The sequence below is a fragment of the Azolla caroliniana genome, unplaced genomic scaffold, assembly GCF_043228905.1.
Source record: "Azolla caroliniana isolate FFs.n. ecotype wild unplaced genomic scaffold, voAzoCaro1.0.p SCAF_21, whole genome shotgun sequence".
Taxonomy (NCBI): Eukaryota; Viridiplantae; Streptophyta; class Polypodiopsida; order Salviniales; family Salviniaceae; genus Azolla; species Azolla caroliniana.
Window position 1 is genome coordinate 12,487,168 of NW_028230456.1, and position 72,089 is coordinate 12,559,256.

Sequence of the window (72,089 nt, forward strand, 5' to 3'; positions counted from 1 at the left end):
TTCACTTAATGGTTTTTTATTTATTGATTTAATAAATTTAACTTAAACGTTTATTTAATTTAATGTTTCAATTAAAGTTTCTTTTATTGATTTAATAAATTTAACTTAAATGTTTATTTAATTTAATGGTTCAATTAAAGATTCTTTTATTGATTTAATAAATTTAACTTAAATGCTAAATTAATTTAATGTATTTTTATTTATTTAGATGTTTAATTAGTTTGATTTAAATGGTTAGGTTTAAATTTTTTATTAAATGGTTCGGTTTGGTTTCAACTTTTCCCTAAACGGTTTGGTTTGGTTTGGTTTTTGAAGCAAACTTGAATGTGGTCGAAAGGCAAAGCATTGTATTGAAGTGTGATGATACCCAATCTCTGCTCGCATATGCTCCAACAATGTGTCTCATCTTGAAGTGGATGTCAACTACGGCATATAGAAGTAGTGGTGTGTATGGTGAACAAATAGATGGGCCCTGGTATTATGTATCGATGATTGTGGTTTCCCCATTTCAAGAATAAGATGGTTTTGAAGTAGGCTGCAACATATGTAATATAAGTGCGAGAATCATGATCATCTAAAGTTTTCCCAACTTACGATATAGTGGCATTATAATAAATATAAAAAACTCACTCAAAGATGAATCTATCAATGCATCATGAAGTAAATGTAACTTATCCCACTTCGCAAGCATTTTCTTCACATATCACATCTAAGTTATCAAGTACATTAGGTATGATATGGGTACAATACCTATTTAACCTACCTCCCAAACTAAAGATACTTTAAATGCACTTTTCATATTCGTTAAACACTTATCAAATACATGCTTACAATATCTTTTTTTTTCCCAAAAAACCTACTTCACATTAGTTAGCAAACAAAATACAACAAAGTTCACCACTAAGATTCACAGAGACAACCTTAGTGGAATCGATATATACAACACGGAGGAACAACTCCAAAACCATGCTAACAATATCTTAAATTGTTCATGTCATTTTCTAAAACAAAGCTATTGTTTGAAATTGTTGCAACATTTATGAGTCTATAGGTTTAAACCATAGATTATATGTTATGCTAAATACATTTAAGACATATGTCTCGCGCTTCATATACTGGCATTTACGATTTTGGGGTTTTCTCGTGAAGGCCAACACCAAATATGAAAATTACATCGAAAATCATAAGAGCACACAACCTCTATAATAATGTCACTAAACAACTTCATATAGGCGCTATATATAAACAAAGCAACCAACAATGCAACGTCAGTTAGGCCTTTAAAAGCAATGCAAGAGGTCCATATTGTTCATTATTGGTACAACCCTTTGCAATTACTTTAAAAAACTCCCAAGCTCTTCGGCTTCAACTTGAGCTCAAAAGGATTATAATGCAATAAGTCTTCAATTAAAAAGTATAAAAATATTACCCAATTTTTGTTGTTCCACTTCAAGACCAACTTCTGTGAGCTTGTAACTTGAAACTTCATTGTGAAGATTAAGCATTAGTTGGTGTTGCTAAGGATATACGAAAAGAGGGGGGGGGGGGGGGATTTGCCGACATGGGTACTCTAGTAATTTTGAATATACATTTTGGGCCCTTTTTAATATTTACGTTTGGAGTTTATTTCATAAGTACGCATTATAAGTATTTCTTGTAGTACAATGTATTTTGTGTAATTTGGTAGAGTAACTTTGAGGTATATTACATATTGTACCATTCACAATGTATTTTTCATATCTAAATGTCTAAGTTGAATTTTGTTGCTTTAGAAGCCATTGTCCCACCATAGTGCCCCTCAAAGTTCTTCACGTGTAATGCTCCATGTTGTCCCACTGAATACATCAAGAGACGAAACTTTGTGATGGGTTGAGTTGCCTTGCATGGCCCTCATGTTGTCCCACAACTATGATCCAAGAGATCTTTCATTGATCCTTGAAGGATACAATTTGTGACTTTTCTCTCAATCAAATCCTTGTCGATACTTCGCTCAATTGCCATTGCTACTTTCCTCCATATAGGACTTGAGTTAGTATTGCGAACATCACCACGTTAATTTTGACTCAATATGTATCATTAATTCCACCGTTTTTCTCCAGTGTGCCAAATGCAACATGATAGTGAGAAGTGCTTGACACAATCTATATGTCAATAAGTTCTAGCACTTTCTATTGGATCGATGTCATGGCATGGTGTGTGTGAAGGGAGAAAAGCACTGAAAAAGACAAGTAAAAATCCATGGAAATGGTCGGTGGAAGGAAAATGAAGGAGAAAACTGAGTTCTAATTACTACAAAAGAAAATGTGAGGGGTTCAACATTGGCAAACTAACTGGGAGCAGAAAGTGGAGCTCAAATGAATAAGTTATGACACGAAAGCATACGATCAACATACATTTTGTCATGGCTAGGTATCCATGCAAGGGTAATGGAGGAGAGCATAATTGAAAGCAAAACCAATAACGCATGCTAGAAAAGAGGATTCTATCTTTATCCAGTGGGAAAGCTCCTTGTAACAATAAAATGAAGAAGATAACTCACTACTAAGGGGTAATTTCACGTGGCAATATGTTCATTGTTTGTTTTGGAGGTTTAACAACATGGGAACCAAATTATCAAAGGGCGTGTCTGTGGCATATGACGTCCAAGGTTACATAGTTGTCGATTGTAGATCTGCCATGCCAAATAAAGGACATCCCCTAACCCCCCCAAAAAAAACACAGACACACACGTACAAATTTCTTCTTTTAAAAAACTTTGATTTCACTCTATGTGAAAGGGCTACTACATTGTATAATTTGGTTGAATTTGTTGAAAGTCTATTGTAATTTGGGAAAAAAATAAACAATTTCCACCTTCGTCTATCTTGCTTAAGCTAGTTCAGATACTTGAACCTAGGCACAACTCAAGTTCAACTTATCCGACCATATGCTTGTCGTCAAGCATAGGGTTCACATTAGCAATTATCCCACTTTCCACTCACTTGACGTTACACACACCCACACTCTTAGAGGAACGTTATATTCAAAATGCCTTTCGATTCCAATAAAATATATGAATATCTAAGTTGCCCCATATAATAAATATCTCCATATTTTTAAACTATCACTTTCCCCCTATTTCCAAAGTTCATTCCTAAAGCGGAACATTCACCCTTCTTCTTTCCCTACATACAAATACATACCCTACTATACATACCCTACTATACTTTAGTCATTAGTGTATTCTTACACATGCATGCATACACACATACACACTAATAATTTCATATATAAACCCACAATTACACATTTACATATGCCCTTGCATATACAAATATACATGGATACATTCATCGAAACACATACACTTGTATATATGTACACATATGCAAATACTCACTTTATGAACACTTAGCAATAAACACCTATACACAAATCCACAATGGTACAAATTCAAACTCACATTTATATTAGTTCATGTGCAAATCAAGATCAATACAACTTGTCGCATGTGCATGTTTGCACAACATACACATACAAACATATTATAGTAGGAAAACTAAACACATATACAAATGCACTCCCATTCACACATGTCACACACCTTCCTTTGAGGGAAACTGTAAGTGTTCTTCCACATATCCAAATGGAGGAAATTTGGACAAACATGTAGGCGCCATCTCAACATCAACCTTCAACAGAATTTATACATCATTACAAACAAATCCACAATTATACAAATTCAAACTTTGCAAATCAAGATCAGTACGAGTTGTCACATGTGCATGTTTGCACAACATCAACACACAAACATATTAAAGTGGGAAAACTAAACAAATATGCACTCATTCACACACATGTTCATTTGAGATAAACTCTAAGTGCCCTTTCCCATATCCAAGTGGAGAAATTTTGGTCAAACATGTCAATGCCATCTCAACATCAACCGTCAACAAAATGTATAAATCACTACACACAAATCCACAAGTATACGAAATTCAAATTGATGCTTATACTAGCTGACATGCAAATCAAGATCAATACAAGATGTCAAATGTGCACATTCATACAAACATATTAAGGTGGGAAAACTAAACACGTGTGAAGCCATTCATACAACCAGTCCTTTGGGGCACACTCTAAGTGCTCTTGCACAAACTCTAAAGATAGAAACTTCAAAACTCATCTTTTCTAATTTAGAACCATGGTGATCCTACACAACTTTTTCATATGCATGTGCGGTTTTTCATGATATCTTGGTGAACCTAACGTGAAAGTGCGACATGGGAAGATGGTTGGAGTGAAAAACAAATGAAGAGTTCATGCAAATGATATGGATGATGATGGATCACGTGTTCTAGGAAAGGGACAAGTTACAATACGAGAAACAAAGTGACGAAGAGAGAAAGCGAGTGGAGGAGAAATCTAGAGATAGCCTTGATCTCAACCCACACTAAACCTTAGCTTCTAGCATGTGCCAAGGAGACATGAGATTCCTTTCTCCGTTAATCATAAGCACTACTCTCACACACAAATAAATCTCCCTACTTCTTTCATTGCACTAGTAGGTTTGGGTGGAGGTAGGAAAACAAGCAAAGAGAGTGAAAAAAGGCCATCTCCAAACTCAAAGAAGAATAGTGAGATCAAGGGTATAACATGTTTTGCACTTGTAAGCCCAAGTTTAACGTAAACTTGATGGTTCTTCGATTCCATTGTGAAGGTGATGAAATATTTAGCATTGCTTTGATTCAATTTATGAATTAGTATACCCCAAGATGTTGTAGGGAGTTTTTCATTTGCATTCACATATTAATAAGCATTAATTAAGGGAAAACTAAAACAATTCGATTTCATTGTGTTTGTTTATTGATTGGCATTTTAACGCCTTTTCCTAATAAGTGGTATCAAAATTGAGGTTCATATTTAATGTGTGATTAGAATATAGATGAATACTTTGGTTGCATGGGATTCTCCAAACTCCAGGAGGAAGTCGTGAGATTGAAGGTATAATGTATTTCCACTTGTAAGACCAAGTTTAATGTAAACTTGATAGTTTTGGGATTCCATCATGACAATGGTGAAATATCTCACATCGACATTATGATTCAATTTTTTGAATCCATGGTATCCCTTAGATGTTGTAGAAAGTTGTTGTATTTGCATTCCCATATTAATCAACAATAATTAAGGGAAAAGTAAAACTATTTGATTTCCTTGTGTTTGCTTGTCAATTGGTATTTTTGATGCACTTTTCCCAACATTGTATTACTTCCTAAAGTATACTTTCTCAGTAAATCCCCTCCCCCCCCCCCCCCCCCCACACACACACACACACAATAGTTAAACAATAACATGCATGTAAGCACATTAAAGACGATTCCTCAAAACACTTGCACATTACACATAGTTTCATGTACACTCACAAGAGCTAGTCATATCCAAAAGCACATGCACGTGGACACTTTTAGCTAACTACACAAACTGTTATGCACAATAACTTTTATGTAAATTAAAGACAAAGTTTGACAAAATATTTTGGCTGACAAAATCGCAAATACAAGTGTATTATCCCATGCATAGAGAGGTTCATGTATTATCCACACAAATCAAGAAGGAAAAGATCATCAAAAGCATGAAGACATGCCATCTAACATATGCAAAATCACATAACCCTTCATCAACAATGTCATCAACAAGCCATCTTCCATTTGTTTAGGTTCATGATGGTTCAGCTCAATCACATGCACACACATTCTTGTGACATCTTTGGTGAACAGGGGATGGAAGAGTAGCATGGGAAGTTTTTAACGATGATGACAACGAAAATGAAGCAAATGATGCAAGAAAGAGAAAATATGGAGGCAACACAACACATAGTAGAAAGGTTAGCTGATTATGTAGGCCAAATTCAAGATGACAATATCTCCAAAACCTTTAAAAAGTACAATGATAACATGCTTCAAAAAGTTGCAAATGAGTAAATTACATGATTCGATTGGGTGGTGTTTGTGACATTGCACAATGGAGTGGTAAAGCTTCAACAAGCCCCACTTATTAGGGTTCCCTAAAGGAAGCATTGATAGAAGGATTTGGAGATGAAGAGGCCATGGGGAAAAGTCAAGAAGAGTTCGACAAGTGAGTGGCATCAAGTAAAGTCAATAAGAGCATCGTAATGACACTCATTGTGTTTGAGTGTTGTTTTGCTCAACTCTTGAGTGAGATCAAAGATTAGTGGGGGTGAACAAAGTTCTCATTTTCTATTGAGATGAAAGGATGAATCTTGGTGTCAAATTAGAAGACAATGATGGTGCAAATGGGTTACAAACATGTCATCATTTCAATGGAATTAAAACAAGGGAAGTTGTCCCATGCTACAAATGAGTTCAAGGACATAGTGCTTGTACATAAAGTCTATTCTATTGCAACTTCCTAGGGGGGAAAAGACAAGAAATATGATATGAAAACAAGATTAACTAATGAAGAAGTTCAATGATAGGCAAGTTGGGAGAATTTGGTCCCAAGTCGCATAAATAAAATGACCTTATTGAGCAAGAGCACTTTGATGCTCAACATGAAGTCATTTGAAGTCTTATGAGAGCCTAAAAGGGTAAATCCATGTCAAAGGAAAGTTGAAGAGAAGTTGTAACATCAAAAGACAAAAGAAGAAGAAGTGGCACACACCTCATGTTTGTCAACTATCGCCTCAACCTTTGGGCTAACATCATACATAGCACATCATGTCTTTCATGTTAGTCATATCAAAGAGCATCTAAACTTCACATGCCAAAAAGAATATTCAATTCTAAACTAAACAGTGAACACTTATGATCTAAGCATATTCGAGAGTTTAGAACTTGGGAGTAATACGTTTTTCTTAAAACCTTCCATGAGTTTTCTTTGCAATAATTGAACTATTCTCAATCCTACAATGGGAGACATCACTTTTGAGTGTTTCATCACTTGATTATTTGTAAGTGTGAAATTAACAAGGGCACCCTTATTTGCTTAATTACAAGAGGTAATTTTCCTTCCTAAAGCATTATAAAGCTGATTTAAATATTACCCATGTATGACAACAATGGGTATATGGATGTTTTGCACTTTTAGAATTGCCAGAATTTTGGATTCCAAAGTGAGAATACAAGGTTTTGCTTCTACATCACAACATTACAATAACCCATCATTGTTCTAAGTTCAACTACATGAAATTGGGCACTTTCGTATTGTGCACAAATAACCCAAAGGTTTTCTAACTCAACCTCCATATGTACTCTTAAATCGATTGCACATAATGCTCTTAGAACCTCATCACAAATCCTTGATTAAAAACTGCTAGCCTAAGTGGTTTTCCTCGGTGGAACTCCAAGAAGTCAATGAGTTACAATTTGATGAAAGCGAAGGCGATTAAGATGTGAACTTTGGTATCCATTCTCATGGAAAGGATGGCCTTTGTCCAATGCCTCTTGGAAATTGATTAAACACATCGAACATAAAGGATGCGGTCTAGAAGTTTCATCATCTATATCCACACAAATCCACTCCTCTTGGAAAGTTGGTGCTAGAGGAGAGCATGATGTCACAACCACCAAGGAGTAGTGGATGGCAAAGTTCTTGGGAGTGTAAGTTGAGAGGTTGAATTGTATTGTAAAGGCTATTGTGAGGTTGTAGAGTCTTGATACTTGTTTTTTTGTAAAGTCTTTAGAGGTTGCTTGGATAACTCATGCACTATAACACATAATGTGTAAAAGTGGGGGTTGGGTGTTCCCTTGTTGATCTCAAGTAGATCAATGATAGTAATTGGGTATTAACTCTTTGCTATTAAGTTATTGTTGATTTTGTATACCTCTTTTTGGCTCATATCCCTCTCATTCTCTTGTTTTGCAAGAGAAGCCCATGATTTTATTCATATTCAAGTGTTCAACTATTGGCAGGCTTCTTACTTGGGACCTCCCATTCCTTCCCACTTTGCAAAGAAAAGGACACAACCAATTTGAGGGCATGATCTGTATGGTCAACCATTAAATTGGTAGATTCGAATCTAGTGTAGAAGAACACGACACGGTAGAGTCTATAAGGTTGTGGAGGTGTGTTATATGAATGAATCTAGATTCTATTTTCAATAGCATGGTTGTCATAGATATGTAATTTCCATAAGTTGATGTCCAATGCATTATATTGCTATCATCTTGTACAAACCAATGTACCCCATATCCACATCCGCATCCAATGCATACAACCTGGTTTACGAACTACTTAACCTCCACATCTATGGCTGAGTTCATGGCGTATTTTTGTTAACCTATGCTTTAATAATCTATGCCAAGACGATGAAGACATGTCTCTCTTGAGACCATACATATAATATGTTATTCAATACATGTTTAAATGTCCAAGACCCAAAATAAATATCCACATGCCATGTGGTAGGCACTAACAAGAGCATAACCTAAGTCTATGCAAAGACCACATGAGACAAGAGGTGTCATATGGCCTAGGCTATAAATGTCATGTGTCTATGTGCAGACAAATGTTCATGCCATACTCTCTATACCCAAACCATAGATGCCACATTACATAGGCCATAAATGTTTGTGTCTATGTCCGCACAAATGGCCGAGACACTAGTAAGACAACTAGCATGGTCCTTCCTAGACACCCACACCCACACCCACACCAATGAACCAACAAATGAAGCCATTATGAGAAGGTGGTTTGTGTTGTGGTCTATCCAACAAGAAGATGGGTTGCTATTCTTGCAACTCTGGTCTTCTTGATGATGAAGCTATTGCCTCTTCACTAGTGCTAGTTCTGAGGTTCAAGAGTGTGGCTCCATACTAAGCTCCCATGGCTGCCTCCCTCAGATTGTGAGACTCATGGAAGCTTTGTGGAGGAGTCGGGCCCGGGTCGGTGCGATGCTGCCCCATCTGCACTCAAAGAAGAAGGCCGCCCCATTTGTAGGATTGCCTTGGCGGGGCAGGGAGATGGCCATGGGGCCTGCTTCTTGGCCAGTACCGCCCTCATGCTCTGCAACTTCGCCATTCTTTCTTCTTCTTCTTCCCGCACCGATCCGGAGAAGCAACCCATTCCTTCTACTAACAATGGTGGGTGGCTTAAATATGTGATTTGGTCCATAGAACGTAATATTCGTGTTCGTGCAAGCATTCAAACGTTTGGAAACGAACATGTTTGAAATGGGAAAAATATGTACTCCTTTTTTTTCATTTTTTTCATTTATTATTATTACAATTCAAATTGCCCTAGTGGTAAGGAGTCATGCTATTGCTGTCTATGTCTTGGGTTTGATTCCCAATTTCCTCATCTCTTTCTCTCTCTCTCATTAGTACCATGTCATAGCAAAATTTTATGTTAGTGTTATAATAGTTTTTTTCTTTTATTTTTATTATTATTAGAACTAAGCACAACCTAGTGGTAAGTTGTTGTGCTACTATTACTTGTGTTTTGGGCTCAATTCCCAACTTTCTCATATCCTCTTGTTAGTGTCATGTAGCCTTTTTTGTTATTAATCGTTCGGTTGTAGCAAGGAGTGTGGGCGACTTTGTGATATGGTAGATAATGTAATAGAAAAAGAAGAGATTCTAAGCAGAGAGAGAGAGAGAGAGAGAGAGAGAGAGAGAGAGAGAGAGAGAGCTATGGATTTTAGTGAAATGTGTATGAAACGGTAGTGAGAGGTATAGGGGAGGGAGAGAGAGATAGAGATAGAGAACTATGGATTTTAGTGAAATGTGTATAAAAAGGTACTGAGAGGTATAGGGGAGGGGGAAGGGAGAAGGGAGAAAAAAGGGGGAGAGAGAGAGAGAGAGAGAGAGAGAGAGAGAGAGAGAGAGAAATAGATTTTAGTGAAATATAAGGGAATGATAGGGGGGTATAGATAGGAGGGAAGGGGAAAAGGGAGATGTGTGTGATTAGTAAATAGTAGTAAGGGGGAAGGAGAGAGGAACAAGGAAGGGGGATAGATTAAATGAAGGGTGAGAAAATATGTTTAGGGGGGGGGGTCTAGGATGTTTTTAGTCTTGACTAGAAAAGAGTGAAGGTTTTTGGATTTTGTCCAACAAATAATGGGTTTACGGATATGTTATAGTTGGGGATCTAATTGGATATTAGAGTGTAGGCTAGTGAGCATTTCTTTGATAATTAGTGTGGGGGTATGGCGAGTATATCTAAGTTTAAAGATAGTGGGTGGGGTGGTTTTGTTAGTTTTTTCTTTGAAGAGGAGAGTGTGTCTAAGGGAGTAAGGGTGTTTTCTAAAGTTCTTTAGAATAAAACGCGTGAGATAACCTTGGGCCCTAAGTCTCGTAAAGAACTTCTTTTGCATATTTTAATAATCTAGGGATGTGCTTTCTCTAACCATATATCTTTTTAATTCATTCGAAACGAAACTATTTTTAACATGGAGATTGGAGGAATAAGGGATGTATTGATATGTATTAAGTGTTTTTTGAAAGCAATTAAAAGTGAATCTATTATTATCTAAGTTAATCCACAAGTCTAAAAAGGGTAGTTTCGTGTAAGAAGTATGTATGGTTAGTTTGATAGAGTTTTGAGTAGTGTTACTATAGAAGTTTAGGTATTCGAAAAGTTGGGGTTTAGTACCAGTCCAGACGCCAAAGGCATCATCAATATACCTAGTGAAATAGAAAAAGTGGGGTGATGGATTGGAATTTTCTAGATATGAGAAGAAGAGACATACGTAGACAACGGAAAAATTACTGCCCATGGCTGTTCCTTTTACCTGTTAATAAATTTGGTTGTTGAATTTTAGGAAGTGGTATTCTAAAGTGAGGGCATTAAGGGTATAAATCAAATTAGTTTTTTGGTTCGAAAAGTGGGGGGAAATAAGATTTTTTAGGGCTAAGAGTCCTAGTTTTGGTGGGATGCTAGGGTAGAGTGATTCAACATCAAAAGAGAAAATGAAGCTATTGGGTGGTGTTATACAAGGGAATGGGAATCCCTAAGATATTGTTTTTAACATAGAAGTATAGGGAGGAGTTGGTGGTGAAGCCATTTAGACGTTTGTTCAAATAATGAACCATTATATGAGCAAATTGGTCTATAGCTAACAGGGGTTTTATGTACTTTTGGTAGGAAGTACATATTAGGTACTGAGTAACCTTTAGGAGGTTTGTCTAGGATAAATTGTATTTCTATGAGAGACAAGATATTAAGGTTACGGTTGACTATGTCATGTAGTCGACTTAAAAGTTCTTCTAATGGGAGACTATTAACTTTTTTATATGTAGTGATGTCGGATAAATGGTCTAGGGCTTTATCTAGGTATGTTTTTTTATCAAGGACACAAACTCCAATGTTTTTGTTCGTTGGTAGGATGATTATTTGTTTGTTTTTTTCTAAGGCTGGTTAGTGCTATTTGGAGGTGTAGTGGTATTTTGGTATTAGGTAGTATATTATTATGGAGGTTTGTGGAGAGAGAGATATTGTGTTTATGGAGTATAGACTCTAATGGTGGATACTTAGTAGGAGGGTTGCAATTCGGGTTGGGTAGTTTGAAGGGATTAGAGGGGGGAGAGTTGAAGTCTTTAAAGAAATGTTTAAGTCTCAAGGATCTACAGAAGTTTTGGTATTCTTGGAGAATGGATTGATTAGTAGGTGGGGGGCTAGGGGTATAAACTTAAGTCCTAGGTTTAAAAGCTTGATTTCTAATTTACTAAGGGCGTAATTTGAAAGATTATGAATTTTGCTTTTTAAGACGGGAGTCGTGTCTATGGTGGGAGTAAGTAGTTTCCAAAACTTGTATCTAAGCCTTTTAGTGCGTGATTTAGTGTAAGGGGAGAAGGGGAAATGAGAGTTTTTTCTACCTAGCCACATGTACATATCACACGTTAAAGGGGGCCTATCTAGTATGTAAAAGAGACGTTTGCACGGGTGTAAGGCGTGCTTAAACTGTTTACTAATTCGTTTAGCACGCCTCGCTACACGTTTTTTGGTTTAGATGTATAAGATGGAGTTTTAGTTATGGGGTGATGGGGGGGTTTGTAAGAGTTGTGTGGGTTTGATTTATTATATGGGTGGGTGGTAGGGGCCGATAAGTTAAAATTAGGAAAAAGGGGAGGGGTGTTAGATGTAAATAGGGAGGGGTTCTTATTCAAATTATGTGAAAATAAGGGGGGGGGTGGCATGTGTGGAATTATTAAGAATGGAGAGGGCGGTATGGGAGGAGTGTGTGAAAATATTGGGGGATGTTGGGGCTATATTAGAGATTGGGGGAGGGGTAAGACCAGAATTATACAAAGTTTTGGGGGGAAATTTAGGGTGAGGATCATTACAAAAAGGGGGCATGGGGTTAAATAGGGAAATATTCGAAAGTAACGGGGGGGTATACAAAGAATTAGTAGAAAGTGTGGGGGGAGGGTTTTGAGAGTGAGTGGGGTATGGGTGCGGTGCAGTGGCCATGAATAAGGAAAGGGTGTTGGGGTCTTGGTGTGGAAAAGGGATGGGATGTGTTGTTGCCCCAACGTAGGAGGAGGGAAAGAAAATTGAGGGGGAAAGGAGGGATGAGAGGTCTCGAGGGGTTGAGTATACAGAGGAGGGCTGAGTATACAGAAAATTGAGGGGGAAAGGAGGGCTGAGGAGCTGAGGAGGGAGGTGAGAATGGGGGAGATGGACTCTATTGTAATCAAATGCATGACCGGAGGCCAGAACATCGTTGTAGCCTGCTTGTGCATTAATCCCATCGAATTGTTGCTGGTTGTGTTGGGCCTACGAGAATCGAGGAGGTGCGGCCGATGAGTGGAGGCTATGGATCAGAGATGAAGGTGCTCAGTGTGCGGCATGTGGCCAAGCATGCGTATAATGGTCGATGTCTGTTGCCGCCGAAAAGTGATGATGGTGGTCGTTGATGGAGATCATGTGGTGGATGATTATAGTGGTTCATGTCTCTATTGCCGCCGGAAAGTGATGATGGAGGTTGTTGATGGAGATCTTGTGGTGGATGATGCGAAGGACTTGTACGAAGGGAAGCATGAGTGGTAAAGTTGGAGTTCGGGTTATGGTGAGGGTAGGCCGAGTTTGTGTTCGGGCCTACTGAAAGCTCGTTGGATCTGTAGAAAAGTACTTTTGGGTTTCGATGGTTGAGGTTGTGAGGATATGGGTTCATGCTAACTTCATTATTATTTATGTTGCAGATGAATTGAGGATGGTTGCAGTGGTTGGATGATCCGCGGTGAATTTGTGGTGGAGGAGGCTTCGGGTTTGTTGTTCGAGGCCAAGGGTTAGGGTTTGTGTTAGTGTTAGTTTTTAGGTTGGGAATTGTTTTAGAGTTAGGGTTAGGGTTTGTTCTCAAGTTAGGGTTTATGTGCTGAGCTGTATACTAAAATTTGTTATATTGATCTTTCTCAAAACTATCGACAACTTTCTTCATATCCTCTTCAATATCATCATCTGATTCCATATCTATATCTATCTCTCTAATATGGTGCTTACTTGTGCTTTGAGTGTTGTCATTTATTGATTGGGCTTTATCTTTTCTTTGCATAACAGCTACCTTAAAGGCTTCCCTATAAGTGAATGAGAGAGCTATAGTATTACATTCTTTTAGAATATTAATTGCTAACTCTTCTTGGAAAATTTCAAGTTGTTTGCTAAATGAGTTTGGGTTTGAATCGGGTTCCTCTACTTCGTCAAAACAAACAAGGGCTTTTAGGAGATTAGCAATTTTGAGTATATCCGATCGCACAGTTATAGGAAAGTCATCTACTGTTTTTGTGTAGTAATGGACAAGACTATCTAAATGCTTAACATATGTAGTAGTGAGATCTTTACTATATTGTGTTGTGATGGAAGTAAACTCTAGTTGTAGGCTTTTATTGATATCTTCCTACTCAATAATTAGTCTAGGGGGATGGATTCTCAAGCTATGAGGGGCTATATTATGAGAATTTAGGTTTGACATATGAGTGTATGTTTTTTTAGCTTTTTATGCTTTTCGATAGAGGTTTTTAAACTCTGTGATTATCCTACACTTGTAATCTTCAAAGTGTTGGGAAATTAGCGGTGATTCCGTGGAGATTACCTGGGTACTAGTAGTTTTTGGAGGGGTCAGAGTAGTTGAAACTATTGGAGCTCGTGGTCTTTTAGTTGGACGTTTGTTGGCGCTTCTAGGTTTCGTAGGAGTGGGTGTAGTGGAAGTAGCCGCCGCAAAAGTCATCATCTGTTGTGGAGGGAACTCAACATTGTATGGTGATTCGATGTGAGTCGAAGTATCACTATTATGGGTTCCAAACTCCGATGATTCAATGTCTATAGTTCATACTCATTTTTTTGTAAAGTTCTAAAGTGAGGATGATAGAGATGTCTTGATTTGCATCCCAAAAGTATGCATGTGATACAACGCAAATATTGCAACCATACTTATGTTGGTGGTTCACAATGGATTAGAGTCCACTTATTGGGATTGAGAATGAACCGATATATAATATAGACCCTAGTCAATCCAATCGAACTTGTCAATCCACTCCAACTTTGAGATGATTTACTATACACATTTGATTGAATCATTCTCGAATGCGAATGCACGTATGATACGTATGGTTCATTCTATGATTTGGTCTTAATCACAATTAGTGCTGCTATTAGGAATTAACATTCCTAATCATATGGCTTGTTATTAATCCACCCACTTGGCACACTTACATTTATGTCTCCTTTTTTTGTCACTTCTTTACGATCTTTGATCCCATGCTTGTTGGGCAAAACAAAACATTCTTCTCACTTCCATCGCATGCGGTTCTCTCTCTGCCCAATGACAATCTTTCCCTTCTCAACACTTTGTTAGCTTGTTTATGTCTCCCGGATTTCTGGTCATTGATCTACATATGTCAATCAATGTGTTCTCAATACATGTACTCTCGCCTCGAAAACAAATGAATGTACCTATCACTCAAGTAGTTGTCTTACAATAGACACATGGCTCGATGTTGGTAGTGTAGGCTTTATATACAACTTTTGTATATGTGCTCACATCTTGGCTTCTAAGTAATTGACTTTGCACAATATATTATGGAGCCAACATGTTGGTTTACATGCAATCAACTTCACACTCTTCGATGAATCTAGTCCCTCTCTCATTAGTTTACTATTGAGATCGTATTCCTATGCATTCTTTCTTTTTCTCTTTCACACTTTGCGCAACTAAAATTGACCATTCGATCCACTATATTTTACCATAATAATCTAGTGATTTAATATTTGCTAGTGCAAACAAGATTCAATTACAAAACAAACCTTGTGTACAACTCTAGCGCAAATTGATTGTGAGCACATGTCAAACTACATGTGCAAGATTATCATGGTATTGACCCTACCTCCTATGTATCATATGGTATAAAGAGGAGCTTTCCCATTGTTTCCTCTAATTTGAAAAGTTTTCATGATTGGGCTACAACTTGCTCCTAGAAACACTATTATAATTGACATATAAGTGAACAATATTATCAACCCAAATCTTCTATCACTATAGCTTTGATAACACTTTGATACTCATAGAGAGGATATGTATGGTCATTAAATTTACAAAGTCATCAATTGCAAAACCTTTCTCTTAATTGCAACATATTGTTTTGAGGATCCATGTGTGCTCAATGCTTATGTGATGGTTTGTGTTATTCTCATCATACATGTTCCCACACTTTCTCATGGAGGAATGCTTGATAATTATATGAGGAAAAGTCTTAAATGCGTCCAAAACCTATTCAACTTCATTTTCATTGTGATAGAGCACTTGCATCAAACTTGTTCTCATCAAGGAAACATGTTATTATATAATCCACAAATGAAACTTGTAAGGATTTGTAACTAGTTCCAAATGGCATGTGATTTCTATACTTTATGTCTTCTCAAATCCACCACATGTTGATCATTCACGTTCTCTTCTAAATATCTTTTAAGTTAAGTTTTTTAATGTATAGGTTTTCGTGGAAGTTAGAAAATTCTTATGCTTAAAGTTTTCTCTACCTAATATCTCTTCTATCATTCATGTATGGATCTACAATGAAAAAATAATAAGATGAGAAACTTTAAGCTAGGTAGGGAGTTCTCTCTTCTTATTCTTCTTATTCTGCTCACATGCACTTGACACATTATTTTCTATCTTATTTATTTCCATAAATGTAACAAATAACTCTCTTTTTCTCCTTAATTATTTTATCATCATAGACACATTTGTAATGGTAGTCTTCACTTTAGGGTTCAAATCCTTACATTTAATACAAATTTTTTACATCATATATCACTTCTCCCAACCTATGTGCTACATTTGTGTATTTGAATAATGATTTAAAAATATCCAAATTTGACAAAGTAATGTCAATAGTATGGCTTAGTTGGCAATGAAATTTAAACCAAAATAACTAAGTCAACCATCCAAAAATGACTTAGTCATTATAGTTAAAGTTGTCGAAACAACTTTAGTAATTGTTAGGTGAGAGTAATAAGTCTTGCCAAAATCAATGTCACTTGGTAAGTTATTATGGTGAGATGTGATGGACATGACAACAATCATGTCATGATTTGAACTCTGGACCTATTGCATTTAATCGATATGTTTTAACCAATACATCCAATATATAATCATGTTATCTTATTAGATTATTGTAGATTATCTATTCTACATGTAGGATTTTAGAAGATCCCAGAAAACTCCAGAAGCTAGAACATTCTAGAAGCTTGTGCATGCAAATGAGTCTTTGCATGGGGCTACATTTAGAGCCCATAAACATGTATAAATACAAGGGTTCACCTTGGCCTTAGTCAAGATGAACAACACCAGTTACAGAATCATAATTAAGTTCTTGTTCTCTTGACTACTTTCTCTCTCTCTCTCTCTCTTTCTTATTATCTTGTCTATGATATCTCTCTCACTCTCTTAGTATTGAAATAAGAAAGAGAGAGAGAAACTAGTCCAGAGAACAAGAACTGAATTATGATTCCGTGACTGGTGTTGTTCACCTTGACGAAGGCCAAGGTGAACCCCTGTATTGATACATGTTTATGGGCTCTAAATGTAGCCCCATGCAAAGACTAATTTTCATGCACAAGCTTTCTGGAAGCTTCTAAAATCCTACATGTAGAATAGATAATCTACAATAATCTAGATGTCGTGTGGCGCGTGACACACGTGCCAAATGTCGCGATGTGCGTGTCACATAGGCGCAGACAAGCACTGGGCCTCTATCCGCTAGTGGTTATGGAGGAGATGAATTGGTCGTTTTAGGTTTATTGTCAAGTTGTTCTTTGTTGTCAAAGACGCACCCAGACTAGAATCAGCGGTGCGGTGGATTGATGTGTAGGCGGTGGTAATGTGGTGGTGCACAATGTTTATCGGACGACGACGACGACGACGACAAAACGATCTTTGCCGGTGCTATTTCCCTCTTGACGAGAATTCTAGAGATAGAGTGAATGACCACACGAAATGAAATTGTAGTAGCCAAAGTGACGTACTAATGTGGTTGTGAGAGATAGATAGATAGATAGATTATATTATCGTCTTCGGAGGTCAAATATGACCTATGAGACCAAAAATATTACATTTCATGTGATACGTGTGAAAGTGAGTAGTGACTCTCGATGTTCAAGAACTTTACCAATGAATGGTGCAATCGAGAGTGCACATTCTAGTTGTGAGAGGAATTCATGTAAAGATTGGGCTCGGTCGAAGAGAGAGAGAGAGAGAGACGGGAATTGAGGAAGTGTTTAAGATAGATAGATACATGGATGGAAATTCCAATTCTAGGCTTGAACCCTTGACATCAATATTGAGAAACAAGACAAGTCACCAATAAGATGAGTAGGTTTTTTAATATTAAGATGTTGATTCGATACATAGCTTGATTGATGCCTAGATTAATCCCCCTTCTTTCTTTCTTATATAGATGTCCCCATGCATATGATGCATGTGAGGGTGTAAGACATGCATACAATGCATGAGATGCATGCAATGCACGATTGCCATTTGGTGCTCATGCATCACATGTGATGCATGATGACCATGTCCCTCATTCAAGCTCTAATGTATGAGCATTTACATGTGAAAAATACAATGATGAAAGTATTAACAACTTAGCCTAATGGTAAGTCAATTGTGTTTTAACTTGGAGGTACAAGGTTGAAACCTTACTTGCACCCCTTGCTATGCACGAAAATGCTACTAGGCCTTAGGGGTTCTCATTTCATTCATATTTACAGCATGTTAACGTACGAGTGTAACCATCACCCCATTCATTCGTGTGCACATTGCACCTTCTCGATTTTCACACTGTTGCCGAAAATCTTCATGACATCCACCCCCACCAAACCGCACGTCCTCCACATTGCACCTTCTCGATTTTCACACCGTTGCCAAAAATCTTCACAACATCCACCCCCACCAAACCGCACATCCTCCGGTACGTGCCAAGAAAAGAATGTGAGATTTCGGCTATGGTGAACAATCAATTTCCTCCACGTCCTCGTTGACCTCGCTCACGTTTGCAGGTTCCAACTTCATTGTAAAGGACCCTCAACTTGTTTTTTATTGAAGATCTTTTCGTCGTAATGGGTATGGTCAATCTCAATCCGTCTAGCTCCACGAGGTGATAGGTGGCGTTGTCTTTGGCATGTGTCACCTTCTTGCGAACTTTCTTTCTCATTTTGTGTTGGTTGTCAAGGTTGTTGTCTTAGACCAATACCCAACCTCCTTCGAACTTCTTGGGGTGCAGTCGATGCGTCTTGTCGAACCGAATCCAAAAAGCGGGTGCTTCTTCTTATTAGGCAATCCTTTTCTTTGAGATAGGAGATGGAAACATTGGCAATACAACCTCCTCTGTTTAGTTGAACATCCCACCATCTTGATGCATCTTTCCCTTCCTTCCCATGGGTAGACCTCATAATCACTTCTTTCCTTTCTTCTTCATAAGTAATAACCATGCATTTTACCACAACATTATCTTCTTCAATAACAACCTCAATGTTAATATACTTACATCATCATTATAGTCATCCTTTGAGTTAACAACATCTTTAGTCACCAAATTATTTATCACGAGATAACCATCATATTCAATATCATCTACCCTAAACTCATCCTTCCTGCACACACTCACTACACCAACATTATCATCATATACATCCCAAACCATCATAACATTTTCTAGATTATCCTCAATCTTATCAACCTTAATCCCATCCTTCCCACACATACTCACAACATCAACATCATCATTATACACATCCCAAATAACATTTTCTAGATTTTCCTTACTTATACCCTTGTGATAATTTGTGATAATTAAGTAACCCTACATCTTTATGGACATATTTTTGTACAACATCCTCATCATCACAAATCCCTATTCTATTTTCATAATCGATATCCTCATGAATGTCACCATTTGATTTAGTGAAACTGTTATAAAATCTATCCCGAAGAAAACCAAGGTAACCTAAAACACACAATTCCTCTTCATCACTCTCACCCTCATCATTACCCTTATCATAACCATATCCATAGAAAGTGCACAAATTTTTATCATCAACCCTCATTCTTCTCATGGCACTCATTCTCACCCTCAATAATACACTCTTCCTTACTATCATCAAGCCCTAAATCATGCGTATTGTTATTATCATCACCATCATTACATTTAAATGTAAAGTTTTCATCTCCTCCTAACTTCTTCTCTTGTTCGTGGCTCTCATTAAACCTATGATACTTGTCATCAAAATCTAAACCTTGAGAGTCTTGATCCCAACTACACTCACCATCATGACTTTCGTCAAGTGCTTTTTCATTAGCACAACCATGAAGAGCTCGACATTGATTCCTCCTCTTGTGTTTGCAGTAATCTTTGTCACGATCATAACCTTGTAGATCTCGAGCACTCTTTGTGAGTTTGTAATGATCGTTGTCTTTGTTCTTTGTTCCATGTCTCTTCATTATCGCATCCTTCTCGATCTTCCCTCTTGAGTCCACGTTTTTCGTCACATGTTTCTCCTTTGTCGAGTTTGCAACGATCCTCGTAACGACCATAGGCATGTCGATCTCGATCTCGATCTCTCTCTTCAAAGCCTTGTTCTTCGTCACATGTCTCTTCACAACCACAACTACGCCGATCTCGATCATCTTCATCGTCGTCACCGTCGAGCAAACCATAAAAAGGTTGAGGCCCGAATCTTGACGTCAGAACCGCTTCGTACCAATCCGGAATTTCTGGATATAGTCTTTCGACTTGCCTTCCCAACTTGAGATACTCCAACGCTCTATCCTTATCATCATGAAACATCATTTCGATGGCCTTCCTTACAAATGGAAGCATCATGAGCCTCAGACCACCTTCTATTCTTATCGACTCCTCTAAGTCGTATGCATCCAAGATCACATCCATCATTCGCGATGCCCCCATTACCACCTTGTGTTGTTCACGTCGCGTTAACCAAATCGATGTTGCGTGGCGCGTGACACACATGCCAAACGTCAGGATGTGCGCGTCACAAGCACGGACAAGCACCGAGCATCTATCCGCTAGTGGTTATGAAGGATTGATGATGGGATTTCTGCACCTATGGGTCGGTTGAACGGGGCCACCAAGGTCTTTGACCAGGGAGAACGAATCAAGTAAGTTGTGCCTTCAAGGAATTGACCGTTTAGGTTTGACATGATTATGTATTGGATGTATTGGTTAAAACATATCGATTAAATACAGTAGGTTAATAGTTCGAATCATGACATGATTGTTGTCATGTCAATGACATGAGAAACTATGATCAATTTTCTCAACTAACCTCATAACTCCATGTTTCTTGCAAATTTCAAGGTTAATTTCATAATCCTAGATCAATGAATACAAGGTACATTCGACTTGACTTGACTTGACTTGAATATTCATTAGTAGTAGATATACCTTAAGCAGTAAAAGCTATTAATGATGTCATTGAAAGCCCAAACAAGTAAGTGCATAATCTACCCATTGAGAAAATGACAACTATGTATATGTATCTTTGCAAGAAATAGTTATGAATTTGCAACGTGAAATACATGCTTGTAAAGAAAGAGAATTAACTTTATAACATGCAATGGAGATGCAAATCATAGAGCTGCAATGTTTAAAAGAGGAACTACATGCAATGAAAAACATGACTCTTCAAATGCAAGATAATCATATGTTTGAAATGGAAAGAAAATTGTTAATAAAGAGAAATATATGCTTGTAAAGAAAGAGAATTAACTCTATAATATTCAATGGAGATGCAAAACAAAGAGTTGGAATGTTTGAAAGAGAAACCACATTTAATGAAAAACACGACTCTTCAAATGCAAGATAATCGATGCTTGAAATGGAAAGAAAATTGTGAATTCTAGAGAGTCGAGACTAGAAGTAGAAAAGGATGTGCTAATGATTGCACATGTTAAATTGAAATCTACACTTCAAGAAAATAAATATGTGATCAGGACATAGTGAATATGGAAGAAATTCTAAGAGTACAAATATACAAATGTAAAAAAGCAATATGAAGCAGAAAAAATTAAGAAATGTTGTTATTAGAGGGATATTATGGGATGAATAACACAATGCACTTTCTCTAATAGAGAATATTGCAAAAGTCTTCAAAGATCACTTTGCTATGGAATATGTTATTGTAAATGCCATTAAGAAAAGGGAACATGTCGGTGAACTATTGTTTGCACAATGTAAAATGAGTGCAAAAGAACTATCATTTTAGGTAGTAATAAGGTTTATCTAAAGGGTATAACCGAGAATCGAAATCCAAAGGAGCAACAATGCAGAAGGCAAGCATATGCATCTAGGAAAGGAATTTAGAATGTATATCAAGTGATATGGTTTGGGGACTATACATTCCTCACGTTTGAAAATCATGTTTTGAAATTTTAGAGGTTATGGGGTTAGGACAAAATTATGTAGCTCACGATGTTGATGTTATACTTTTGGTTGAAACTTAGAAGCATTATGACACGGGCATCTATACAAAAATAACATACTTGTCATGAGACTTGAACCCACAATCTCTATTATATAGATAAGCATTAACCAATAGATCATCAGTTTACATATATTAATATTTTTTGAGATGTTGCTACCTCGACACAGTCTAATGCATGATCACCAAATGGCACGCTTCTATGAATTCCAAGTGGTGATCATGCATGGATGTGAAGTGGTGTTGCATGCATGGGTCCAACCATGATATGTAAGTAGGTGCTTTAGTTTTTGATGAAGCGAACCATTTTGGTTCAAAATATCATGGCCATAACCGAGAAAAGATACAATGTAATAGAAAAGAATAAGAAAAGAAGGGAGAAAAGACGAGGAGAATGTAATTATATAGTAACAAAGAACAAGTGGAAGATTGGAAATCAATTGCTAAAGTTAATCTTGATTCTATAATTACATTTAGACATCAAAGTAAACATGGTCTCCTTGCACCATTCAATATGTTCAAAGTCCTCAGCCAACTAGATGAATTGCTAAATGGGTAAGTTCAACCAAAATATGAGCCATTTATTGGACAACCTATACTTCAACGAAAGTAGTGGTTCCGTTGCATCAAATCAAGTGAATAAGGTTTTTGTAGCACAACTCAAATTTAATACTTCTTGATGTATCAAGTTCTTACCTTTTCTATCTTAGATTCAAGAGACAACTTTTGCTTCATGGATGTTATGGCTATAACTTTACGAACTAATTAATTAAGCTAATTTTAATATGTTAATGCTAGGATATTCGGGAAACCACTTATCTTTGGAACTATGACAAACCCATGTGGACCTATGACACATGGGAACACATAGTGGCCTTGGAGCCTTAGGTGTTGAGGTATATAAAGAGGACAAGCTATTTCTTTCATTACAACATTTAGAGGCACTATTGAGACTCTATTGGTGAGGCAAAGCCCTCTCCTTAAGATTCATTATCATGCATCCAAGGTATAATATAAAGTAATATTCAATGGTATGGGAAACTAATGGTATTTTATGTTCATCGCATGTCTTTCATTTAGGAATGCTCAGTGTAGTTATGCAATATTAATCAATTTTTCTCCTTAATTTCACATGTCCTTCATTTAGGAATGCCTGCTACGATACTCGACTCCCTTTATTCGGATGTTTGTGGTGCTTGGCTCTCTTTGCTCATTTCACACCTTGTCCCACTTGTCGCACTGGATAACACCTTGGTTCAAGCATCTAGTTGTCCTCAATCTACCTTGGTTCTAGCGTCAAGTCATTTTTTAAAGATTACCGAATACACACACACATTCGGGCTATTAGGGACCCCCACCTCCATATTATTAAAGATATTTATACGGATTTAGACGTGGAAGGGCTATTATTGATTTGGAAAAAACATTTTTATTCTTGAAGATTGCTTGTAATGTGATTGGACATATCATTCATAAGGAGGGCCATTTAGGATTGGTGAATTATCTTTTGTACGATAACACAATGAAAAAAATGGCGAGAAGGACTAATTAAAGTCAACTGAATAAAGGGAGCCGAGGGAGCCGAGGATCGTAACAGGCCATTATTCGGTTGTCCGTGGTGCTTGGCTCCCTTTGCTCGTTTCACACCTTGTTCCACTTGTCCCACCGGATAACACCTTGGTTGAAGCATCTAGTTGTCCTCAATCTACCTTGCTTCATAATCTGTAGATTGATTGGAGAAAACAAACAATCCTCAAATCCTAGAAAAACCACACATTTGACTTCCCTAATTTTCCAAACTCAAATCTAGTTTGTCATAAGATCTCAACAATTTCTCTACAAAGGTTATGAAATATAGGGACAAAAAGAAAAAATATTTATATTTGCAATAGTATCAATACCATCGTCTATTCCATAACGCATGGGTGTCTTACTTCCAACAAAGTATGAAGAATTTAAAGATGTATTTGTTAAGGAAAATGTTTGTGTGCTTCAAGAACATCAACCTTACAATTATCCAATTGATTGTCAACCTTATGAACATCTATACAAAATAACATATCCATCATAAAAAGGTATCTATAACATAATCATCACAAGAAGTTCATAAGGGAACTTGAACAATGTATGTATATGTAAAGATTACATGTGGAAGCCAAAATGAATAGACTCGGATACTACCGGGTCCACCGGAGAATAGAAAACAGAACTTAAGAAAACACAGAGATACTACTCACAAAGTGGGGGAGATACCCCTTTTTTCCAATCCGATTCTGGATGTACACAGTCGTCTGAACGGCTTTGGCCCAACAAAACTTGGGCATGCTCTTCTCTTCTAGCAAGTGAATTCATGTTGACTTCCCTCTATTGCAGATAACAGTTGAATTGGCTAGAAAAGTATTCCTTTTCGCCATCCGACCGTAGACACTTGATCTTCGTCTCTGTTTCCCGTTTCACCAAGCTTTTTAAGTTCTAGAAATAGTCAAAGACGTCACTCTTCTTCTCTATAAGGTAGATCCAGCTGTGTTGGCTATAGTCGTCGATGATGGAGACAAACTATCGACTCTCGCCTAGACTCACATTCTATTCCAGTCCCCACACATCCAAATGTATTAAGTCATGCTTATTACAACTCTGGTTTCGCTCGTTGGGGAAGGGAAGCCGGTGTTGCTTTCCTAGCTGACAGGCTTCACAAACTTGGGCCTTCTGGCCACTGAACTTCGGAAGGCCGAACATCGCTTGTTTCGCTTGCAACTCTTGAAGGCTTTGAAAATTGATGTGGCCAATCCGCTTATGCCACAAGTCGATATCTGATTCAACTTTTTGTCCTTCGGCGAATATTGCGGTGCCGACATTGTTTGTGTCGAGGATGAAGATCCTCCCTTCTTGTCGCCCTTGCACGATGATTTTCCCTTCTTCCTCAATGAAGTAGCCAAGGTGGGCGAACTGAACAAGTCCACATTCCTTGGTTGACAATCGGTTTGACCGACACCAAATTTTTGGTGATTGTCGGTACATGAAAGACGTTCATCAACCTCCCCTTTTGGCCAACATGGCTCAAGGAGACATCACCTACATGCTCAATGGGATGAGGGGTGTCATTGCCGGTTTCGACGATCCCCGGTTGTTCCGGCGTCTCCAGATATGAGAACCACTCTTTGTGGCTCGTCATGTGATTTGACGCTCCAGAATCGACATACCACACCTCTTTTGGTTTTGTGGTGCTCGTCTTCATCGAATTAGCTTTATGTTTCATTACGAAGGTTGGGTCTTTTCCGGCTTGCCTTGAGCCTTTCGCTTAGTGCGATCGCTGTCAATTTCCCTGTTCGGCTCTGCTTGATTTGGATTTGTCTGAATCAACCTTCTTCTTCTAGTACTCACTTTCTTTGTGACCTTTCCAGCCGCAATACCAGCAGTCCGTCACGGCCTTCCCTTGTTGGTTTCCCGCGCCGCCTTGACTCCCCTTGCTTGTGGATGGTCTAGAATTGTTGTCAGCATGTTGATTATGCCTCTTGTTCTACTCTCATTAGCCATCACCATTGTGTGTCGATCCAACGCGTTCTCCACGAGCGCGGGGCCTATCCGCCTCCGTGTACATCATCTGGTTGTTAGGTTGAGTGCTCCTTGACGCACCTGCATGGTTTTCTTTGACCATAAGCATCGATTGCAGGTCAAAAGCGATGATGGTTTCTCCCTCGTGCAAATAGCCGTTTGGATTGACTCGTACCTCAGAGCTAGACCACCAAAGCAAATCTGCACCATTTTGTCCTCGTCCACCATCACATTGATGAACCCCAAGGCATCATAGTTTTCCTTGATCTTTGTGGTATAGTCGGACACCGTCACATCCCTCTGACGGATATTGTTGAGCTCTTGACGGAGTTGTAACTTGCGGGCCGTGGTACTCGTGGTGGAAATCTTCTTTAGATTTTCCCAGGCCTCCTTCGACATCTTTGCATTTCGAATGTAGCCCAACATCTGGTTGTGCACACATGATGCAAGGCAGTACAAGACTCTACTTGCCGCCTGCTCCCACGCAGGAAAATCCTTGAGTGTCGATTCTGGTGCTACTTCGTTTTCTCCAAGGATGTAACTCCAGTGGCCATGCTCGAGCAGGTATTGGTGCCTCTTGTGCCTCTTGTACTCCCAAGACTCATAGTTGCTTCTGTCCAACTTCTTTGTCGGAAGAGCACCACCCATTTCTCTGTCCATTTTCTTCTTCTTGTTTGTTCTTGTTCAGGGATTAGGGTTTGTCTAGGTTGGAATGCTTGTCAACAACAAAGTATTCTCAATCCTCGTGCTCTGATACCATGAAAAGATTACGTGCGAAAGCTAAAACGAATAGACTCGGATACTACCGGCTCCATCGGAGAACAGAAAACAGAACTTAAGAAAACACAAAAATACTACTTAGAGAGTAGGAGAGAAAAGATGAAAACTTAATTCAAAATAATAACAAGGCTCTATACATACAATATGCTTAGTGAACACTTTTATATAAGTCCTTAAAGGACTGACAGAAGTCTTGACAAGTCCTTCAATGCGCATAAATGAGCTACTGACACTAACTCCCAAAAATATTCCTTTGAGGAACATATGTCATCCGGCCCAACCGTTCGATCCAGCTCCTAGTTTCTTTAGCCGATCCGGGCCTCGTCGATCGGTCTTCTTATGATCCGGCCCATGTTGAGCTTTCTTGTCAACAATATATATGTGTGTGTACATATATATGCTTGTAAATATATGTATATGTGCATGGTTATATATGTATTTAGTATATTTTTGTATTTATATATGTGTGTATGTGTATATGCTTGTTACTATATGTGTATGTGTATATGTGCACAATTTATGTGTATGCAATAACCCTAAACCTTACCTAAATCCATGTAAATGTACATAGGTCATGAAGGTCGTAATTGTCAAATATGGATATATAATGGCCGTATTCACATCGTCCCTTGGACAAACTAGGTTTAGGACATTTTTGTAAATATGTAAAAGGGTAGTTGCCTTAGCCCAGTTAGTATAGAATAGGCTTTGTAACCTAGTTTGTAAGGTTGTTGCTATTGTTAGAGAGTTGTTGCCTCCATTATATTGTAACTATTCTGATAAAATCTCTTACATTGTGTGCCTCTTTGTCTATCTCTCTCTCTCTCATTCTATTCTGGTTTGTGCACTCGGTGATCGTCATGTCAAGGTGTTGTTGATGTTTCCGCACTGATGACCTTAGTTCCCAACATTTGGTATTAGAGCTGATTTTCTTCAACTCACTACCAGCTACCATCAATCTTCAACAACATTCTTGCTTCGTCTCCCTTGAAGAACCTGAGTTCAAGATCTCATATTGAGAAGAGAAAGAAAAAGAAAAAAGAACAGATGTGGATCAAACTTCAACTTTTAGAAGGAACAGATGCAAGACTATATGATAGTCAAGGGGCAAATTGACCCCATTGAAACCGAAATTCCTCCAGAAGGATACAAGCCGAACGAATGGCAAAAGCTGGATAGGATTGTCCCCACCACAATTTTGATGCACTTGTCGGAGTCAGTGTACTTCACAGTGCAATTGTGTTCGACCGCCTTTTAACTATGGAAAGCATTTTCAGACACTTATGAGAAGAAGGTCGCCGCCACAAAGATATATTTTATTCGGCGCCTCTACAACTTGCGGATGAAAGTTCGACTCAGTCTAGGCACACACCTGAACGAGTTTGAAAGTTTAAGCTCCCAAATTTTGGCTTAGGGGATGAAAATCGAAGATGAACTGAGAGCAATGTTGGTCATGACCAATCTCCCCCCTTCATGGGAACCTTTTGTCACAACTGTGTGCAATGCTTAAACTGTTGATGTGAAGTACTCCGAAGTTATGAACGCAATATTGATTGAAGCAACTCAGAGGAAATAGTTTGCAAAAGATTCAGTAGATGAAGCCTATGTAGTACAAGGTTCAGCTAACCGACCAAACAATTGAGGAAGAAGTTCTTCTCGACAGTTGAACAATCAGCGAAGTTGGAGCAAGTCCCGGGACAATCAAATATGCAACTATTGCAAGAAACCTGGGCACATCAAAGCCGATTTCTGTGCACTCAAAGCTAAGAACGCTAAAGCTCAGCAAGCTGGTTAGAAAAGTGGCCGGCATGAGGAGGTCAATTACGTCAGCTCTTCAACCGAAGTATTGTTGAACGACCCAAACATACTATCCATTGAGAACCCAGTCAAATCAGAAGTTTTGCTTACAATTGAGGAATTGAGCACATGGCTCTTGGATTTGGGTGCATCCTACCATGTGATCTCTCATAGGTCCCAATTTTGGCAATATTCGGCCCGACACTCTAACTCCGTACGAGTCGGAAACTCACAACATTGGGCTATTATTGGAATTAGCACTATAGAACTCAATCTCTCAGGCGGTTCTAAACTTCTACATTAGTACTATACAATGTCTGACATGTACCTGAGCTTTTAAGACCTTTGATCTTAGTTGGACAATTGGGCAAAGACAACATCCATGTCGGCTTTCCATCAGGAGGGTGGACACTACATAGGGGAAACCTCTTGCTTGCTCGAGGTCCAAAAGTACATTCATTGTACCTGCTATATGTCGCACTCAAAGAGGGAGAGTTGTTCCTGGTTGACATTCCCGTGTCATCACAATGGCATGGACGACGATTTAGACACCTCAGCAAGGCCGACATCACACATTTATCTAGAGCCGTATACATCCCCAAACTCTCCTTCTCCGATCATCAGTTCTGCAAGCATTGCCAATACGGCAAATAGATAGCCGCATCACACCCAACAACATCACCGAGAGAATTGAGTCCACTCAATTTGGTCCACTCAGACGTCTGTGGCTCTATGCCACACCATTCTCTCGGCTCACGAAGGAGGTTAAAGTGGGCCATTCCACCAAAGAGGCTAGCTCTAAAATAGATTAATATATCTCATTAGAGATGAGCTAAAAATTGTCAATGCCCCAACTCAAGGAATATGAGGCTTTAGAGCAAGATGATTGATCTAAACATTAAATAATACGCCTTGATAAATGACATATGGCCTTAACTAATTTATTTGTTGATAATGATTGAGAGGGGAATCATACCAAAAAAGTAGCTCTATATGCCACCCCACTCCAAGTTGAGAAGCTAAAGCTAGAGTACCACTTTAGTCAACTAGACTATGTTGTAGTGATGCGGCAAGCACAATCAACAAGCTCAAAGAGAGAACTATAAAAATTGAAGTACATGAAATTTGACTCACGCTATTAGGGGCATGTGTTCATCATGGAAAGGCAAGGCAAGGCATTCAAGGAGAACCTTGCATTCTCTTATGGAAACAAGGCTAATCATTGCAAGCGACTATTCAAATGTTTTGGCAAGAATGGGAAATAAATGTGCAAGAACTTCATTTTTCTTAGGAAAAACAAGAAGCTAACAACAAGGAGAATAGAAAAGAGGCCCACTTCTTGAATATGGAAGCAATAAAACATGTGTGTACCACAAGGTGGTGTTGGAGGTGACACAAGTGAGGTTCGTTGGTGTAACTAGACGGAAATGAAACATCACCAATTAAGTCGTTGCCCCTCACTACAACTGAGGATGATGCTGAGGACCAAAGGAGGCCTATCACGATGGAGTATGGAGCTCGCCCCAACCTCGCCGACCTCCAATTATTGAGCTCATCGACTCCTTGTGTTGATGTCGGTCGGACGAAGCTATCGAAGAAGAAGCCATCTTGATGAGCATAACCAAAGCTCTCTGGCACTTAGTTGAGTAGCATGTGCAAGCCTGCATGTAGAGCCAAGTTTATCAGCGCAAAATTCACTGGCCGGCAAGCGTGCCATCGGAATGTCCGGATGAGTCCAACAAAGGACACTCTGTGGGAAAAGAAGAGGAAAAGCAAATGAATATGAAGAAGAAGAAGATGATGATGATGAAAGAGAAGCATCTCATCTCATCTCATTCTTCTTCTTTTTTCTTCACAGTCTCTCTATACATACATACTTCCTAATCTACATAATAACATACATACATACATACATACATACATACATACATACATACATACATACATACATATACATACATACTTCCACGAGCTCTGTTTCTTACTTCCTTTCTTTGGTCTCTCACCCATGGCTGCTGCTCTTCTTCGTCCGCGCTCGATACCTTCTTCTTCTTCCTCCTCCTCCTCCATCTTCTTCTCCACCGAAGGTTCTTCTACTTGCCCCCATGGTCTCTTCAACAATCATCGACCAGGTCTCTCTGTACTATCCCATTGCAATATTTGCAGTTTGTGACCAACATGCCAGAATGTAAATGAGACATTGAATATGTGTATGTGAATAAATATTACAATTTTTTTTTGCTATTGTAACATCTGTAAAACAAATGGTGGTAACTGGTGAATTTGGGTTTCTTCCTATACCCTCTCTGTACCTGTCTCCGTCTCTTCTGTGTTTGGTAACTTCTTTGAATATATGTATATATATATATATATATATATATATGTATGTATGTATGTATATAGTTCTGATAATTAGATGTGTTTCTTTGCTTGGTTCTACAGTCTTTCTCCCAGTGGCCTGGTTTGTTGCAGTAATTACAGAGAGATGTTCTTTGGTTTTGGTGGTTGTAATTGATAGATTTGTAGAATCTATGTGGTTATTGTTGGTGAGGACAGCCAATGATTGAGTTTGATAGGATTGGGTTGTGATGAAAGGTCGCCAGGTTGATGGTAGTGCAGTTAATATCATGACTACATGTTGTTTATCTGTGAATCCAAGGTCTGTGGTTGTGCCTTGCTCTAGGAGTGAGCGCCATGACTGTAAAAATGTTTCAAAATCATCACCTTCTTGCATGTGGAAGGTTGTGAGTTCGCGAAACAGGGCGATTGCATGAATTGTGTCGGTCTTTTCATATTGTTCACTTAGACATTCCTACATTTCTTTGGCGATTTCTTGGTTTGAAATGAGGTACATAAGTGAATCTGCTACATGGAATTGAATTTCGGATTGTGCTTCGAAATCCTTATCCTGCCATGCGTGAATTTCTGGATCATTTTTGTCAGGTTTGGTTTTGCTTCCATCTATGTATGCCCATAGATGTAGTCTGCGCAGGTACATTTTCATTCGTATTTGCCATGGGCGATAAATTGTGGCTCCGGTTATTCTGTCAATTCGAATGGATCTGGATACTGTTGTGGAGGAGGGTATTGTATCAGCAACCATGTCTGGGTTTTTGACTGTGGCCATGATTGGTTTTCTTTTGTTTGTGAAATAAATTTTGAGTTTCTTATTATGATTTCTTTTGTCGTTGTTTCCGGTGAATTTGGGTTTCTTCCTATACCCTTTTCCGGTGAATTTGAGAAAGAAAGAAAGAAAGATATAATAACGTCTTCTAAGGCCAAATTTGGCCCATGAGACAATTGGTTTACAACAAAAATGAGTGTTTATCCAAGCATCAAAACTAAAATAAAAGAAAATAGCTTAAGCTAAGAGAGAGAGAGAGAGAGAGAGAGAGAGATTTAAAGCAAAGTTAAACATCTTCATGTAATGCGTGTGGATTTGGTCAGTGACTCTCAGTATTCAAGAGTTTCATTTAATGTTGCAACTCAGAGTGTATATTGTGGTTGATGGAGAAATATGTGTAAGGGTATATGGCAGAGATGTGAATGTGAGGAAAAAGAAACTCGAATGCCATTAAAGGTGGAGCACTGCAAAATTATTCAGCAAGAGAGAAATGTGTGTATGGATATGGCAAGGTTGCCAATGTAGGGAAAAAAACAAACTTGATTGTGATGGAAGATGGAGCACTGCAAATATGACGGACGTCTAGGATCAAAATGAAACATTTTCACATGGTGTGTGGAGTTGATGAGTGACTCCTGATGCTCAAGATTTTCTCTACTGAAAGGTGCAATTGAGAGTGCACATTGTGACTGAGAGGAATGTATGAGGAATATATGCGAATGTCAGGAAAACCAAGTTTGAATGTCTAAACTGAGGAAAACCAAGCTTAAATGTGATCATAGTTTGTGGATTACAAACTTATTAGATGCAAAACATACATAGTGGATGAATCTCCTCACCAACGCCCAATGTCCCATCTCCCATCTATGAAAGTGTTAGCAAAAATGGTACGGAAATGATTATGTAGATCCCAAAAGAGGGGATGAAAGCTAGCATTATGGATGATTGCAATTTTCCACTCAGAAAAGAAGATGGTTTTTGTTTTCTGGTGTATTGATCCGACATCAACAATGCAATATGATCAGCATGTTCCTCCACATTTGTTATATTGGGGTTACTGAAAGACCTCTTTCATTGAGGAAATCTATCAAGTCATCATAGAGCAAATGTAATGAAATCCATCTTTCAAATGAAGAGGAAGAAGAAGACAAATATTAATGATTGTTTAAGAGTTCAAATGGCATTTGAGAAAGACCAATAATTGTGCAGATCCCAAACGAGGGGATGAAAGCTAGCATTATGGATGATTGCAATTTTCCACTCAGAAAAGAAGATGGTTTTGTTTTCTGGTGTATTGATGCAACATCAACAATGCAATATGTTCAGCATGTTTCTCCACATTTGTTATATTGGGGTTACTTCAAAACCTCTTTCATATCGAGTCATCATAGAGCAAATATATGCATTCCATCTTTCAAATGAAGAGGAAGATGAAGAGAAATATTAAATGACTGTTTAAATGGCATTTGAGAAAGACCAATAATTGTTGCTCTCAATCTATCTCATGTGATGCCATGAGATTTAGGGTCCTCTCCATAACTTTTCTTCCTGAACCTCAAGAGATTCTTTCATAGCAGAATTTAAAAAAAATGCAAGAATAAGATCACCAAAGCTGGGGTCAAACTACCCATATCAACTATATATGCCATTGTTTCTTTATGTCAAATAAAATGTCATGTGCATAACCATCGATGATAATTTGTGCATATTTGTAGGCACACAATCTGTTTCATTCCAAAAGTTGCCAAATTGCCGAGTAAGGAACCCAATACGATGTGGTTCAACAAATCCAAAAGTGTTGGAGGGATCAATTGTGAATGTGGAAGGACTTCGCTTTGCTGTGGTATGTGGCAACGTTAAAATTTCATGGAAGGGTTCTTACATGGAACCTCACTTCTTTTGTAGGAAGCTTGGGGTGATTGAGTGTGTTATTTTCAGTGTTCATGCATATCAAAGTTTCTTCTAGGATCACAAGTAGATTTCCAAGGAGCATTAGAAGAGGCTGAATATGCTTATTTGACGTTTTCCATTAACGTTTTTGCATTGACACAATACCATAGTCTGCTTTCTGTAGGATGTGATCTAAGTTAATATTGTTAGAGACTATGAAATTTGTCTTTTTTCTTTTACTTTTTCTCCTTAGAATAGATCACATTTGTTGGGAAGTAAGCATTCAAACTATTTTGTGCAGTTGTAAGTATCCGAAATCTGAGCGTGACTGGTAATTTCTGTTACAGGTATCTGGACGCTTTAATGAGTTTGTGACAAGAGCACTGGTATCAGGTGCCCTCGGTGCTTTCAAATCACACTCAGTGAAAGAAAGCGACATCGATGTGAGTATTTTCACTGTCTTTTTCTCTTAAAGAAATGTCCAAACCTTCACATTTGATGTCCATTCCTTTCTTGAGTGAGAAGATCATTAATTGCCCTTGTGGATTGAATTGTGGAGAGATTACTGTCCCTTTAAATACACAGTCGTTAAAAGATTGTTGACCAACCTTTATGCATTCAATATTCCCACATTGCTTGTTTCAATGTGGTTTCACAAGAGTAGGATGTTTTCTTCTCTCAAGTCTGTGGTCGGTTTTTTAATCCTTGGTTGTGAATTTACTCTTTGAAGGTGGTATGGGTACCTGGAGCTTTCGAGATACCAATTACGGCACAAGCTCTTGCAAAATCGGGAAAATATCATGCGGTTTTGTGTATAGGAACTGTGGTATGTGTAATTTCTTGTATAGATTATTTATCTGAACAATTGGCGAGGGTATAGCGTTGTGAATGATGTCTTCTTAATATTACATTTTTAATTTAGATTCGAGGTGATACTACTCACTATGATGCTGTGGCCAATTCTGCAGCTTCCGGAGTTTTATCAGCAGGGCTAAACACGGGTATGATTTTATCTACTCGTTTATTGCTTCATGTGTGCCTTCCCTCCCTTGCAAATGTCTAGCGCTATTTGATATTATGTTACTATTCTGTAAGTACACATTATGTATTTGTATTTTTCAGGGGTTCCTTGTATTTTTGGTGTCCTCACATGTGACACGTTGGAACAGGTATATGCAGCTCTAAACCAGACAACGAAATTTCTTTTATCTATTATTGTAATGTGGAATAAATCTTTCAATTTTCCAAAACGAATATGTATGTTATTGAAGTAATAATTTATAAAATATTTTAAATAAGTTTAGTGGATATACTGCATCCCTAAAAACCCATCAAAAGTGGGATTTAGGATATAGAAACCCATCAAAGCTCTTCCTACAAACTGTACCTTACCGACACGATGACCCATATCTTTATAAATGGTTTTCTTTTGAATTGTGTGTGGGGGATATACGTTTACTAGTTGTGGGCAAACTCTATGCACATTCATCCGTCATTTTTTAATAAGTCTGGATCTGAGCAGCATGATAGACAAACTGATGGCTGAGGGCATCCTTGTGATCGGTGATATTGATTCTCTTGCATTCGTGAGATGGCATGTGTGGTGGCATCATGTTGATAGTGGCCACACTATTCTTTATCTAGTAATCCAGGCAGACAAAGGTCTCATTTTTAGTATTACAGGTTTTTATTTATTTTTTCATATCAATTTTTCTGTTTACTTTATTTATAATCTAGCTGTGTTCTCATTATTTTCTATTTTGTTTATTTAAATTTTTTCATATATATATATTTTCTATCTATTTCTTGTTTTCCTTTTTCTTTTTTCAGTTGTCTGGATAGACAGAGGTCTTGGTGTTAGTAGTATAGATTTGTTTGAAATGATCTTTGGAAATTATAGTAAGTTCTCTTGTAGAGAGAAGCTAAACGTGATTGGTTTTGATATGTGAATAGGCCCTTCATAGGGCTGGAGGTAAAGCTGGAAATAAAGGCGCAGAAGCTGCTTTGACTGCGGTAAGGATGAAATTTGTTTGAAGCTGGCTATTGATTGAGATAAGAGTGTCCATATCAATATCTCTCTTTTTGTTTGCCTTTTTCTACAGATTGAAATGGCATCACTGTTTCAACATCATTTATTGACGTTGAATTGAATCTTGATGCTTCATATGAGGGTAGGAATGTGTGGTGAACCGAGCCAATGAAAGCTTCCACAATTGCACATGATGCACAAGTATCGTGTTTGAAGACGATAACGGAGGATTAGTTCAGGAGTAATAAACTCTTGTTTATGAGAGCATATTCTATTGAGACAACCATTTGTCTAGTTCCTTTCCTTTATGTTGTCTTAACCAGTTTTCGCATCTTAAGTGCTTTATGATGCATTACCCTTTCCCTAGATTGCACAATTCATTTTGTTGAATTTTTAAAAGATTGCTAGTGGAAAAAACTAAAGTATTCCTATTCTGTTTGTGCATATAACTGTGAGGGAGAGGACCAGATGAATTTAGTTCAACTGGTTAAGGTTTCCATTCTTTGGTAGTATGTATTATTTGCATTGAATTTGTAATTGGTGGAGACTTGTAACATAATATATGAAGCGAGGACTTGCCAACTAGGATACATTGATGTTATAAAAAAGCCTCACCCGAATAATGTATTATGATATGATTCATTGCGAAGCAATTGTAATGCACCCAATTTTCCAAACCATTCCTTCATTTATTGCGTCCATCCAAAACTCAAAATGTTGGCTTGAATATTTTTCAACATTTCGCTTGCATTCGATGCATTTCTAGTAAATGGTCAATACGAGGCCATTTCTAAATATCGAAGCATGTATTCAACAATTCTATACATTTCCCTTGATTTGAATGGAAACTGATGTAGTTGGATGCATTAATGTGACCCAAGTATCAAATATGTAAATCCCAACATTTAATTTTTTCCATCAATGCATGCAGTTTCAATGTATAGCACACTCATTATTCATTTATGGTGGGAGAAAACCTCCACTCTAGCTAATAATGATTACTATACACAATGCATGGCTTAGCCATACCGAGAGAGTTTTCGTAGAGTTAATACATTTGTTTCCGAGTTAAACATCCTATTGTGATTCAAAAGGTTTTGAAAACATTGATAAAGATCAAATGTGATGCATGAGTTCAGGCTAAGAAGACCATGGATCAAAATTGGCTCACTCAAATTTCTTTGATTGAGAAAAGGACTTGAATGGTGGCAAGGGTATGTCCTATGTGCATGTGACATTGAGCATTCAATGTTGGATGAAAATCTTGGAAAAACATTGAGTATTCAATGTTGGGTGACAATCTCATTTTTGAAGTGTGTGTGTTTCTTTGATAGGAAATGATGGGCAAGTTGCCATCACCCTACCTTGCCCCTTTCCCTTCCTATAGACATCTCCCTTTTCCAAAAAAGAATATACTCCTTTAGTTAAAATATACACAAAGCGATCCCTTTCTCGGGAAGGTCGAGCCAAGACTATCCTATCCTACACAAGAGATCTTGCTTATTTATCTTACACTTTCACATATGGCTCTAGCCATCCTTTCATGCACATCACCTACATTCACTATCCCACATGCCATGTCTTTCACGCCTCTCGTTCATTTAATGGGAGGGGGGAACAACCAATTGGGTACTTCATACTTCCATAGTATATCAATTCCATTTGCTGCGGCCATCGGTGTCGTACACCATTGCTTTCGAAAATTCAGCCTCATTAGTTCTGTAGCATCATTAGTACCATCAATCCGCTCATATTGAGCTCTTAGTGTAGTTATTAATGTGTGCCAGATTAGCTTAATTGATTCAGCTGGGGGGCGTTTGTGTGCTGGAAATACCCTAGTACACCTTGTTGTCCATATATACCATATAGTAATGGGGGCAAGCAACATCCAAAGATCTCCAAGTTTTTGATTCTGTGCACAAGTTGTAGGTACCTTGTTGTCAGTGATCACCCGCACAATGCCATTCTCCCATATGTACTTAGCATCGCATGTGCTATCGTATTTCGCCACATCATCCTCAAGACAAATCTAGCAAGCATGTCGCAAGTTGAGGGTGAACGAACTAGAGGCATACAACCACTCCCTCACGACATTCCCATAGACAATGGGAAATGCTTTCTATCTGTCCACAGGCAATACATCTAGGGTCTACATTGGGGCCTTTACCCTACGTCGCTACCGGTAATGCTCTATGTGCAATAAATAAGCCATAAACACATCATTATCTTGCGGTCATATCTGTCATGCCATATCATTTTCCAGAATTTATCTAGTCTCATTTCACTAATGCCCTCCTGTATCCAAAATTTCCTTGCTGCAATCTTGTCGTGTTCTTGTTCTAGAATAATTTGCCTCCCAATCTTCGTGTTATACTTGAAAAATTGAACCAACTTTTCCCCATCAGTTCGTCCTTGAGTTCTCCAACAATACATCGTTGGGTCCCATGATAACTGATCCAAATGCCCTTGTATAGGCCAACACACTGTCTCTGGTGTGATCTCCGTTGGCTTAGGGTCAATAATCATATTCTTGCCATTTTTTTGCGGTTAGCCTAATCGGCCTTTCTCTTTGAAAGGCTGGTTGCTCAACTCTTACCATTTCGTGCTCTAGTTTGTAGTAGAATACCTCATTTGATTCTACTTTCATTCCCTTAATGCCAATTAAACAGTTCTCAACATCTATAAGTTCTATCCATGCAATTTCAGAGCTTGTTACTTCTTCCTCTTCCACGATATTCCTGTAGCATGCAATGGCATCTGTAATTCTCTTGAGCATGTCTTTACCCTTGGTTATTCTCCATATTCTAACCTTTTGAGTGCCTACCTCATTGGACAAAAACCTCTCCCACTCCATTAATGCATTCCCTTGGGCATTGATTAACTCAACCCATTTGAAACCTGCTTTTTGGCCTATCATCAGCCCATCCATATCTCTAATCAATGGGTTCCATACAATTGGCATGTACATCCGCGCATATGCATAATTTCTCCACCTACATGTGATCCCCTTTCTGATTTCTTGCCATGCTTTCATAATTCCAATAGCATAATGACTCTCCATACTTCCCCAATATTTGGGTCTCATTTCTGGCACAAAGCCCCAAAATTAGCTGCTTGGCCAACGTCCACCTTGTCTCGGCAACCACATCTTCCATCTACGTCGCCATAGAACTTTCCAAGGTGCCTTAGGAGGTTGTAGGTTCTTGACCACTAGTTTGCCTAGCAAGGCCTTCGTTTGCACCACGGGATCTATCAATCCCACCCCCCCTTCACTTTTCCTTTTTATAAGCATGGTCCAAGCAACCTTTGCACATGCTTGTTTTTCCTCCGTGCCCCCCCATAAGAAATTTATGATAATCCTTTTTATCAATTTCATCGACTTGGGCACGATTATCCAGCATACAACATCAATATGCCAAATAGTGGCCATTAGAATCTGATTTGCAATCACAATCTTGCCCGCAAAGGATAGTTTTCTTGCATTCCACCATATTAACTTCGCTTTTATTTTGTCCACTAGTAGATTGTAATGTTCTACTCGATCAATGTCCATACCAATTTTGAAGCCCAAGTATCTAATAGCTTCTCCTTTCCTCAACCATCTAAAATTGGGGTCGGGGACCCAATTTAACATGGGCTTATTACTGATCCAAATGCCCAGAGATTTATTCCAATTTATTTTAGCATCCGATCCCCTACAAAACTCATCAATTGCATTTTGCAATCTGTCCAAGTTGTGTGCATCACCTTTGACATAGGTCATTGTGTCATCAACATATGTCGTATCAAGCACCATACCTTCATCATCGGGCAAGGTAAGGCCTTGTATTTGCCAAGATGTATCAACAATTTGATAATGCAAAGCTTCTACTACAATGATGTATAAGTACGGGGCCAATGGACATCCTTGGCGTACCAAACGTAGCATCTTAAAGCTCTTCCCCATACTTCCAGCCATTAACACCTGGCTGGATGCACCTCTGTAAAAGGCACTCATTCCAAGGATCCATTGTTGTTCAAAGCCTAGGGCTGCCATCACTGCTTCTAGGAAATCCCATGAAATCCTGTCATATGCTTTCTCGGAGTCGTGTAGCATTACTGCTAGGTCCACTTCTTGCTCCTCCATCCATGCTGAGTATTCCCAGAATGTTATCACATTGTCAACAATGCTCCGGTTTTCCAAGAAGCCAGTTTGTGTTGTATGTATAATGTCCCCAAGAACCATTTTCGATCTCTTGCTTACGACTTTGGCCATTATCTTATATGCATTGGTGAGAATCGTCAATGGTCTCCAATTATCAAATGATGTTAGGTCTTTACCAACCTTGGGTATTAAATAGATCATGCCTCTACACATTGTTGTGGGCATTAATCCTTCTACCATAATGTATTGCATCCCTGCCAACATGTCATCCTTAATTAGATCCCAATATTGGATGTAAAAGTATATAGGAAGTTCATCAATTCTTGCACAACTTTGTTTGGTCATATCCCCAATAACATCCCACAATTCATGCATACCTATAGGGGTATTTAGTTAGTCCATCATCTGAGTTGTAACTTTCCTTGGTATCCTATTTATTATATTTCTGAAGGCAACCTGATCAATCAGTTCCTCATTGCATACACTTAGTAGTTGAGTATAATAGCTTGTGGCTATTTCAAGCATTTCCTCTTTGCATGTGGTCATTGTGCCATCTATCTTTTTTAAGCATGAAGGTTGAATCCCGGATCCTTTGCATTTAACAGCTTCAAAAAATCCTTTAGTAACCTGATCTCCTACCCTCATCCAGCTTGTTGCCTTACTTCGATAGGCATAGGTACTTCTAAGTTTTTGGTACATCTCTAATTTGCTTTTGGACTCCTTTAGTCGAGCCTCAATCCATACATTATGTGGGTATAATTCTCTTAGTCATTGCATAGAAATGAGTGACCATTGCATTCTGTGCATTTTCTCCCTTATCTCTTTTCTAATTTCAATCGCTTTATGTTGAGAAAAACCTGCACATGCCTCAAGTTTCCCAACCAGCCTATGACCAGGGTCAAGGTACCTCCATTTGATATTACACCATATTTTCCGTATATCATTGGTCCATTTAGTATCCATAACCAATTCCTTGCACACCTTCACATTATGTGGCTTGCATCGATTGTTTTCTTGTATGTGCAATAGAACTGGGGCATGATCAGAGAACATTGTACTTGGACAAATAATGCATCTGCCTTTCCTATCCATGAGTTGAGGGTCCAAATACCATCTGTCCAACTTGGACATCGTCCGCCCATGCACACTTCCTCCTACTCTAGAGTATCAAAGAGAGTTTTCTTTTTGCATTTGAAAGTTAGGTCTATAGAAATCTCCCTTAGTTTGGGTCATCCTCCACCTCATTGATACCCTAATGGCACTTCCCTTAGTGCACATGAGAGTGTCAATGCACTCGACTAGGAGGAATGTTAATTATCCCGTGGACATCTCACCCTTGAAGCTACAGTTCGGGGATTCACTTAAGACGCCTTATAGAAATAAGGCCTAACATTGTAAGGGCTACAAAAGTAATATATATATAAACCTTTATACCTTCCCATGTAAAAAAGGGACAAATTTGAGCATTAGTAAAATAAGGAAGAACTACAACGATAAAACTATAAACCCTAAACATATCTCCCTAAAGCTAAAGCGTAAGTATATCTCTCTCTCATAGATGGAATGAGTGTGCTACTCGCTTCCTAGTGGTGGCAAAGGGAGCATATTATGCATTTGGGAACATATGCAACCATGTTGATATTAAGTGGTGGGTCCTCAATAAATACCTTTACAATACTTTGGTTATACTAATGCTTCTCTATGTGATAGAAGTATGGGGAAGCATTATCCTGTCTAAAAACATTTTCTTACAAAGTTTCTCGATGCCAAGAAACAAATGTCATACACCCTTCTTACAAGACTCCATAGGAAGCAAGAAAAAAGATCCAAAAAGACATGCAAAATTTTGGTGTTCCAATTGGATGCAAAATATGGAAAAATGGTTTTGAAGATGAGACGCAACACACTTGCTCTGCATATTATATTCCATCTTGGTGGCTATCGTCCAAACCATTGTTTCCATGCGACTTAGCTCATACTCACTAAGATGTGAGATAAAATGTTGGGGTACAAGCGATGAAAATAATCCACTATGCATGTTATCCCCTAAACAAGTTTAGGAGTATGAGTATCTCATTTTGATACAACGTTCAACATTTGATCACATCTAACTATGCTTTCCACATATCATTGACCAAACCCAATCCTTGCATGAATTTCTCTCATAGTTATTGTGTGCACTCTTGATTGTGCCATTTATTGATAAAGTTCTTGAACATTGTGAGCTATTGTCGTGATGTGGTGGGTCCAAAGATGAAATATAAAGAAAAGAGAGTTGCAAAAAGTAGCTTAATATGTAAATATAATTTGTCAATGACCTCATGGTTAAGGCTTTTGATTATGTGGGATGTTACCTTTATGGTCTGAAGCAAGCCCCTTGAGCTTGGAATGCGAAGATCACAAACCAGTTGTGTAAGATGGGGTTTGCGGCCTCAAAGTCTGACTATTCATTGTTCATCCAGAACGGTCCGGTTTGCATTTTGCTTTATGTAGATGATTTAGTCATCACCGGACCCGAACTCGATGAAATCGGTAGAGGGAAGTCCCAATAGTCGGACGCATTTGAAATGAAGGACTTGGGGGACCTTCATTATTTTCTTGGGATCGAGGTGATCCGGACCCCCGATGGCATATTGCTCTCACAATGCCATTAGGTGTTGAATATGTTGTACAAGTTCAACGTGACTGAATGCCGACCGATCTCAACACCCTTGGACCAGAACGTAAAGCTACGTCCCGACTCTGGCCTGACCTGCGATGAGAAACGGTTCCGACAAACTGTCGAAAGCCTCATATACTTGACAATCACTAGTCCCGACATCAGTTACCCGGTCGGAGTGATCAGCCAGTTCATGCAGAAGCCGACCGTTGAACACCTTCAGTGCGCACAACGGATACTCCGATATGTTAGCGGCACGAAGGACTGGGGACTGTTATACCGACATGGTATAACTGGAAAGCTAGTCAGATATACCGATGCTGACTGGGCTGGTGATGCATCGGATCGCCGATCCACCTCCGGTTACATGTTTTCTCTAGGTAGCGCAACTGTTGCGTGGAGCAGCAAAAAGCAGTCGACAGTGGCTCTGTCGAGCATTGAGGCTGAGTACCGAGGCGCTACCAATGCCACCTGTGAAGCCATCTGACTTCAGTGATTGCTGCGAGACCTTCGGATCGAGGTGCCTACCCTGATCCTGATTTATTGTGACAACGTAAGCAACATACAACTCGCCAAGAACCCGGTATTCCATGCTCGGACAAAGCACATAGAAGTGCATTATCACTTTGTTCGCGAGCAGATCCTGAGCGGTGAAGTTGAACTTCGGTATGTTCACACATATCGGCAGGTTGCTGACATCTTCCCTAAGTTGCTCGGATCGGACAAGTTGCAACATTTTTCGGAGATGCTCGACATTCAGTGTCTCGACGTGCCGCACTTGAGGGGGAGAACAGGAATGGGAACGAATGGCATAGGACAAGGAGCTGGAGAGGAAGAAAGCACCAAGGCGGGAGACGAGTAGATAAAGGAAGCCGAGCCGACCAAAGGAGTTGGCACATCCGAACAAGGCGGAGCAAGTAGCAGCGGCGACAGAGTCAAGAAGGATAGAGCCGACCGGAAGAAGGCCAAGACCCAGACGTGGTCTGATGTGGTGAAGGTCCTAAAAACGAAAGACGAGTTGGAGACTACCAACTCGGACAAGAGTTGGAACGAATCGGAGGAAGCCGATTCGGTTCAAGATTCAGAGAAGCCGGAACAACTAAAGGCCAAGCGGACGAGAAGGCAGTGGAAGTCGACACCGACATGGAGGAACCGATGGATCGACAAGCATCGGAGTCATAGCAACGAAGGAGCTGAAATGGCCCTTTTGAGGAGACAAGCCGACCAAGGAGGTCGAGGTGCGCAGTGCCGGACGGGTCGCGGGAAGCGGAACCAGACCGAACGAGGAGCGCGAGCAAGGCGGGAGGATGTCAGAAGGAGCCAGAGGAAAGGACCGGCTACTGTAGACACAAACACCACGATCCGACCTCAAGTTGAGCTTGAGGGGGAGTGTTGAGCGAGCAAGCTCAACCGGACCGGGATCAGTTGAATAAGCCAGAGCCGGATCGATGTCCGGATCGGTGTCTAGATGATATATTTGGAACTAGGAGACCCGTTAGAGGCCTATGGATACAACCTAGTACGTAGGCATATTTTTGGGAGTCAGTGATAGTCGCTCATGTGAGCATTGAAGTACTTGTCAATACTTCTGTCAGTCCTTTATGGACTTGTATAAAAGTGCTCTATGAGCACATTCTATGTACACAGAATATTGAGAGTATAATTTTGAATTGAGTTGTTGTTCTGCTCTCTCTCTCTCTCTCTCTCTCTCTCCCATGCGTATTCTTTGTGTTAAGTTCTCCATTAAACCTTTTCTCATTTTTTGTTGCTATTCGGCTGAGCTAGTTTGTCAAACGCTTCCGCACGCTAACTTTCACAATATCCCTTTACTGAATATTGTTCAAATTCTAACGAAATTGATGCTTGGGCGCGCCCGTGTTGGTTGCAAAAATCTTAATGAGGTTGTCGTAGGCTTCTTTTGGCGTTTTGGTCTCTCGAATGTAGCCAACCATGTGATCATAAATACATGATGCTAGGAAGTACAGCACGCGACTCGCCGCTTGGTCCCATGTTGGGTAGTTGGCATGTGTCGAGTTGGGTTGATTTTCTTGAGGTCATGCAATGTAACTCCACCAGGCTTGGCCGACAATGTATTGGTGCATCTTCTATTCCCAAGATGCAAAGTTTGATCTGTCGAGTTTCTTGGTAGGATGGGCGCGTCCCATCCGAGTGTTTATGGCATCGTTTTTCTTCTCCGTTGTTGAGCCGGTTCTGTTTGATCGTCGGCGTGTGACACAAGACAGTTGAGTGAGTTTTGATGAGATTACCACACACCTCTAATACCATGTAAAGAAAAGGAGAGTGTAGGTGATCTTGTGCACAGGAAGGAAATGTGTGTGCAAGACAAATGTGATAGATAAATTCTATTATCGTCTTCAGAGGTCAAATATGACATATGAGACCAAAAATATTACATTTCACGTGATACGTGTGAAAGTGAGTAGCGACTCTCGATGTTCAAGAAAGAGAGTGTGTGTCTGTGTGTGTGTGAGTGAATGAACTTAGAGATAAGCAGAACAAGAAGTTGTATTAGCAATATAGAAATACATCCAATAGTAACTTGGTTACAAAATAGTTGGTTTAAATACCAACTAACTTAGGGCAACTGCCTTTCTACTATTTACAAAACTAGCCTAAACCTAGAGTGTCCATTGCTAGTGTAAAAACCATTCCATTGGGGAAGTTGGGTTTGACTCTCAAGAGAAGTATTCTAGTTAAAATTTATAATTCTTCATGTGCTCTACGCTTGGTTATCTCATGGCATGAACGTGTCAAATCTTGTATCGATGCCACCATCTAATTAAGAGAATTCTAATTCCTTGGGAAAGGAGTTGCTCATATCTTCACGATTATTATGTGGCATTGGAAAGGAGAGGCAACATTCTTAATTTAATCATTTGTATTGTTTGGAAGTTAGACATGAGGCTTGACCTTAAAGAGTTGGTGACTTTGTTAAGGTTTTACACATCCCATCCAATTATGAATTCATTTGGCAGCAAGTATAGTGCATAACATTGATGGGGGGTCCTCTATCTATGACAATCAAAGAGAAATCATGAATTGGTTGGCATTTATGAGACCAAACTTTGTTTTTTAGGAGTGAGTACTAACATTTTGTACCATTGCTTCATTTTGTCTCTTTGATTGCTACCATCCAAGGCTGAATAAAATGCAAGGTAGATAATTCGGATTATGAATTATAATAGAGCTTGAAAATTAGTTGGCATTCTAAATTGTCACTCTTGACAAAGGTTCTCATTTCGAAAATATTGATTCAAGGTTTACAATTGGTATTATCTCTAAAGAGACATGGAATAGCGACAAGAAATTGCTTCTTTGCATTATTCAAGGGGAAAATAATACTAGTTTCTAAGCTATGAAATTTGGGGTTACATTTCTCTGATTCGACAAGTTTTGTCATGTTGTTATTTAACATGAAGATAGTATCACTTCATATTTAGGATATGCATAATGCTTTTGTATTTGATGGTAGGCATAAAGTTAGAGCATATCTTTGAATGTCCAAGGGAGCCTGGGCATGATAATTCTCTCCTCGATTGAGCGTTTGTCTTGCCTATTGATGATTTAATGTACCCAACTACTTGTATAGCAGTAACGTCAATAAGTAATAACATCATTCTTGTGTTTTACATACACATTTACGAATATAATTGTATATTTTTGTGTTGTAAAAATGGAGATTGTAATAGGTAAGAAAGAGCTAGAAAATGTGTTATAAAGGGTGGAAATTTGAAAATATGGCGAGAGAGAAAGAAGCAATTCTAAAAGAAATAAATACACGTGGAAAAAGTGTGAGGAAGAAAATGCGTGTTGTAAAATGTGAAGCTATAACAAGTAAGATTAGAAAATGGATATGAGAGAACACGTGCTATAAAACATGGAGACTAGAATAGGTGAGACATAAAGAGAAAGAACACATTGTCATGATGTGGCGTGCTCGAGGGTGGGAAAAATCGGCAAAAGGGGGGGTCAAAATTTGCATGTGCAATGTGTGTGCACACAAAGGCAATTAATTGTGCATATGCAAAATAAAAAGGAAAAGAAAGGGTGGAAAGGGGGTATAGGAGCTCGTGCAAAAAGTAAGAGAGAGGAGAAATAAAAGGTAGAGGGGAGACAGACTATTAATTTATAGAGATAGAATTATATATTGTAAAAGAGAGAGTTAGTGGGCTAGTGGATAGTCACATTGACTGCTACCCAGAGGTGCACGGTTTGAATCTAGTCTTACATTGCAACATGATTTAAGGAATTTTATTCCTTTTTCATTGAAGACAAATTTGGCGACCCCCCCCCTTTTTTTTTCCTATAAAAGGAGGTTGAGGGGGGCTCATTCGGGACGACGTTTTGGGAGGAGGAGACTATTGCCAATTTTCCTTCGAAGCTCTTTATCTCCTTATTCACCACTTTTCTTCATCTCATACCCCTTCATCCCCCCATCGCCACGTGCTCGTCTTATTCGCATCGGCACTCGAAGTGCTCGTGAGCCCAAGCTTCGTTGGTTCGACGTTGCTCCGCCCCGTTCGTCGTTGCGAGCCTGTGTGCTCGCCGTTCGGGTGGTCGTGGTTCGTTGGGATTGGCATTTTGGTGGTGCTCGTGTGTTCATCTTCGCCGTGTTCGGTTTTGCCTTGTCTCTAAGGGCATTTAATATTTATGTTTTGATTGAGCTTGTGGTTAACTATAAGTGGCCATTGTAAACAAACCCCTATTTTATAAAGGGTCCTCTTGCGTTAGAATCGAACACGTATTTAACTCTTTGGTCAATATCATTCGTGTTTCTTTCTCTCCTTCTTTCTTTATTTGTGTCTTTCTTGTACGTTCAGCCATCTTGTGACGAGGGGACCGTTCGGGCGTGCCCATGCACCTCTCCTCCTCATAAAGACGTACGAGCATTTGTATGTGTGTTTGTGTCTTCCTTGTACGTTCGGCCGTCTTGTGACAAGGGGACTGTTCAGGCTTGCCCATGCACCTCTCCTCCTCATAAAGGCGTATGAGCATTTTGTGCGTGTGTTTGTGTCTTCCTTGTACGTTCGGCCGTCTTGTGACGAGGGGACCGTTCGGGCTTGCCCATGCACCTCTCCTCCTCATAAAGGCATACGAGCATTTTGTGCATGTGTTTTGTGTCTTCCTCGTACGTTCGACGTCTTGTGACGAGGGAGCGTTCGGGCACGCCCATGCACCTCTCCTCCTCATAAAGACGTACGAGCATTTGTGTGTGTTTGTGTCTTCCTTGTACGTTCGGCCGTGTTGTGATGAGGGGACCGTTCGGGCTTGCCCGTGCACCTCTCCTCCTCATAAAGGCATACGAGCATTTTGTGCATGTGTTTTGTGTCTTCCTCGTACGTTCGACGTCTTGTGACGAGGGAGCGTTCGAGCGCGCCCATGCACCTCTCCTCCTCATAAAGACGTACGAGCATTTGTGTGTGTTTGTGTCTTCCTTGTACATTCGGCCGTGTTGTGATGAGGGGACCGTTCGGGCTTGCCCGTGCACCTCTCCTCCTCATAAAGGCATACGAGCATTTTGTGCATGTGTTTTGTGTCTTCCTCGTACGTTCGACGTCTTGTGACGAGGGAGCGTTTGGGCGCGCCCACGCACCTCTCCTCCTCATAAAGACGTACGGACATTCGTGTTTGTGTTATCGTCCCTTTGTGCGTTCATGTTGCGTGCTCATCTTGCTTGTACTCGTTTGGTCACTTGGCTCGTACGGTGATCGCGGAAGGTCGACGAGTCGTGATCAACGAGAGCCACCGGCCTCACAAAACAAAGGGCAACGAGACCTTGCTCGGGAAGGGGTCGGGAAGTAGTATTGTCGTAAAGCAAACCTCGGGTCTTCTCTATCCCTTGAGTACTCCCTAGTCCGAGACCCCCGTGGTCCCGCCCAAGTAACACACGTGCGCGAAACAAATTGGTATTCGTGATCAACGAGAGCCACCGGCCTCACAAAACAAAGGGCAACGAGACCTTGCTCGGGAAGGGGTCGGGAAGTAGTATTGTCTTAAAGCAAACCTCGGGTCTTCTCTATCCCTTGAGTACTCCCTAGTCCGAGACCCCCGTGGTCCCGCCCAAGTAACACACGTGCGCGAAACAAATTGGTATTCGTGATCAACGAGAGCCACCGGCCTCACAAAACAAAGGGCAACGAGACCTTGCTCGGGAAGGGGTCGGGAAGTAGTTTTGTCGTAAAGCAAACCTCGGGTCTTCTCTATCCCTTGAGTACTCCCTAGTCCGAGACCCCCGTGGTCCCGCCCAAGTAACACACGTTCGCGAAATTTCGCGACATAAATTGGTGAACCCAACGTGAAAGGGCGGCAAGGGAGAACCAAGATGCGAGGAGGAGAACTCACTAAAGCGATGGCGGCGGCGGTGAACCGCTTGGTAAATGCTCGAGAAGGCATCACCGGCCTAGACCGGGCCATAGAGACGGTGGTTAGCATAACGGGTCGGTTCAATGGAAGAGATATTACGAGCTACTTGGATTCCTATAAGGCCGAAATGCTTATGCGAAACGTCCCCGAAGATAGGCGGCTAACTGGATTCGCTAGAGTGGTAACGCCGAGTATCCACGCAGAGGTACTCGAGATCCAAGCGGACTGTTGCAATTGGGTGGAGTTCGAAGAAAGACTTCTTGAGAAGTACGGCCTTGATGACTCACTCAGAATTTCGAAAAGGGATCTAATGGAGTGGGTTGAGCTTCCCGGCAAGGGGAGAAATACTATGGTACTTTTACAAGAATTTGAGAAGCGCTTCGTGCGACTCTCGACGCTCGATAGGATGGTGCTTGACACAAGCAAGGTGCTACTATTCATAAAGACTGTTGATGCACGAGACCGAGAGAAGGTGGGGTTCCTCCTCGAAACTGATGATGGGCTCACGACGGATTGGGCTGTGGTAAAATGGGTTTGTAGCCGCTTCGATAAGAGAAGTGAATGGAATGACGGGTCTCCGTTGAGCGGCCAAACATCCATAGGCTCCATTAGTGAGACACACGAACCCAAGGGTGGTAGAATACCTCAAGAAAGAGAGCAAGCAAATGCAAGGTTCATCCCCGAGAGAAACGTGGTTGAAGCACCGTCGGGAGGGTCAGCAATAGACGAGCTCACAAAGATGGTGTGAGATCTCCAAATAGCGCAAGCTAGGAGAGAGAGTGGCGGCCCTCAAGATCGACATCCCCTGTTCGCGCAAAGATGTATGTGGTGCGACAACCCCGACCACCTACGAAGGGAGTGTGGAGAGTTTCAAGAGGCCCTAAGAAAGGATATTGTCTATCTTTGGAACAATAGGGTCTATTCGACGGACACAAGGTGCCCCTTGGGATTGAATCAAGGCCGAGGGGGCATGAGAAGGCTAATGGAGGAGACCGAAGCACGACATGTTGAAGCCGTCCACTACTCGGCGTCGGCTGGGATCCGAGTGGGGAAAGAGGTGAGGAGGCAAGAGGAGAAAGAGTTTGACTTTTGGCCGTCAATCCTTGGAAGCCTCTCTAAGGGGAAGTTCCAAAGAGAAGAAGCAGACGAGGCGGAAAGAAGGGTCCAAGAAGCAACCGGGTGGAAGGATCCGGTGGAAGAAAAGACAGGCTTAGTGGAAGCCGCTTGCCAAAACTACGAAGTAATGGTAGAAGAGAAGAAGGTAGGAAATGACGAGGGAGCCGGTCCATCAAGGAAATACGACGCTCGAGGTGCACGGAGAAGGGAAGAGCCGAACCAGTCTCAAGCATGCGACGAAAGATGGAAAGAGAAGGGAAACCCCCCCAACTTCAAGCTTTGCTCGGAGATCTAACAAGCAACAGACTTGAAGAAGGTAGTGGAGGAGAGGATCCTCGATAGTCGCGTAGAGTTTACTCTGCGAGAGGTCCTCGGAATTGCCAAGAAAGAATTCCACGAGGTCATCATCGACCTAATGAAGAGGAAGCGGCTCTCAACGGAGCAAGAAGTGGCAAAACCCGCGATTGTAAATGCATTGTCAACTGAGGTCCCCGAGGAAGACGAAGACTATGCAGACAGTCACTACACGAGGCCGCATTGGGCAAGAGCAACAACGGAGACACCGGTACGGGTCGGAGATGTAAAGCAAACCTCGGGTCTTCTCTATCCCTTGAGTACTCCCTAGTCCAAGACCCCCGTGGTCCCGCCCAAGTAACACACGTGCGCGAAACAAATTGGTATTCGTGATCAACGAGAGCCACCGGCCTCACAAAACAAAGGGCAACGAGACCTTTCTCGGGAAGGGGTCGGGAAGTAGTATTGTCGTAAAGCAAACCTCGGGTCTTCTCTATCCCTTGAGTACTCCCTAGTCCGAGACCCCCGTGGTCCCGCCCAAGGAACACACGTGTGGGAAACTTCACGACAACGTGCAAAGGGTCACAGGAATCCTGGTTTAAGGTAATGGTAAACAATTGGGAATGTGATATTGATCTCTATGGTGGATGAAGATAGCAATGGGGGGCGGCTTGTGGTTTGTGTAATTGATGGCGTGTAGTGGTATACTGATGGAAAATCATGATGGTTGAGAGAAAAGGATAACTTCACTAGGGAGATAAAAAAGAGTAATAAAACAAGATTTAAACATAAACAAAGGATAAAGAAGGGATAAAATGGAAGAATAATTAAAAGACTTTTGGGAGAGGGGTATAAACATAACTTTATAAGAAGGAAAAGTGATGTGTTTCTATTGGTGTGTGTGGTAAGTGTACCACACACACTCATGGAGGTTGCCTTTATACTTCAATCGATGTTTTCCTCTAGTCATGGTGTTCTAAACATCACTAGTTTGACATTGTTCATGAAGCAACAATATAAGTTACCCAAAGTTAAAATATTCAATCTCATCTATAAATTATCACCGCATTAGCCATTAGTGTATCATAATAAGCGCACATTGGTAAGGTGTGGGTGTGAGAATGGTTGTATTGATTGTGGGTTTGGCTTTGTCAGTCAAGCATGCTTGATATTGATAATGGCCAAAATATTGATTACACATATATTAATGTTGTTACTTATTTCAGTATCATTCTTGCACCATGCCTACTAAATTACTTATGGATACATGTGCTTTTGTTGATAGATATCTCTTTTCCTTTTCGATTGAAATACATTTCAGGGCTAGAATAGTGATTTCCCTTGAAACACCTTTGAGCTTTCATTACCCTCATGGGAATGTACCATCATGCACATTGCCTATGACCTTGCTCTACTTTGTGGTTCCTCATACAAAAAGGTATTCATCCACATTTCTTCAAGGGGTGCTTCGTTACATGAGTTTTGCATTGTTTTGGAGAGATGTGTGTTTTCTTTCTTTGGGATCCTAATGGATCATACTATTTGGGTAACAAAAACTAGGAATTGCCCTTTTGTGTGGACTTGACTTTTCCTATTTCTCTTTCTAGGATTTGCCCCTTTTACCCATACGAAGAGGATTTATCTCATTATAAGATCTTGCTAAGTAAATTAAAAGAAGTTCTACTATTTTTTATTGGGTTGATTTTGTTATGCTGTCGTGAAGCCGAACTTGTGACACTTGAGGGTGTTCGGTAGCATTGCGTATGTGTATGTACCGAAGGAGAAGAGGAGGAAGCTGGACGCAAAGGCCGAGAAGTGCATCTTGGTCGGTTACTCGGACGAGCAGAAGGGTTATAAGTGCTATAACCCTCGCACCAAACAAGCGCGTGTCAGCTGCGACGTTATGTTTGACGAGTCCGCGTCCTGGTACCTGCCCCCGATTCGGAACCCCGACTCCAATACGAGCTCTGACGATGAGGTCAGCGAGGCCGAGATGCCTCTGAATGAGCCCGAAATCGAGACCCGCGAAGAGTGTCCGATTTCACTCCGGTTAAGTGGACTGATTGGACGATTGAGTCGGTACGACCAGTCCGATGAAGAGCCGGCAAGTAGTGGAGACTCGGCCGTGCATTCCCCGCGCAGGAAGCTGAGGAGACGGCGTACGCGCAAAGAGAAAGGGAAGAAGAAGGTGTCGGATTCCGGCACGAATAAGAACGAGTCAGACCGACGCGAGTCCGACTCCGAGGGAACCGGTGACGGGTCTTTAAAAGTGAAGGCCGCGTCGACTGAGAAGGCCTCGACATCGGCTAACGTGAGATTACGCTGATCTACCAGCCAGAAGAACCCAGTTGTGCGGTTCGGATACAACGAGTACATGGCGCATCATTATGCGTACATGACCCGTGTAGCGGAAGTGCGTGAGCCGGAGAGCTATGCAGAAGCGGCTAAAGACGCGAATTGGCGTGCCGCGATGGAGGAAGAGATGCATGCATTGGCGGAGAACGAGACCTGGGCCCTGGTTGACGCACCGAAGGGGGTAAAACCGATCGGGTGAAGGTGGGTGTACAAGGTCAAGTACAACACCGATGGCTCGGTCAACCGGTACAAGGCTCGGCTAGTGGCAAAGGGCTACGCGCAGAAACACGGCATCGACTACGATGAGACGTTTGCGCCGGTCGCGAAAATGACGACCATCCGTGTTTTGCTCGTAGTAGCCGCAGCCAAGGGGTGGCACTTACATTAGATGGATGTAAAGAATGTGTTCCTGCAAGGTGACCTTGAGGAACAGGTGTACATGGTGCAGCCCCCCGGATTTCACTCTGGAACGAACTCCTCGGCAGTATGCCGACTAAAGAAGTCCCTTTACGGACTGAAGCAAGCCCCGCGTGCCTGGAACGCGAAGATCACGCAACAACTGCGTCGGATGGGCTTCGTCACATCAAAATCGGACTCTTCCCTGTTCATCCGGAAAGGTCGACTCAGACCGGTTAGTATTTTACTATATGTTGATAACTTGGTCATCACCGGCGCCGACCTAGGTGAAATCGACCGCGTGAAGCTCCAGCTTGCGGCATCGTTCGACATGAAGGATCTGGGGGACCTTCATTACTTCCTCGGGATCGAAGTGATCCATACCCCCGAAGGCATATTGATCAGCCAACGTCATTACGTGCTGAGTATGCTCTTCAAACTCGGGATGGCCGACTGTAAGTCCATCTCGACTCCTCTGGACAGAACCGTCAAGCTTCGTCCTGATACGGGAAAGGTATGCGACCCGACGAGGTTCCGACAAATTGTTGGAAGCCTCATATACTTGACCATCACCCGACCCGACCTCAGTTATCCGGTCGGGGTGATCAGTCAGTTCATGGCGCATCCTACCGAGGAGCACCTTCACTGTGCGCAACGCATACTTCGGTATGTCAACGACACTAAGGACCGGGGACTGCTATATCGGACCGGTGCAGCCGCGCAGTTAGTCAGCTACACTGATGCTGATTGGGCTGGCAACGCCGCCGATCGCCGATCCACGTCTGGATACGCGTTCTCCCTCGAGAGTGCCGCGATCTCATGGAGCAGTAAGAAGAAGCCGACAGTTGCCCTGTCGAGCACCGAAGCTGAGTACCGAGGAGCGGCTGTCGCGACATGCGAAGCCATATGGTTGAAGCGGCTACTTAAGGACCTGCAAGTGGAGGTGTCAAATCCGACGACGATCTACTGCGACAACCTCAGCAGCATCCAGCTCGCGAAGAACCCCGTTTTCCATGCACGGACCAAGCACATTGAGGTGCACTACCATTTCGTCCGTGAGCATGTCCTTTCCGGTGAAGTCGAACTTCAGTATGTGCTGACGGATCGACAGACTGCCGACATCTTCACAAAGCCTCTTGGTCTGGAAAGGTTGCGGCAATTCTCAGGTGCGCTCGGGTTGCATCACCTCGATGTGCCGAACTTGAGGGGGAGAACAGTCCCGAATGACCAAGCAAGGCAGCAAGAAAGGAGTGGAGACCGCGACACCACCGAGTCGGTTGACTCTGTTGTCGAGTTCGACTCTGGATCGGCTGAAGAAGCCGAGGGCGGACCCGCGGAAAAGTTCGGAAGTGGACAGAAGGGGAGCAGCCGAAGGAGAGAGCCGAAGCCAACCACGCATGAGGAGGATGACGCCATCGAGGGCTAGAAGACTGAAGACGAGTTGGAGACAGCCAACTCGGACGAGAGCGAAGACCGATCGGAGGTAGCCGAGTCGGTTCGGATGTTTGATTCAGACACGCTGAATCAACTGAGGCCCAAGCGGAAGAAAAGGCAGCAGAATAAGCGTCAACACCGCAACAACAGAAGATCTGATGAGGGCCACATGAGCAGACAAGCCGACCGGAAGGGTCGAATCGCGCAGAGTCGAACAGGTCGAGGAACGCGAGCGAGGCGAGAAGCCAGGAGGAACCGGTGCTGTGAAGATCCCGAAGAGCCTCAAGTTGAGCTTGAGGGGGAGTGTTGAGAGACAAGCTCAACATCGACCAGATCGGCTGAAGAAGCCGAGGACCGGATCGGTTGGGACCGATCGGTCAGGTCGAGTGCATAAACCGGGAGGTCGTCAGGAAAGATATTCCGTGAGGAATATATTTGGGAGTTAGTGTAGGAGCTCTTGATGAGCATTGAAGTACTGTCAGTACTTCGGTCAGTCCTTCTAGGACTTGTATAAAAGTGCTCTCTGAGCATGTCTTATGTACAGATTGAGTATTATTGTTGAATATAGTTTTTTGTGTTTCTCTCTCTGTCTCTCCTGCGTATACCGTGTAAGCCCAAGCTCTCCATTGAACCTGAGTTTCCTTCCTTCTGTTCGGTCTTCATACTTGCTTCCGCACGTTACTATCTACAATAATCTTCGAGCACATGATGAGATCTTAGGACAATGATGCAAGTGTGGAGAAGGCCGTCAACCGCGACGTGGAGTTCATGGGTCAATTTAATGGAAGGAACATTGTGGAGTTCCTTAATGCATACAAAAGTGAGATGAATCAAAGGGACATGTCTGAAGCACCTCAACTCTCAAGTTTCAAGTGAGTTGTCGCCAACAACGTGCAAAGGTGGGTCATCGAGCTCCAAGAAGGGAAGAAAACGTGGTTCAAGTTCAAGAAAGCAATAGTAGCGGAGTTCGTGACTGGGGGTTTGTCGAGGATGACTCGACATGGCTTAATGAAGTGGATAGAGAAGAAAAATAAGAAGATGAGCACCTCAAGGGTGTATGCCGAGTTAAATAAGATGTTTGATCGTCTCCCCACCACATACCAAGTGTTGCTTGATGAGGACAAGACTTTGTACTTCTTGAAAGCTATGGATGTGACAAATAGACGAGAATTGGGGACTCTCCTTGCAGATGACGCCCAAACGAACGGGCTTGTGACCGACTGGACTACGGTGAAGCGAGCGTGCAACAAGATCAACAAGCACCGTCAATGACTTGATGACATTGACTTGGGAGGGCCAAGCGTAGAAAAAACAAGACCATCTAAAGTAGTTGAGACGCCTAAACAAAGCAACCTAGAAGAAAAGAAGATTGATGATGACTCAAGGATGGCAAAGGTCGCTTTGAGGGAGGACGAATGTTTCGGAACACTCATCGTGTTCGAAACATCAGATGCTGAAGGGGAAAGCTTAATCGAAGCTAGGGTCAAGGGAAATAAAGAGTGTGAGGCCGACTTGATTCAGGATCTAGTCACTAAAATCGACATCAAGGAGGTGGCTATGAACAAGACAACAAGCGTCGACAACGAATAGGGCAAGACTTCGTCCACACTTGAGCCAACGTGACACCCAAGAGCCGGAAGGTGACATCGGGGAAGCAAAGGTTGAAGCCAATGTGATTAACAATGTCAAGGTGTAGGTAGATATGGACGATTTTATGGTGGATGGCAGTGACAAGACTGTCCCCACACTGGTTCCAGAGACTTGGGCAGTTGCGTCCGAGAACCAACATAAGACCCAGGAGACGGAAGGTGGCGACAAGGGGAAACTTAAAGCCAATGTGAAAGATGACATTTAAAGAACAAAGGTGTCCAAGGCAGTTAACCAAAGAAAAATGGATTCCTTCACACTTGTTTCGGAAACTTGGGCATCTGCATCCACAAACCAACATAAGACCCAGGAAATGGAAGGTGGCAGCGAGGGGAAGGAGCTAGCCAATGTGTACAACGAAGAGTCTGACCAAAGTATGACAAGGGATGACGATGGCCAAGAGAGCCATGAGGATCCAAAGGATGTGATCATAGCATCTAACAAGGAGGACACTAGTGTGAAGATCATCAACTCTAACACGAGATTGTACCATGAAGGTGAACAAAGTGAGAAACATGAAATATGCTCGCATAAGGACCTCGAAGTGGGCATGCACTTGAAGGTACTATTGGGAGACAGGTCCCTCCGGATGGGAAGGGAGAAGAACAGTGCTGATGAACAAACCGGATGACGAGTACCCGCCGGAGGGTGCAGACCCGGTGAGAACCGGATGAGGAGTACCCGACTACGGAGAGCCGGATGGTACAGACCCGGTGAGAACCGGATGAGGAGTACCCGGCTACGGAGAGCCAGATGGTGCAGACCTAGTGAGAACCGGATGAGGAGTACCCGGCTACGGAGAGCTGGATGGTGCAGACCCGGTGAGAACCGGATGAGGAGTACCCGGCTACGGAGAGCCGGATGGTGAAGACCCGGTGAGGAGTGCTCACTGGATGAAGAGACATATTCGTAAATATGTTTCTGAGAGTCCATCGAGGCTATATTTGTAAATAGCCGAAAAGTCATATTAGTATAAATATGACTTAGGGCAAACTTTTAATGTGTGTTGTTATTCTTGTTGGTGCAAGAAGAGAGTGAGTGTGTAACTGTGTACAGAGAGAGAGAGAGAGAAAGAGGTCGTTGCCTCTGTTGAAACCGCCGCCTGTGGCGAAGATCGTGAGCATGAGGTTGTTGCCTCCGTGAACTCACTATTGTACATTCTAACATAGTGATAGTTTGCAGCTTGTGGGCTGCCGTGGTTTTTCTCCCTAGTTTGGGGTTTTCCACGTAAACATCCAGTGTACTCTTCTCTTCTTTGTGTCGTGCATTTATTTCCCGTTTTCTGTGTATGATTCTAAGCTCGGTTGTGGTCGAGCGTTGCGTATAGGGATCGTGCAGTTCCTGTCAGGTACTACATGGGGTAGCCAATGTCATTATTCAGCTAAAGTCTTGGGGAGAAAGACACGAAGCAAAAATGCATGACGTGTCAAAGTGCCTTAAGCATAAAGACGATTGGGACAAAGGTTGAACATGCATGAGGCCTAAATGGTTATGCTCATGAGGAGAACAAGGGGCCATGACAATGGATCATGGTACAACAAAGAATGAGTGAATGATATGCTGGATTGGGTGGCAACAATGGTTCGGGTGGAAGGAATGGACGTGCTCAAAATGGAGGAACAAAGTTGGCATAGGTTTGGTGGGGAAAAGTAAAGATCTTCAAGAAAAGACAAGAGGAGGGTCCTGACCTCGATAACCACAACAATGAAGATGATAGGGTGGAACCTGCAAACGTGAACGAGGACGTGCAGGAATTTGATTGATCACTGTAGCCAAAAACCTCACACTTTCTTGGCACATATTAGAGGACATGCGGTTTGGTAAGGGTGGATGTCGTGAAGATTTTCGGCAACGGTGTAAAAATCATGTGGAACAGACAAAATCGAGAAGGTGCAATGTGCACCTTACACACATATGTTAGCATGTTGTAAATATGAATGAAATGAGAACCGGGAAAAGAAAAGCTAGATGTAAGGTTAAACATGTGCACACATTACACAAACACTTGAAAATAAGCCTAGAGCCAAGTGGCATTTTTTAGCATATCGAGGGGTGAGAGTAAGGTTTTGAACATTGCACCTCCAAGATAGAAAATTTTGACTTACCACTAAGTTAAATTATTTCTTTAAAACAATATTTTCATCATTGTATTTTTCACATGTAAATTCTAATAAATGAGAGCTTGAATGAGGACATGGTTATCATGCATTGCATGCATTGTGTGCATGTTGTTTACCCTCACATGCATCATATGCATGGGGGCATCTATAAAAGAAAGGATGAAAAAGGGAAGGAACCAAACTATGTAATGAATCAAGAAATTAATAATAAAATGTTAAGAAAGAAAGGCGTTGATGGTGCTATGTAGTGGAAGTAAGCTTTATGTGTGAGTGTGTGTGTGTGTGCACATGATGCAATAGAGAGAGAGAGAGCTCTAAACAAGAAATCTATATATTACATACAACAGTTACTCAGTTACAAAAGGTTGGTTTAAATACCAACTAGTCTAGGGCAAATTCCCTTTCTACTAATCACAAATGTATTGTAATAAGTTGTCCACTGACTACTATGAACATTGTCCCTATGGGAAGTTGAGTTCGATTCTCAACGTGCCCCTTTGAACACAACTTTCGAATGTCGAAAAGTTGTTTTGATTCAATCTTTGAAAGCTTCGATTTGGCTGAATCGGCTTTCGGCTTTCGGTTTTTCGTGTGAACATCCAAATCGGTTTTCGGCTTTGTTGTTCGGTTGTCAGCGATTACTGATATTTTGCAGTATTTTCGGTACTCTCCCTCAAGCTCGACAATGTAGATGATGTGAGACTGAGGTTTGTCATAAATTGTCTGAGCTTGTCGACTCCTAAGGCCTTCGCGAAGATGTCAGCAACCTGTAGATTCATTTTGATGTGTTGTAAATCGACATCTTCAGCCTGAATGTGCTCATGGATGAAGTGGTAGTGCACTTCGATATGTTTTGTGCACACGTGGAACATCGGGTTCCAAGCCAGGTAGATACTGCTCATGTTGTCACAGTATAAGCAGACTAGATCCGTGATGGGAGCGCCCAAATCCTTCAAAATACGTTTGAGCCAAACGGCCTTGCATGCAGCAACTGTCGCGCCCCTATATTCAGCCTCTGTACTCGACAGTGCGACTGTCAGTTGCTTCTTGTGGCTCCAGGAGATTGCTCCGCTACCGAGGGAGAAGACGAAACCTGATGGTGATCATCTATCAGTCTTATAGCCAGCCTAGTTTGCGTCTTTGTACCCTTTGAGTTGAATAATCGTATTTGACTTATACAGAATGTCGTAATTCGTCGTAGCGCTGACATACCGGAGTACCCTCTTAGCACAATCGAGATGATCATTTCGTGGGGTCTGCATGAATTTGCTAAGGAGGCCAACCAAATAACTGAGGTCGGGTCATGTGATGGTTAGATAGATTAGATTATCGATCAGCTATTGATACTAAGTCGACTAGCAATCTACTGTTCCTGAATCAACATCGATCTTGAGATTACGATCGAGAGGGGTAGACACAAGTTTGCACTCGGTCATTCCAAACTTTTAGAATAAGTTGAGAATGTAGTGCCATTGTGAGATCAATATCCCGACTGGTGTTCTAATTACTTCAATGCCATGGAAGTAATGGAGCTCGTGCATATCTTTCATTTCAAATTTGCCGGATAGGAGTGATTTTACCTTGTTAATCTCAACGAGATTCTATCCTCCAATTACCAAATCATCCACGTACAGAAGGATGACAATCGGGGTTTTCGACTCATTTTGAATGTAGAGAGAGTTGTCTGATTTCGACATTCGAAAGCCAATTTGATGAAGATACTGAGTGATCTTCAAATGCCAAGCACGCAGTGTTTGCTTAAGGTCGTAGAGTGCTTTCGGATGATTTTTCAATTCGAAACCGGGGGTTGAATCATGAAGACCTCCACTTCTAGTTCGCCTTGGAGGAAGGCGTTCTTTAAGTCCATTTGGTGGAGATGCCACCCTTTCACCATTGTGAGTGCAATAAGTGTCTGCACTATTGCCACTGGGGCAAAGGTCTCCTCGTAATCAATGTTGAGCATTTGTGTGTATTCTTTTGCGACGAGTCGTGCTTTGAAGCAATTTACTAAGCCATCGGCATTGTCTTTGACCTTATAGATCCATCTGCAACCAATCTCTTTCCTGTGAGGTGAATGAGGAACAAGATCCCATGTCTCATTTTTGCACAATGCTTGTGTTTCTTTCATTCATCGCGTCGACCCATCGCGGGTCCTTCACGGTTGTGGAAAATGTTTCCAGCTCTCGGACAATTGTTACCTTCACCATAAAAGCGTAATGATATCCCATGTACTCATCGTAGCTGAATCGGCTTATGGGGTTCTTTTCACGGGTGGACTGACGTAGCTTCTCGTTCGCAAAGACTAATGCTTTCTTCTCTCCATTTATCCGGATGTCAAGGCCTTCAAACTCACTGTCGAGGGATTTTGGCCTTCATATTCTACCATTTTGGCCTTCCCCTTGTCTAGCTTTGGAGTCGGCCAAGATGTGCTATGATCACTCGGAAGCTCTCATGCGCCACTCAACGTTGTCGTAAGCAGGTTGTCTTCATACATGTGTCCGAGTCGATCTTCTTCTTGTATCTCTTGTTCGGTTGATTCTGGGTCGAACTGAGTCAAGGTGGAAGTTGTCTTTGGTGCGTACCAGGATGCTTACTCGTCAAAAATGACATCTTGACTCAAACGAACCTTTCGAAAGAGGGGTTATAGCATTTGTACCCCTTTTGCTCGTGTGAGTATCCTATGAGGATACATATCTCCGACTTTGGGTCAAGCTTTTGTCGCTTCTCGTCGGGGATGTGCATGTATGCAAGGGAGCTGAAAATTCTAACATGAGAGGTGTCTGATTCCTTCCAAAGAATTTCTCGTGTGGGGTTACGTCGTGTACCCCCAAGGTTGTACACTTGTTCATTAGATATACGACTGGGTTAGCCGCTTCTGCCCAGTACGATTTCAGCAGGTTCTTTTTTGTTCATCATAGCCCATGCAACCTCTATTATATGCCGATTCCTTTGTTCGCCTACGCCATTTTGCTGAAGTGTGTGCTGGCATGAGAATTCTCGTTGTATTCCTTCCTTTCGGAGATATGCCATAAACTCATCCGAGAAATATTTTTTACCTCCATCCAATCGAATGCAGCGTATGTGTCGATTCGTGGCTTTTTGGACATTGTTTTTGAACCTTTGGAAGTGGCTGAACACTTCGCTCTTCTGTCCCATCGGGTAGATCCAGGTGTACCTGGAGAAGTCGTTGATGAACGTGACATAATATCAACAACCACTTAATGTTGCCATCTGGGCTAGTCCCACAAATCTAAATGTACTACATCCAGGATCCCTTTGCTCACATTCCTCTCTTTCGGGAATGGATGTTGATGTTGTTTTCCGAACTGGCATTCTTCACATATGCCTGTAATCTCTCTATTCGTATAGTTCGGAAGTCTGAAGGCAACTCCTTTTGATTGCAAGTTTTGGAGCTTCTGGAGATTAATGTGGCCAATTTGCTTGTGCCATTGTTTCAAGCCGGTTTCGACTTGAAGACCTTTTGCATACATTGCCGACTTTACCTCGTTTTATTCGAGGATAAACATCTTGCCTTCTTGGTGACCGTGAGCAATGAGGCGGCCTTCTTTTTCAATGAAGCACCCTTCATCATTTAACCGCACTTGCATCCCTTGTTCGACAATTTGACCTACCGAGACTAGGTTTTTAGTGATGGTTGAGACGTGCAAGACATTTTTGAGGTAGGTTTGCTTGTCGTCATTCCCGAATGGGACGTTTCCAATGTGCCATATTGAATGAGTCGTGTCATCGCCTGTTTCGACATAACCGGGCCAATCAGGCTTTCGTGATTCTCAAAACCAATCTTCATGAGACGTCATATGATTGGATGCTCTTGAGTCAACAAACCATACATTATCCGAGGTTGAGGTGCTTCTCTCACCTTGTGTCGACATTGAATGCGCTTTGTGCCTCATCATAAACATTCCGCCACAATCATCGTAGTCGGAGTTCGAGACGTAATTCTTAAGTTGTTGGCTGGTCGACGCCGATTCTCGCTTCTTCTTTCAGCGCTCCTCTTTGGAGTGGCCAATTTTTCCACAGTACACACATTCGATCAGGTTTTTGCGAAGGCTTGGTTCATTAAGATGGCTCCTCCTTCTGCCGAATTCCCTAGAATTGTTCCTATCGTCTTGCCATCGGTGGGAGTTGCGTTCTCGGGTCGACTGACCCTATCGCCCTCGGCCGAATCGACCTCTATTTCTTCGGCCAAATCCTTTCTATCATCCGATTGTGAGTAAAGCATATGACCATCCGGTGCATTGCTCCTTTGTTGGGCATGGTTTTCTTCCATCAATAATATCGATTGAAGGTCAAAAAAGGATGGTGGGTTCTCCCTAGTGAGAATGGCCGACCTGATTGTGCCGAAGTGTGGTGCTAAGTTGCCGAGGCATATTTGCACCATTTCGTCATTGTCGATGATGACATTGATCTATCTGAGGGCATCACACAGCTCCTTGACTTCAAGGTATAACCGGTGATCGACATATCCCTCTGTTGCATGTTGTTTAGCTCCTGTCGAAGTTGGAGCTTTCTTGCAGTCGTATTCGCCGAAAAAATCTTCTTTAGATTTCCCGAAGCTTCTTTTGGCATTTTCGAATCTCAAATATAGCCGAGCATGTGGTCATGAACGCAAAAGGCAAGGCATTATACAACACACGGCTCGTGGCCTGCTCCCATGCTAGGTAGTCGGCGTGTGTCGGATTGGGTTGCGTTTTGTGAGCTCCCTCGATGTAGCTCAAGTAACCTTGTCGGACAAGGTACTGATGCATCTTGTACTCCCATGATGCGAAGTTTGTCCTATCGAGCTTCTCTATAGGAAGAGCATTTCCCATCTGAGTATTCATGACGATTTCTTCTTTGTTTTTGAACCGGTTCTGTTGATCGTCGATGTGTAGCACAACACAGTCGATTAAGCTTGACCAGATAACCACTCGCTCTAATACCATGTTAAGAAAGAAAGGCGTAGATGGTGTTATGCAACAGAAGTAAGCTTTTTGTGTGAGTGTGTGTGCACGTGATGCAACAGAGAGAGAGAGAGAGAGAGAGAGAGAGAGAGAGCTCTAAACAAGAAATCTGTATATTACATCTGATAGTTACTTAGTTACAAAAGGTTGGTTTAAATACCAACTAGTCTAGGGCAAATGCCCTTTCTACTAATTACAAATCTATCCTAGTAAGTTGTCCACTGACTAGTGTGAACAATGTCCCTATCGGAAGTTGAGTTCGATTCTCAACATAAAAAAATCTAGTTATCTTATTGGTGATGTATCTTGTCTCTCAAAATTGAAGTCAAGGGTTCAATCTCAGAATTGGAATCTCCGTTTCTCTATCTATCTATCTATCTTCAATACTTTCTCTCTTACGCTAGTAAAACATCGAGTCCTTCCGGTCCAAGACCCCGCGCGGTCCTGCTTCATTTCGCAAACACACGAGGACTTCCTCGACAACATACATTGATGTTAGTAAATTGTGCATCTCATCACATAGAACTACATCAAAATAAACAACAATATTCCATAAAAGTACAAAAATGGCCAATATAGAATTTATATCAATGGTTCATCTTTCTTCTAAAGAAGAGTTCTACCATTTTTATTATTGTGTTGACTTTGAAACATCATTGAGTAGCATTATCTATTTTACAATAGCATATAAATCTCCTTGTGATATGTAGATGAGCTCAACTGTTTGTTTGCATAAATGATTTTTAATGGAACGGGTGTTTCATAATGGTTAGATATGTATCCAAGTGAATGTGGTGCAATTAAGGGCACATGCCACATGTCACATGTCACATGGTATATTGTGTTGTGATCTAAAGAGCTCACTTTGCGGCCATGATTTACCCATTTCGCACTTGCTTTGGAAAATCAACTTTATTGATATTATGGTTTCTATACGTAATAAAAAATAGCTTCTAATTATAGAGCACTAACTATATTATTGACAAACATCTTGAAACTAGCATTTCCATGTATAGGCTAAAATATTTTATGATTTTAATATTGTTTTTGTCTAATAGTATGTGCATTGTGCACCATTACAATTAATATTCTAAGGGATCACGTCGCATTATGCATGTTTTGGTTGTTAAAACAGATGTGGAAGCAGATATAAGTCGAGAAACTTGTGATCCCAACCAAGTATAATGTGAAAATCAAAGGTCGGTAGCAATGAAAATGTGATGTTTTTGGTAGAGGAATGAGGATCATGCTCTCAAATGGTAGCCACATGCATATTTCATAATGTGTGTGGTGTGATTCATAGGTAATAATTGTGTCATAAGGTATAATGCAATGAAAAGGAAATAAGATTCACGTGTGGGGACAAGAGGCCACATGTGATATAAAAAAGTTAGAATGTCGATCGCTCCTTTTTGGTTGCAACTTACCACATTGATAGTAGTACCCTTAGTTATTTTTAAAATGGAGCTTGTAGCCCTAGTCAAATAGTGGATAAGAATTTTGTGGGTAGTTCATTATGTAATTAAGAGTATTAAGACAATCATCAACATTTTGAAATAAGTAATTTATTGTACGATTAGCACGGTAAAGAGCACTATGTATGCTAGCATATCTATTAGTATAGTTTTATTACACTATTGTAATTGTGGTTATAATAGTAGCATCGTAATTATCAATATTTTATAATTGTGGTGATTAGTATAATTATTATCGTGTCTACAAATAGTTTATTCCTACTTCACCTAGAACCAAATCCAAATTCCTTTAGTTGACATTACATAATGCATTATATATTCATTTAAGACCACTCACCACTTGAAACAAATCCTTATTAGCCAACAAATATACAAGTCGCCAAGTTGTATCTATATGCAAGGGAACGGTTGATTTTGTGCAAATGTGAAAATTGAAGCAAATTATTGTTAATAAGTATGTTAGAATTTATTTATTTTGGTGATATGTTTTGAATTGCCAAAGATAGGACTAATAGTGGCGTATAATACGAGGGTCTAAATGAGAACAACGTATTTCACTATATTAATATCCCATCCTGATAATTTAATTTTTCTTATACCCCTTATCCATAAGAATGCAGAGTTTCTATTTGATAACCCTAATTGGCATTACCATACATCAAACTCAAGTTGGAGAACTAGAGAGCATAAACATTTTTTAATTCATTATCCTTGCATATTTTCCCTTTGTTCTTTAAATACAGTAACATTAATAGAGAGTTAATTGAAATGAGGAGATAATTAACATGAGCATGCATGTTTTGTTTAGAAAAGCACAAAATGATGCGACAAGAAAGAGAACCAAGTGACATCATTTCCCATTCGATCCCATATTGGGCACAACAAACCATTTCAATGACTTGAAACCATGTAGTTTTAGGCCATTGGCCTATAGTGAACTTTCCTTTCTTGAAGTTCTCTTTGGGAAAACCTCTTTATGATTGTCTCCAATTTGCAAAAAAATAAATTTTGACACATCAACTTTATGTTGAGTGCTTTGGTGTCTTCATGTTTTGTACATGCTTTATCACGAGGGTTTTACCTCAATGGAGGTTTCCCACAAGTATAATACCAAAACCAAGGATAAGGGAACAAGGTGTTGAATTCTTATGTTGATCATGGCATGTTTGTTTGTATGTTGTTGTCGGTGGTTAAATTCATAACAATGTCACCATTCGACACTATTTCTAATTATTAAAACACGATGATAAATTTGTGAGCGCAAGGGGAGGAGGGATGGGAGACAAGGGACTAAGAAAACTTGTCCGAATTCTACAAGTTTTTAATGAAATCGAACAAGATCTCATATACGACCATAAAACAATGTTCCTTTCAATCTAGCTGCATGTGATTGACACATGGCTATTTAACATTTTGAACTGTAAAATGCACGACTTTGGCATAAAGTGTGAAGTATTCCTTTTGATTTGCAAAATTCCCACTTTCTATATAAGTTTTATCATACCCTAGTGATTGAGTGGTGCATAGTGACTTATATCATTACGGTTTTTGTACTCTTTAAATTACAATCATTATAGAACTTGTGATCACATCAGTGGTCCTTTGATTCCCATGGTAATTTTATATGGTCATCACTAGACCCACAAGTGTGTGGGCTCATGTAAACCTATGAATGCGACCAAATCTGAACATACGAGGCTCAATCACAAGAAACAATTCAAGCTTCGATGCTTGAATTTTACATGCTATGCAATCCAATGGCCAACATTAACATGGATTTGTTAGGTACATAGGAAGTGATCCAAGTGCATAGGAAGTCAAACTAACCCATGCCTTGAGTTTATAAGGAAAGTCTTAGCCACTCACACTAGGGTGTGCACTAGCGTGTGTCGCACGTGTAACTTCTTCTCATGGTGTCCAAAGATACATACAAAGTGGCGTCAATGTCTTGGGGCACACTTTTATAGTGACCCATGCCTTGAGTTTACAAGGAACGTCTTAGCCATTTGCACTAGGGTGTGCACTAGCGTGTGTCGCACATTTAACTTCTTTCACATATGTAACTTCTTCTCGTGGTGTCCAAAGATACATGTACAAAGTGGCGTCAATGTCTTGGGGCACACTTTTACAACTTTTACACACACACTTGTGTTATTCTAATAGAGCTTTTTAAACTTCTTCTTGCATATCAGTTTGACCATCATCTCTTTCCAATGCTTCTTATGTCAAAAATATTAGAACTCTATGTCATTAGAAATATTTTGACTATTAATCATAATGATCTAAATCCTATCCCTTTGTTTTTTTCCTTTAGTGATCTAAATCCAATCCACTTACTAGCCAGTGGATGTGTTTTTAGTGATAATTATATTCCTAAACCTTCTAAGTGTTTAGCTGATCTGAATGTTTGCAGATTAATCTGGTGCAATCGAGTTAGCGAAAACCAATCTCCTTCTCCTTGTTGATTTAATCCTCACTACTAGTTTCAGGATCGACACTTGGCGTGATTTATATTGTCACAACCTGCAGGGGGGGACGAATCATTCTGATATTTTGTCATTATGGCCCGAAGCTCGGAAAATCTCACAGATGGATTGGTTATTGTGGACCTTCATGGCAAATTAGGGACTAATATGCATGATGGATCAGCACATAAAGACCATGAATCAGTGCTTAATCACGACATGGATCAAAATTTTCCCTCTTCACAGACGCCATTGTCACAAGGATTGCTTCCCAGGATTAAGGATATCAAACACATGAGGGTTAAGGAATCTTCCACTCTGTACAGGCGTGAATTAATGAAGCGACTATTGAAGCGCTCTAGCCGATTGATTAGTCAGCAAGTCTCGCAATCGGAGTCGGTGTCATTAATTAATAAGATAATTAGTCGAAACGATAATCGACGTTGGATCGTAAGGAAAGATGCCATTACCAATAAATCAATAGACAGTAATTGCCAATCAATCTTACTACATGAGCTCCGAAGATTGCGTGATTTAGTTCCTCAACATTGCTTTGGTGACCTTGACTCCCAGGTAATTAATTAATCCATGTCCCATGGCCAATTCATTACCGTGCTCATTGATTCATTCCCTAATTAACAACTTAGTTACTAATCAAGTTGCTAATAAGTAATTGATTAGTTCAAAATCTAAAGGAAATATGATTAGTTTTAGGATTAAAATTTTGAGATTATTGTGATATATTGTCCCTAGTCTCCTCATATCAAAGTTGTGATGTTTGAATAAACTACTTTCTTTTCCCAACATTGAATCAAAGAAAACCTTTAACCATAACGATTTCTTTAATTATTTCTTAATGAATGCAGCCATGTGTGATTAGAGATGCTTTGGCTTACTTGAATGCCCTCAAGCAAGAAATCAAAGAGCTCAAGAAGGCAATGGTCACAGATTCGGTAGCTCCCGTGGATGCAAAGGTAAATTTCCGGACTCGAAATTGGGCCTTGTAAAGAAATTGGCATACTTCTAAAAATTATCCTTGTATATGAATGAAGAGCTGTAGACAAAATGTTTGGCCGGAAGACATGAATGGTGACTTAAATAATTTTAGTTCCCTTTGAAATGTTGTGCTCTAAAGTAATAATTAGGGCCCCCGACTAGGGTAGCCTCCAGCTTCAATCCAATTTGGTCGAGAAAAACACCATTTAGAAGGTTTCCCTATGGGCGAAATAACTTTGGCATTGTTAATCATGCCAATGTTTGTTCATTTGTCACATGTATGTTCTACAGGTGAATGTTCAGAACAATGGGCAAAAGCTCGAGATAGTGGTTTTGTGCCACAAGAGACGAGGTTTGCTTGCCGATATTATGGTGGTGTTAGAATCACTCGGCCTTGTCTTCGATGATGTGAATGTTTCTTGCAACCATCTCTTCCTACTTCAAGCTTCGAGCACCCAAGTGAGTAATAAACATTGTGTCCACAGTCCCAAACCTCACATGGAATATTGTATTCTAATGCATTACCATTTGAGAGTAATACTTATGTCACAATTAAAAGGCTATATAAATCCATTTGGCAACATTTGGACTCGAAATTCAACCTTGTAAGAAATGTCATGTCGTGGTAACATTTTTTACATCGTGGGGGGTTGGTAAATGTGGTGGGGGGGGGTTGATAAATGTTTAAGATGTTTAGCAAAACACTATCAAAGGACTTATCATCAAACATTTTAGTGGTAACATACCTTAAATTTCAAGGATTAGTCAAATCAAAGTTACAATGTTAAAGTCATAATTATTTTTCTCTTCAAAACAGCTTTAGAAATTGCCCAAGAGTGCCCTCATTCCTATCGGTCAATTGAGAATCGTTTGCATCTTTAAAGACCGAAGATTGAGTCCAATATTTTTCGGTGCCTAACTCTAATATAATATGGTTTCACCCAATAAAGCACACACTCACATCAATGATCAAACATACATAGGGTAAATCGGGGCTTCTTTATTTCCAATAAGTGGCCCCATTTTTGGTAGGTGACATGAGTGTTTCTTGCTAATTATGCACATTTATGCATATGTGTACCACAAATACCATTGTCAATGTTATGATTCCGTTTATTCACTTGATTTCTTCGTTCATCTCACTTTTGTTTGCCATTTAATGCAAGATGTGATGTGCATGTGACCATTTGCTCAAAAACCTTATTTTTATCTCTTTTTCTTATTTTCGTTTGTTTACATTCGTGGATTCGTGTGGGTTATTTTTCATTTCGCCTCATGTCAAAATTGTGTACTAATGTTCCTTTTGTTTCATTTATGTTATTAGCAAAATGTTCACCTATTGGACGAGGAAGCAATCAAGGTGGCGATTTGGAATGTTATTCACATGAACAATGCTTGCCCCAAATGAATGAACTATCAAACAATCTCTAAACTATTTATTTTATAACTAAACCACAATATGATGTACTATATTTATAGAAAGTAAGTCCCTACTACAATTTATTTATCATGTATTGGGCACCAAATCCATAATAGTTTCCGGATAAACCATCGCTACATACGCGTTGCCAACATCTTCAAGAATTCTCCTTTCTCCTAGAAATTTTTATAATGTTGATTGTATTGAGGTTTTGTATTATCTATTGGTACTTCAAAATTAGACAACGGAATAAGTATTATTCCTTGGTAACTAAGAAGTTGCATTTTCAAAGTGTGTGATATGTACATGGTTTTTACAATCTTTGGAAATTTTGTTAACTACACATTCCTTTGCATCTTGTTTATCTATTTTCTTGGGGTGATCCCTTTCTAGCAAAAGGGTTGTTGACCTTTCATGCTTGAATGGATCTTCCGATTTGTATTCTCTTAAAGATAAAAAGGTAAGCATCCTAAAGTGTATCCTCTTTGTGTTGATATACATATCACATATCAACGTTATAGAAAGGCAATAATACATGAAAATATACCGGGAATACTTTCATGCATGAGGATCATCGCCTAGACATGTGGTTGATTGTCTCTTCTTGAAGGATCCTCAATAACCAATGCATTGCATGCATTCACAAACTTTACCAATGTTTTGCATTTTATTGGGGATTGTGGGAAGCTTAATAAAGTTATGGTTTAACAAACTTTGTTATATATATAATTTATTCATAAGTGAATTTTGTATATTGTGAGACGGGGGGAGGAATTGGGGGCAGGTTGCAAACAGATTGTGGAACTTGGCAAGAAAGGAGTGGCAAGGGTGAGGAACAAGGGGCGGGTCGTACAGGGTGAAAGCAAGCTACGATGTACCAACTTTTGGCCAAAATTCTAGTACTAATTCGATGAGGAGAAAAAACATAAAAATTTGAAAATAATCCAATATTTGGGTCTAAAATGTTGATCATCACTTGTTATAAAATTAAAAGTCACATTCAATGAGTTTTGGGTTTTCAAACATTGCACATCCTTGCACTGTTATGTTTGTATCCAAGTGTCCCTTGTGTAATCAATTTCATTTGAGGTTGTTAGTTCACTCGGGGGCTTCATTGTCAAAACTTGTATGATAGCACGTGAGTTCATCAAAAGGGGTTTTAATTAATCAGTGAGATACAATATATATATATATATATAAGGGTATTAATAAAGATTTGAAAATATATTACATAATGGTATTATCAATTATGTTGGATTTTTTTTTTTACATAAGCCCATTAAATATTAGATATTTTAATGAGATAGTAAAGAATATATTATGCAAACAATACTCAAATTGGTTTTTTTTTTTCCAAAATAAAACTCCTTCCATTAGTTATAAAATTTTACAAATGAGACGATTATGTACAAATCCCTAAAGGGACGCGATAGTTCCATCTTATGTGGATGCCCACTAACTCAAGAAAGGGAGAGGACGACCATTGTTGGATGAAGGCTATGCGTTGTCTTTCAGCACCCTCAAAGCCGCCCTTAAGGCCATCATATTGGCTCTTTAGAGTGGCTACAATTTCACTCTATATCTCTTACAGTAACCTTGTTGGATGGGCGGTTTGGTTGGAGAAGACTCGCCTACATCGTTGTTTCCATAGAATCCAAAGGGTTATTGGGCTGAGCAATTCCAACACCTCTTGAGATTTGTCATTAAGAGGAATAGAGTGGACATTGTCGCTAGAGGAGAAAATGACCTCTTGTGCTTTTATCACCAAAGTCATCCCCTCCTCCTGATGCTCGTATCGGCCAATTGCAGCCTGCCATGATAGCCAACATATATTTCCCCACTTGATTGAACCTTGCACCTGGCATAATTGCAACAAGCGGCCAACCCCCCGCCATATTTGATGGGATGTTGGGCAGTCCCACAGAGCGTGTCGTATGGATTCTACTACATGTGGGCACTCTACACAATTAGGAGAGCTAAGGTTCCCACGTTGCCATGCTCCCACCGGTAGGGACTTATGTATTAACAACCATTGGAAATTGGTAATTCGCCTCGTGTGTTGTTGCTTCCAGATTTTCTACCAAAACTTGGTGATTATTGTGGAGGGAACTTGAAATGTGTGCCAGGCCTTCGCAGCAGCCGGTTCTCGGGCGGCTTGAGCAACTAGAATGTGGCGACCCAATCTAGTTGTGAATTGGAAGAAAGGGATGGGTTTGCTTCCTTGCCCCACGTAGGGATCACGCCATGTCCATTGCAAAGGGTCCCAATTGACCTTACGTAGCCATGTGTTTTCATGAGTACATATATGCCAATCGGGTTGTACTTTGATCGGATCAGGATCTACGATCCATTTATGACCAGTGTACGCGAGTACTCGAATGACATTATTCTGTGTTGGTGTCTCAGTGTCTCGCAATTCAGGGCCTTCGAGTCTGTCTGGTGATCCCCTACCTCTCGGGATCAAAGAACCCTCCTCCTCGTGGCCTATCCATTTCTCCATTGTCGTCCTTTGAGTGGCATATTCCCTAATCAGTAGAGCGCTAATGATTTCCAATCTCATAGTCCATCCGCCCCTGATTCCATGGAGTATGTTTGCCTGATCTTGTAGTGGCATTGACATAAACCGTCGCCAACATTCTATACTTTTTCCTAGACCTTCTGCAATGTATCCCCATGACAACCCCTTACGTGATCCCAGTAGTTGATTAGATTCATCCTTGAGACATGGGTTCCATAGGATACGTTGACTGAGCCAAGCAAGTTCGGATCTCGGTTGATCACACTTGAGCCCTCGACGAATGTCACACCATGTCTTCCACATGGATGCATTGAATCTATCCTCCGATTGGCGGGAGAAACTAGGTTTGAGATCCATGTTTAGAATCCATCCCGTTTGGGGGGCCCAATTGACCCCTTTTCGTGGCCTAAAGTAAGCGAAACTTAACCTCAGTAGCATTTTCCAACAATACTCAAATTTGAAGTCACATATATACATACATACATACATACATATATATGCATGCATCCATATATACTTACATTCAAATATTACGTCCATGAATATGTATATACATACATTACACCAATTTATACATGCATGCTGACTAAACATAAATATATG

The 72,089-nt window shown here is 40.5% G+C and overlaps 2 protein-coding genes across 2 annotated transcripts; both read left to right on the forward strand.

Annotated features, from left to right (window-relative positions):
* The first annotated feature begins 30,012 nt into the window (after positions 1 to 30,012).
* Positions 30,013 to 35,689, forward strand: COS1 (6,7-dimethyl-8-ribityllumazine synthase / DMRL synthase / lumazine synthase / riboflavin synthase). The gene is made up of 8 exons (XM_087336658.1): positions 30,013 to 30,188; positions 32,896 to 33,023; positions 33,418 to 33,513; positions 33,801 to 33,896; positions 33,993 to 34,071; positions 34,193 to 34,239; positions 35,024 to 35,083; positions 35,173 to 35,689. Exons 1-8 carry the CDS (start codon positions 30,065 to 30,067, stop codon positions 35,218 to 35,220), a joined length of 678 nt encoding a protein of 225 aa, XP_087192784.1. The 5' UTR covers positions 30,013 to 30,064; the 3' UTR covers positions 35,221 to 35,689.
* Positions 35,690 to 66,363: 30,674 nt separating this feature from the next.
* Positions 66,364 to 69,060, forward strand: LOC147850654 (uncharacterized). Its single transcript, XM_087336521.1, has 4 exons — positions 66,364 to 67,125; positions 67,419 to 67,526; positions 67,840 to 68,007; positions 68,873 to 69,060. The coding sequence occupies exons 1-4, from the start codon at positions 66,649 to 66,651 to the stop codon at positions 68,954 to 68,956; spliced, it is 837 nt and encodes a 278-aa protein (XP_087192647.1). The 5' UTR covers positions 66,364 to 66,648; the 3' UTR covers positions 68,957 to 69,060.
* Positions 69,061 to 72,089: the final 3,029 nt, after the last annotated feature.

Bases quoted from the DNA above. Each gene is read 5' to 3' on its own strand.
- COS1 (XM_087336658.1), top strand. From the start codon at position 30,065: ATGGCTGCTGCTCTTCTTCGTCCGCGCTCGATACCTTCTTCTTCTTCC. The intron at 30,189-32,895 runs GTCTCTCTGTAC...GCATATTTGTAG, and splicing joins CTTCAACAATCATCGACCAG to GCACACAATCTGTTTCATTC. The intron at 35,084-35,172 runs GTAAGGATGAAA...CTTTTTCTACAG, and splicing joins CAGAAGCTGCTTTGACTGCG to ATTGAAATGGCATCACTGTT.
- LOC147850654 (XM_087336521.1), top strand. From the start codon at position 66,649: ATGGCCCGAAGCTCGGAAAATCTCACAGATGGATTGGTTATTGTGGAC. The intron at 67,527-67,839 runs GTAAATTTCCGG...TATGTTCTACAG, and splicing joins TAGCTCCCGTGGATGCAAAG to GTGAATGTTCAGAACAATGG. The intron at 68,008-68,872 runs GTGAGTAATAAA...TTATGTTATTAG, and splicing joins TTCAAGCTTCGAGCACCCAA to CAAAATGTTCACCTATTGGA.